A 72,089-nucleotide genomic window follows, 5' to 3' on the forward strand; every position below is an offset into this window, starting at 1 on the left:
TCGTCATGCCAACTATATTTCATTATTTAGTTCTGTTTGGAGGGTCTCCCTTAAAGTGGTTACAGCGGAAAGGTTGCATTTTCCCTCCCACGTAGGACAATTTAGTTTCTTTGGATTTCTCCACCTATCTGCACTTATTTGGCCGGCCGATATTTTCTGTCTAACCACTGTTCATCTGCCAGGAGTTTTGTAGATTTATTACCCATTTTACCTTAGTTTATAGATAGTTTGTTTACAATGTATTTTATTGAGTTAAATATACAGTCAGACCCGTGAAGCTGTCACTGGCACGAAGAACGAGATAAGTTATCAACAACAGGCTTCTACTTTCAAGCTATTCTTGAAAGCGGTTGTCGATTTTACGTGATGACGCACAACTTTTTTTCTCATTCAGCCAGTACGTGAGCTATCAACGGTAAACAATCCAGTGGAGTAGTTCAGCCACCTTAATGTGCTGTTAAATCAACTTACTCCACCAACAAAACAGTAAAAACAGTTTATGCGCGCAAAATTAATGCTGGACAGTCTGGGTGTCTCTTTAGTATTTGCTCCCAGCCGTCTTTCAGGCGAGCTGCTAACCGTTACACTGCTACCAGCCCTATTTCAGGCGAGCGGGTAACTTGTCGGGCTTCCAACCTCTCTTACAGGTGAGCGGACAATTAAACTTATCAGGCTACCAACCTCTTTCAGGTGAGCGGATAATTAAATTTATCAGGCTACCAACCTCTTTCAGGTGAGTGGACAATTAAACTTATCAGGCTACCAACCTCTTTCAGGTGAGCGGATAAATAAATTTATCAGGCTACCAACCTCTTTCAGGTGAGCGGATAAAGTCAGTCTTTCTGTAGACTTATGTTAGCAAACAGGTCACTTCCTATTGTAATATACTTAGACCAGACAGACTGTCACAGCCGATCGTTTTACGCGAGGTGTATCAAATGTGGAATAATCACCTGGCTCCGCTGTTGCCGGTCTGTCGGGCGTCCTCCTTCAAGCCCCAGCACCGTGGGCCTGAATAAGACGTTGGCCAGGACCCGAATTTTAACGTCCCTGGACTTTCAACCCTTCCTGGAGGGTGCTCTGCAGAGACTTCAACGCAGGTTTATCACGGCGTCGGGACTTGAGGAAGGATACCACTGTGAAATGGAGCATAATATTATTATTAATACCAGTCCATTAACGGCTTCGAAGGACCAATTAAATGTCAGAGATTTATAGTTAACAAACAGTCAGGTGAATAAACAACACTGAGACACTTGTTACTGATAACGTGCGGCACGGGTGAATCTCAGACAGAGAGACACACCGAACTGCAGCATTCGTTTATTTTTATAGGATACATCGTCAATATGCAAATATAATCACATTTCCTGTTACGCAGGTCCTGGTGCTGTCTGCGTGTAAGCTGCGTGTGTGTGTGTGTCAAAAGTATGTGTGCTACAAGTCAATTTCTAAGAATAGTATAATGCAAGTCAACTTCTGCGGATGTGTATTTCTGAGCTGAGCTGACCTCTTGTCACAGTGTCACAGGGTCAGCTTCCTGTTTCTACAGAAAGCTGTCTGGTGAAATATGTGAACATAAGTATAACATAACATGTGAAGCATAATCAAATAAAACATTAAAAACTCCCTGACAGCTTATGACAAAAGTATGAGTTCCCAACGCAGAGATTGTTTGCCGCACAGAAACTAGTCAATCGCAGGCCATTGTCATTTGTATTCACGGCCGATCCATGCGGGCCAATCACCTGCTCAAACCTATTTCGATCAGGTCCAATCTGTGCGTTGAAGTCGCCAATGAGTATGACGAGGTCATGCCGGTGCACCTCGTCCAGAACCATTTGAAGCTCGTCGTAGAAGGCGTCCTTGTCCATGTCATCGGCGTCCTCGGTCGGAGCATAAACTTGAATCACAGTGGTTTTCGCATGGGCGGAGATAAATCTTGCCAGGATCAGTCGTTCAGAGACTGGTCGCCAACTGACCAGTGCGGCTGCCGCTCGTTCCGATAGGACTAATCCCACACCTTTAACGTGATCGGTGACGTGTCCCACATAAAGTATGCTCTTCTTGTCGCTGACAGTTCGCCCATTTCCAGTCCATCTTACCTCGCTCAGGCCCAAGATGTCCAACATGTATCGCTCAAACTCGCGCAGCACTTGTGCTAACCGTCCACTCTGGAATAAAGTTCTGATGTTCCAAGTCCCCATCTTTGTCTTTGTCTTTGCCGTAAAGAGGGCGCCGGGCATCAGGAGATGGACGTCGATTGACGGCTTTCTTCCATCGCCGTCATCAGACGGCGCTCTTCTCTTCTATCAAATCTTCGTATTCGATATTTCTCTCTTGTCATTTCCGTAGCGGTAAAAGTTTTTATGGGGTCGGGTTGCTAGCCCAACGCCCAACCTTCCTCCTTTCTCATCCAGGCTTGGGACCGGCCATGGCGGAGTTAATCTGACTGAGCTGGAGCAGTTTTGCAAAGAAGAATGGGCAAAAGTTTAGCTCAGGTTTCTTTATCCCTCAATCTAGCTAAATGTGAATTCGCTAAGGCCACAGTGACGTACTTGGGCAGAGAGGTGGGTCGCGGGCAGGTGCGACCTCTTAACGGAAAGTTTGCAGTGATTATGGAGTATCCCACGCCTACCACCCAGCGGGAGTTGCGCAGATTCCTGGGAATGGTGGGTTATTACATGAACTTCTGCAAAAACTTCTCCTCCATAGTCCAGCCGTTGACCAACCTGCTAAGACCTAAGGTTGATTTCCTGTGGTCTGATGAGTGTCAGGATGCCTTTGAAAGTGCAAAAGCCCTCCTATGCCACACTCCCGTGTTAACTGCACCCGACTTGACGCGTCTGTTCTCTCACTGTCACGACCCAGTGACAGCAGACAGATCATCCAACATGTTCACATGTTACTGCAAAATGAACTGATGAAAACAGTGCAAAGGTTAAAGTACCAAACGTGCTGTAGTGAAAGCTGCAGCTTTATTGATAAAGTTAAAGACAAAAAAACAAAAGGATTAATCACTCATGTAACTGTGTCACTATATATCAGCATTAACGGGACCTGTTTGGTGTTTCAGAAAGCTGCTGATCCCAGACCTGCACAGCTTCTGTTTTAAACACTTGATGTACTCAGCTGCATGAAGAGCATATGAGATTTTCTCTAACACAAGTAAATAAAACCTGATGAAGGTCAAAGGTTGTCACTTGTATGTTTAAGTATAAACTTGTGATCTGGAGTTCTTTCAGTTTTTTGCAGATAGTGTGTTATTTACCATAAAGTGATTCAGAGTTATTCATACCAGAGTAACCAGAGAGGATCATATATTTTTAAATATATAACTTTCTACAGAACTAAATATAATATCTTCATGTAAAAGTCCGGAGCCTCTGGGGATTATCTGAGTATTTATAACATTACACAAACCAAAGGTCTCCATCATAGTGTTCATGAAATGCTGGGTGTATCCATCTCCTGGGGCGGGCCTACGAAGGAGTGCTGAAGATTTCACTGTGAGGGAGCTGCTGGTGAAGATGATGAGTCCTGCTTGATCAATGCGATGAGCTTCGGTCTTCCTGGTGTTTCTTAAATGAAGCTTCTCTCAGTCGGTCAACAGAACTTCTGGCACAAGACAGCTGTGATGAAAGAAAGGGAAGACGTTTCTCCAAACCTCTGGACATGGAAACCCAGCTTAGTCCTCATGGTGTCCCTCACTAGTTTCTCCCCAGGGTTAATGTAGCTGTTGATATAATATGGACTATTATTAAATGAAAAGAACAAATTACACTACACTACTGAAACCTTCCGCTGCTGTTTTTAAAGTTTCCATGTTACCAGGATGTAGAGGACTCTGAAGATTTAAACAGTTTTAGATCCATTACACTCACAGTCTTAAATGTTAAAATCTCAAAGGACAGCATTACATTTTTGATATTAACAGTAACTCTGGGCCTCAGGGGAGTGTGTAACTGATCTCATCGCTGTCTAAAAATGGATAAAAAAAACCTAAGGAGTCCTGAATCATTCAATAACACAAACTATTAGAGTAACAGGTGTGTAGCATTGCTAACTAGCTAGCAACAAGCCCCCAACAGATTGTATATGGTAGCGGCTAATCTAACAAACGAATTAACAACAGAGTGATTTTAGATGTTGTAGAACTATAAGATGATAAGCTGTGTGTCTTTTTCATAACAGTGACGTGGTTGTATTTACCTTAATTTAATGAGTCATCAGTCGCGGTAAACCCATCAGCAAAAAAATGGAGCAGCCGGGCTACGTAAAAAGTGTAGGGGGGCGTATTTGCAGTCATGTCCAGCGGGTGTGTGGGTGGGAGCGTAACGTAGTTGCTCCATCTCAAGTCATTACTGCGCAGACTCTGGCTCCAAAAATGCAAGATAGCAGCCTCCACAAGCGGGAGGCTTGGGGCGGGTGGCTTCATTTTTGGCCAATGGGAGAAGGCGCTGTCGCGTTGTCCATGTTTTCTACAGTCGTTGGTTGGGAGCAGCACCTTAAGCTGGTGGGACCTGTGGAGACACAGCAGGGAGAATGTTAGAGCCTAGTGGTCATTATGGCTGCTCTGTGGCCAGCGAAGCTATGGTGGAGATCACCATGCCGACCCAGCTGATTCTCCACTGCTAGCTGTGGCCGCTCCACTCGGTAGTCTGGTGGCGCTGCCAGGTGATTTTCAACCAGTGACACAACAACTACAAAGGGTTGGTGGCTGGTGGTAGCGAGCTGATCTTGATGCACCAACGCCTGCTCCCAGTGAAAGGCGGCTAGCTCCGCCAACATCGTTACCAGCACTTCTACTGACTGTGGTCAAGGGTCTGTCATTCCACGCCTGGGTTTTCAACACTAGTGTGACCAAATGACCCTGCACATACACAATATTGCAGGGTTGGTGACATTTTATTTACTGTGTTTTCAGTTTTGGACTCCTAAGCAGACTGTCAGCTGTTTTGCTTCCACCTACCACTTCATATAGGGAGAGCTTTATTACCGAATCATCACCAGCTGCCCTGCCAGCCTCTCTGACACTGCCCCCTGAACCCACTTCACCACTTCTACCACACCCCGTCACAGTCACTGATCCACCAATAATCCCTAAAACACATGGATGCGCATGCAGAGCATCACAGACTACAAAAGAAGAGGCTTTTTTTTTTAACTGTGTGTTTATTGAGTTTTAAACTTAACACTGACACCAAGATTAAACAAACAAACAAATAACCAAAACAACAACAAACAAAAAAAAAGAACAAACAAAAAAAACAACAACAACAACATAGCAGAACGAAACAAAACAGACAAAACAAAACAGACAGGCAACCCGGCTCATGAATACAAAGAAATAAGTGGAAAATCCAGACATTTTGATTATGAGATACAATTAACAATACATATATGTAAAATAGCAGTGCTCTGCTTGCATTATACCAAGGCCCGTGAGAAATATCCAAACCGACATACGCCATAAATGGGTCCCATATTTTATGAAACTTTTTGTCCCTACTATGTAGCCTGCATGTTAGGAAATCTAGTGACACATATTCCAATACCGTCCGATGCCATTGAGTCTTAGATGGGGCTGTGTCCGTGATCCAGTTCAAAAGGACACATTTCCTTGCACAGAATGTTAACAGTGCATAGAGCTGCTTTCCAAACTTCCCCCTAATTTTGTCGTTTGCCACTCCAAGTAGCATACACAGTGGATTGCATTCAGTGTCAGTGGTGAAGATCTTTACACTTTATGTTCACACTTTATGAGGAACCAGAATTGTTGTATTTTCCGGCAGGACCATAGACAGTGCGTGAGGTTGCCCACCTCTATTTTACATTTAGGGCACAGCGGAGAAAGGTCTGAATTGTATTTATGGCATTGAGAATGTGATATGTGAGCTCTGTGTAGGATTTTAATTTGGATTACCTTAATTTTATTACAGATGCTCAGAGATTTAGCATTCTCCCAAACTTTGTCCCATACGTCACCGATCTCTATATTTAATTCCTTTTCCCAAGTCCTCTTCAAATTGGTTGTGTCATTCACCCCAAATTCTGTTAACAGGCCATAACAAATTTTTATAGAAGTTCTAAGGTTTGGCTGAAATATCTGCTTTTCACATTTAGAGACAGTTTGATTAGTGAGTATTGTTGTAGCCCTGTGTATATGGTCCCTCACTTGTAAATATCTAAAGAAGTCATGCCTATGAATGTTGTATTTATAAATTAGCTGGTAAAAGGACATGAGGTTAGACCCGTCCATTAAGTCAGAAAAGGTAGAAATGCCATTCGCAGCCCAGTTCCGAAAGCCAGGGTCAGTGGTCCCGGGCAGAAAAAGAGGATAATCGGATAAGGGAGTGAAAAGAGATGTTAAGTGAGACCTTCCCTCTAGTTTTTGAACCATTCGCCAAGCTTTAACAGTAGAGAATGTGAGTGGGTTGCTACAGAACATCGTTAAGGTCTTACGTTTTCCCACAAAAAGCAAACTTTTCACAGGGAATTTAGACATAGAGCTCTCAATATCCAACCAGACAGGAGAAGGCTGTTGTACCCAATCGGCAGCTATACGCATATGGGTGCTCAGCTGATACTTCCTTATATCTGGGAAATCAAGGCCCCCTTTTGAGGATGGAAGACATAACGTGGATATTTTAAGACGAGGTTTCCTCCCTGCCCAAACAAAGGCAACACGTTCTCACTCCCAAAGCGTAACATTTTACGCTAGGTGACAAATCGTCAACATATTACGTTTTCGGCTACCCACCACGTTCCTAAATGACGACCTCGGCAAAAAGAGGAAATATGAGAACCGTCTGGACTCCATCTACACATGTTCGCTCTTTTTCTTCAAATCGCGTAGAAACACGCTATTTAACATCATTATAGTCCTGGTTAAGATCAGGAATAAAGTTATGGTTAGGGCTAGGGATAAGGTTAGGTTTAGGGCTGGAATACAGGGTTGGAACGTCTATTACCGCGGGAGCGTCATTGCACTGGATTCCAGCCATAACCCGCCGCGTACCATAAGAACGCCGAAGGTCTCCTTTCGTGTTCCTCAGGAACGCCGCGGGACGTGACAAAACGTCGACATGTTACGCCTCGGGAGTGAGAACGGGCTGGCCCGGGACATTTAAACAATGGATAATCCGTTTACAAACAAATTCATGCTTTTCTCCTCAAAGAAAAGCACGGAAACCCTGCCCGCTGGCCCGGCCGCTCCTCAGCCAGGGGTTTCCACGCCCGCTGGCCCTGCCTGTCTCCAGCCAGAGACTTCCGCGCCTATACTGGCTCTACAGCTGTTGCTCCGTCGCCTGGTCCAGCTTCAGCTTCTGCTTCGCCTGGTCCAGCCTCAGCTTCGGCTTCGCCTGGTCCAGCCTCAGCTTCGGCTTCGCCTGGTCCTGCGGCCGCCCAAGCCACGTTCTGGACGTCATCGCCGGCGTGGCCGCCCACCGGCGTGGCCGCCCACCGGCCCTGCTCAGTGGCCGCCGCCAGCTTCCTCGCGGCCGCCCACCTGAACTGTCTCGTCTCGGCCACGGGCCACGTGGACGCCCACCTGAATTGTCTCGGCCACGGGCCACGTGGACGCCCACCTGAACTGTCTCGTCTCGGCCACGGGGCCGCCCACCTGAACTGTCTCGGTGTGGACTCCGTCCCTCCGTCCTGGGCCCCCTCCGCCCGCCCTGTTCTGGTCTTTTTCTCTTATGGCCGTCGGGTGCCGGCCGTTGAAGGGGGGGGGGTACTGTCAGGTAGGGCTGCACGATTAATCGTTAGAAAATCGCGATCTCGATTCATACTTATGTGCGATCTCATTTCCAAATGACAATGATTAAAAAAAAAAAAAAAAAAAGGACGATTGTACCGCATTTTGATCCGGGACGTAATCTGCATGAAAACAAGAGCTCGCTCTTCCTGCTCAACAAATGACAAGGGCGGAGCATTATACCACGTGATACAGAAGCTGTGCCGTGTGCAGTGTTGCCAACTTAGCGACTTTGTTGCTATATTTAGCGAGTTTTCAGACCCCTTAGCAACTTTTTTTCTAAAAAAAAGTCGCTAAAAAAAGACGTGAAAGCGCGTATTGCTTTTACTCTCAACAAGCAGCAGGTGCTGTAACGCAGTCAGTTCTTCTTTTACTCTTTTACTTTTATGCTGTTTTGTGGATCACAAGGTTTAAAACTACTTATAAACACACACACACAAAGTAACTCCACCAGAGTGCCTATTTCGGGTCACTTTTACCGGTCCAAGCCCGGGTAAAGGAGCAGGGTTGGAATTGTGACATTAAAAAAACAATAATTGCTAAAAGAAATTTAATTTGTAATTCTAAATAAACTCTAAATGCATTTAGGACGTTTTTAACTCACTTTATGTCTCTTCCACGATGTTATTTCTCTCTCCAACAACATAGGTTACAATTAGATTAGCATGACCAATTATGCAAATTAGGCGATGACGTCATTTAGCGACTTCTAGCGACTTTTAGGACAACCAATAGCGATTTTCCTTACTGAGGAGTTGGCAACACTGGCCGTGTGATGCTAAAATTAGCAGGGAAAAAACAACGGAGAGCACGTCAGGGATGACGAGAAAGTGACAGGAGAAAATCCGTCCCGGTCAACCACCCAAACATCAATAACGGGAACCTTATACAGCGCTTCCCTATACACGTCGAACTCCCGCAGGCACAAAGAAATTACGGAGGCTATTACTTATCACCTGACCAAAGATATGGCTCCCATCAACACTGTTCAAAACAAGGGATTTAGGAAAATGATCAACACCCTAGACAAACGCTACACAGTGCTGTCCCGCAACTATTTTTCTATTGTTGCACTACCTGCTCTATACATGCAGTGTCGAGCAACGGTGGAGACGGAATTTCAAGCAGTACAACATTTTGCGGCAACCACAAACGTGAGACATTTGTTGTTTTTATGTTTGTTTATTGTTTTTATGTTCAGTCTCAACTGTTACAAAGTTGATGTGCAGTTAATAAGTGCAATAAATATTTATACTGGAAAAGAAAATCGTGAGAGAATCGTGACCTCAATTCTAAGCCAAAAAAATCGTGATTCTCATTTTATGCAAAATCGTGCAGCCCTACTGTCAGGGTTCCTGGGTCGGTAACCCAGTGTTTTCAGTTTTGTTCATGTTCAGTTTATTTTGCCACTTCCATGTTCTCACTTCCTGCTTTTCCTGTGTCAGCTCGTCTCGTGTCATTAGCCGGATTATGTTCAGCTGTGTACTCACCGGTCTCTCATTATCATCCTCATCAGTCTGTGTATTTAAGCCCTCTGTTTCTACTCGTTCACAATACGTTACTCTCATTGAGTAACGTAACGGAATACATTAAAAAATATATTTTGGGGCATGTATTTTGTAATCTGTAGTGGAATAGTAACCTTCCCAACACTGTCCTGTTGTTATCTATTCGGTTTCTTGGTGCTACATCAGTCGTGCACACAAGAATCCCATTGTACTGTGTGTTTATCTGAGTCTATGCATATGTGTGGCTTAGTGTGCGTTTGATGAAAGATACGTTATAGTAACAGTGGACTATTGTAGGCTGCTCTTTTTATGACTGGGATTTTGCACACACGGTATTTTAGAAGTTGTTGTAATATTACGTTTCAGGCTTTAATGTTTGATGGCAGCTCATATTGACTGATTGTTCTGAGAGGATGTGAGCCTCGATGAGAATATTATGGAAAAAATCAGACAAGGAGAATGAAAAAGGAATAGAAAAGGACATGGGGAAAAGGAAAGAAAAATATAAAGTGTGATGACTCAGAGTAGAGAGAGTAGACGTGAGATGAGTCAGTAAGAAAGTAGGTGGATAACAGAGACATGAGATGAAGAAATGAGAAAAGATATACAGATGTGACAGGAAAAATGATAGAGAGAGGACAAAAGGAAAAAACAGGTGAATAAGTTTCCTCCAGTCCCACCTGAAACACCAACAGCTCTTTTGTTCTGACATCCATCTCTCTGTTTATTCTGTGTATTTAATCTATTTATTTTGTGAATTATAATAGAGTAAATATGTAAATATATAAGTATGTATGATTGTTTGCAGTTTTTAAAGGAGGGACACTGTAATTTTGTTGCATGTACAATGACAAAAACATATTCATCCATTCAGTGCTTTCATTTTATCATCAAACTTCTCTGTCTGCTTCTACACTCACTGTGAAAACAGATTTGTTTAACATGTATTCATTTATTTTTTTTAACTGTCCAAACGCTCTTTAGCTCTTAAAGCTTGTTATTCTCTGTTCTTCTGGCCAAAGGGGCTTTTTCTTTCTAAAATTGTTTTTTGGAGAACTGTGGGATTGTAAGTCAGAATAAATGCACTTTAGAGTAACCTACTGTGTGTATGCAGGTGGTGTTTTTTGCTTCCCTCCAACCTCTAATCTCTCACCTGGATCTGAGTGACTTTTGCATGGAAGCGAGCGCTTCATTGTGTTGTTATCTGAGTCTTTGCATATGTGCGATTTGTAACAAGCAAATTCCATTCAAACATGTTCTGTGACTTGATCCACATGATGAGTTTGTAAGAGTGTTGTTCAGACTCTGGCCAGTCTGCAAGTGTTTGTTTTATGATAAGAAATGTGGAGACAGCAGCAGAGTGGCCGAGATACAGAAAGGATGCATTCAATGAAGATCTGGTGAAAAGATGGTGAGTCCCTGTGTAAATCTGTACTTTCTTACTTGTATGTTCAAAGGGTTCAAAGGGTTTCAGGATTATGTTTTACTTTTTGGTTGTTCTAATCTTGGTTTTCTCAGTGTTGTGCTACTTTACCAGCTAACATCATATATAAATATAGATACTGTAAATAATACTGGAATTTAAGTCATTAACAACCTGGGGAACAGATTTTTATTCATTTATTTTGGATAGGCTATTAGTATTAGGAGCCCTGCGACAGACTGGCGACCTATCCAGGTGGGAAAGGCTCCATGGAGCATGGAGGAAGCTAAGTGGACAACAACAGCATTGTGGGCGTGTTTTGCCTCACCCACAAGTTTATTATTATTATTATTGTTATCATTACTTGACTTCAACTTATATTGAAGTTAACAGGACTGATAAGACCAAATTAGATGATTTGGCTTCTCTTGTTTGTTCACTACTCTTTATGTTCACTCATAATCACCACTGAATACCAGTTCACTACATTTATATACTTGGACATATCTATTTGCTACATTATGTTTTTCAAAGTTAGCAGAGCAGTGTTTAATATATTGAATGTCGCAATGTTGGCAAAGAGAGGAAGTGACGTAAGATTCGCGAATGCGGGCTACCGATCGGGTTTCCGGTACGGATCGGGTAGCGACAGGCCGCTCTGCCCGCCACAGTTTCAAACTGATTATGTGACTGCCAGAGGAACAACCTCCTTCTAAACGTCAGTAAGACAAAGGAGCTGATAGTGGACTTCAGCACTAAGCAGGAGAGGAACTACCAGACCCCTGTCATCAACGAGTGCCCAGTGGAGAGAGTGGACAGCTTCAAATACCTCGGAGTTCACATCACGCAGGACCTGTCATGGTCCTGTCACATCAACACCGTGGTGAAAAAGGCCCGTCAGCGTCTCTACCACCTCAGACGCTTGAGAGACTTCCAACTGCCCTCCAAGGTGCTCAGGAACTTTTACTCGTGCACCATAGAGAGCATCCTGACGGGAAACATCTTAACCTGGTTCGGGAACAGCACCATGCAGGACAGACGAGCTCTACAGAGGGTTGTGCGATCAGCTGAGCGCACCATCCGCTCCGAGCTCCCTGACCTGCACTCAATCTACAGCAGGCGGTGCTGGACCAAGGCCAGGAAGATCGTGAAGGACCTCAGCCATCCCAACAACAGACTGTTCTCTCTGTTGAGGTCAGGAAAGCGATTCCGCTCCCTGAAGACCAACACAGAGAGACTGAGGAGGAGCTTCTTCCCGCAGGCGATACGGTCTCTCAATCACACCACCACACAGTACTGACCCACACATATAGTTCTTACACACACACTGGACATTCTGGACATTGTTATCACTTAAATCACTTTAAGCATATTTGCACTGCACAAGGCATAATGTGGATTGCACAACACTGGTCACTATATTCTTCATTTCCAGTTAATACTTGTACAGCTGCTGTTATTGTGTGTGTATATATATATATATTTATTTATTTATATTTCTTCATACATTCTTATATAGTTCTATACTGTGTATTGTGTATTTTGTTGTACAGTTATTTTATTTTCAACTTTAATTTATATATTTTATCTTATTCTTTCCCAGTTAAATTTACCCTTCATTCTAATTTGTGTTGTACAGTTATTTCATTTTTAACCTTAATTTTTTATATTTTATTCCTTCCTAGTTAAATTTACACTTTAATTTTTCATATTTATTTCCCATCTTATTCATAGCCCTTTCCTTTTTTTTCTTTAGGTCACGAGCAGTTGTCTAAGCATTTCACTGCATATCGTACTGTCTGTGTACGTGACAAATAAAAATTTGAATTTGAATTTGGCTGCATGTAATCTAATGTGTTAAACTAATTATTTTTTAAAAAGTAACGAGTCAAATTTTGCAAATGTAGCGGAGTAAAAGTACCGTTTCTTCTTCACAAATGTACTCAAGTAAAAGTAAAAAGTTACTCAAGTAAATGTAACTCGTTACTACCCACCTCTGGTTTTCACACAGCTGAATAAACAAACAGAAAACTGATTAAACAGAAGTGTGAGATGGTTGAGAATGAGTTTCCTGTTATATTTTAGATAGCAAGGAGCAGACGGCCGAGTTTATTAAACTCCACCGAGACAGCGGTGACGCTAATCAGAAGGCTAGACGTCCAATTCCACGGCTGTTTACTTCCGGCCTACCCGACCTTCTGAGGACCCGGCTCACGTAGACCACGAAGGCCGGGTCCTCAGGAGGATGCAGCCCATGAATTTGGACACGACCTGTGTTTCCTGGGTGAGAGAGCGCCTTTTTGTTGTTGTTGTTGTGCTAAGCTAATAGGTTGAATGCTACAAGCATAGCTCTAAACAATGTAGCATCATGGGCAGTGTAGTCCGTGCTGCAGGGAGCATGGACTGCCATACACGTTATGTGTCTGTCAGCAAGAGGAAGGAGAAAAAGGAGAGTGGAAAAGTACGAGCTGTCATCAAGCAAAAACGGGAGCTGGAAGCATGTAAATATAATAATAACCACTGCAGCCAAGAAGAGTGCCTGACGAGCCCAGTTGTAAGTAAGCTATTAAGACTCGACTGTACACCGTGTTCGTGTTTTTGTCCGAAACAAGAAGTTCCGTTGGAGCAGCCTTTCAACGCATCTCTCTGTCTCTCGCAAGCAAAGTTGACCCAGACAACAAAGTAAAGCTAGTTTTCGGCTATGAGCCCGACACGGAACCTGCCATATTAGTCAGAGGTCCCTTTACTACGGTTCAGAGCCGAGGACCTTCAGTAATAGTAATAAATCACACAGCAATAGAACATTCACGTAGTTGTAAAAAGCATGATAATATATTAAGTAATCCAAAGTATTCAGAATACGTTACTCTCATTGAGTAACGTAACGGAATACAATAAAAAAATATATTTTGGGGCATGTATTTTGTAATCTGTAGTGGAATAGTAACCTTCCCAACACTGTCCTGTTGTTATCTATTCGGTTTCTTGGTGCTACATCAGTCGTGCACACAAGAATCCCATTGTACTGTGTGTTTATCTGAGTCTATGCATATGTGTGGCTTAGTGTGCGTTTGATGAAAGATACGTTATAGTAACAGTGGACTACTGTAGGCTGCTCTTTTTATGACTGGGATTTTGCACACACGGTATTTTAGAAGTTGTTGTAATATTACGTTTCAGGCTTTAATGTTTGATGGCAGCTCATATTGACTGATTGTTCTGAGAGGATGTGAGCCTCGATGAGAATATTATGGAAAAAATCAGACAAGGAGAATGAAAAAGGAATAGAAAAGGACATGGGGAAAAGGAAAGAAAAATATAAAGTGTGATGACTCAGAGTAGAGAGAGTAGACGTGAGATGAGTCAGTAAGAAAGTAGGTGGATAACAGAGACATGAGATGAAGAAATGAGAAAAGATATACAGATGTGACAGGAAAAATGATAGAGAGAGGACAAAAGGAAAAAACAGGTGAATAAGTTTCCTCCAGTCCCACCTGAAACACCAACAGCTCTTTTGTTCTGACATCCATCTCTCTGTTTATTCTGTGTATTTAATCTATTTATTTTGTGAATTATAATAGAGTAAATATGTAAATATATAAGTATGTATGATTGTTTGCAGTTTTTAACACTTAGACCCCTGGAGAGCAGTCATTTTGGTTTTCTACCTTAGACCCCCGCGGAGTCATCATTTTGCGTTTCTACCTTTAAAAGCCGGAGAGCAGTCAAATGCTGGAAGTGGAAGCTAAATTGGCTAGTCATTCATATGTATATTAGGTTGTTACCTAGGAATTCTGGAGGGAGGGGAGTGGGGGTGAGTGATTGAGGGGGTGGGGGAGTGGAGTGTTTCAGTTTGCCATCTTAGGGAGAAATCAACACACATGGGTGTATGTCCTTTGTTGCTGACATTTATTGATGAAAACAGTACAAAAAACCAACCATTTGTACACATATTTACAAATAATGATAAAAAGTGAGTGAGTACATTTCAACATTTTCAGCAATCACTCACAATCCTGGCACTGCCATGGTATCTGTCGTCTGCATTTACCACATGTGTATCTGTAGCAGTGAACACATCGCACAGTGGCCTGATTTTTCTTGCATTTGTGTTTGACCTGACACGTGGCTCTTTTTCCAGGGCCAGGTGTGGAGGGTTGTGTCCGAAGCAACTGTTCTTTTCTTGCCTTCTTCGCAGCTACATGAGAGCGAGCCAACTCTGTTGCAAGCGCCACCAGGAAGTCCACCCGTCTTTCCTTCGTCCCGGTGCATGCTTGATACAGCACATGTGCATTCAGTGCTGCCATGTCAATCATGTTATAAAACACGGCAACTGGCCAGCGCCAGTGAGTGAGTGAGTGAATACATTTCAACATTTTCAGCATACGGCCGCATACGCCGTCAGCGTGGCAGCAGAGGTTGAAAACACCTAAGAAATAAGATAAATTGTTATTTCCAACAAACGAACGGTAGAAGCCTGGCAATCCCAGTGTTAAAGGAGGGACACTGTAATTTTGTTCCATGTACAATGACAAAAACATATTCATCCATTCAGTGCTTTCATTTTATCATCAAACTTCTCTGTCTGCTTCTACACTCACTGTGAAAACAGATTTGTTTAACATGTATTCATTTATTTTTTTTAACTGTCCAAACGCTCTTTAGCTCTTAAAGCTTGTTATTCTCTGTTCTTCTGGCCAAAGGGGCTTTTTCTTTCTAAAATTGTTTTTTGGAGAACTGTGGGATTGTAAGTCAGAATAAATGCACTTTAGAGTAACCTACTGTGTGTATGCAGGTGGTGTTTTTTGCTTCCCTCCAACCTCTAATCTCTCACCTGGATCTGAGTGACTTTTGCATGGAAGCGAGCGCTTCATTGTGTTGTTATCTGAGTCTTTGCATATGTGCGATTTGTAACAAGCAAATTCCATTCAAACATGTTCTGTGACTTGATCCACATGATGAGTTTGTAAGAGTGTTGTTCAGACTCTGGCCAGTCTGCAAGTGTTTGTTTTATAATAAGAAATGTGGAGACAGCAGCAGAGTGGCCGAGATACAGAAAGGATGCATTCAATGAAGATCTGGTGAAAAGATGGTGAGTCCCTGTGTAAATCTGCACTTTCTTACTTGTATGTTCAAAGGGTTCAAAGGGTTTCAGGATTATGTTTTACTTTGTCAGATTATTCTGTTATCATATGTTATCTTACACCTGTAGTTAAAATAGTTGAATTATGTTAACTGCTGTAGGTCATATATATTATCCTTTTGTTTAGATGGTGTGCTGTGTATGTAGTTTAGTCCTCATTGTACTTTTGGGTTAAAAGAACATAATCATTTTCATAGGTCATTAGATAAGTGTGCATCACTCTGTATCCTTGATCGGCTGTGAATGTCTTACACTGTTTTCTTGACATGCTTTACTGTTGAATCATAAAAGGAAGGTTGTAAGCGGAGACTTTGTGTCTAGGATAGGAGAGATAGACCACATTCCATACCCCCACCTTCTGTAGAAGCAGAGGAGCAAGGAGCCGAGGTCATAACTTAGGTGCCGTAAGGGAGAAAGAATGTGAATGTTTAGGCTTTTACGACTGGGTGGGGGCCACTAGAGGCTATAAAAAGCTGAGTAACCCGTCACCATTTTGAGACATGCTGTTGACCCTCTGCAGGCATCTCTCCCGTCCGGACGCTTTAATGCTCTTATTGTTGAATTGTATGGAAATAAAGAATTGTTGATTGAGCATTTATACACCGAGTACTGTCCTTCCTTCAGCCCAAAGATTAAAAGAATTGGGAGATTTTCAACAACTTGGTGCCTGGTGACCCGGATCTTTGGTGTGCTGAGGAGGTGCAGATTTGGCCTTTGGTGAGATCGTGAGGCGAGGTGAACAGAGGACCGGTCCAAATATAAAAAGGTAAGCACAGCCTGTTGTATTACAAATACCAAATGTGCATATTGGGCTTTCCAAATTAATCTGTTCGCTGAGTTACACGTATTTTCACATTAAATTTGTCGGTGTCTGGTTTTTGGCGCAAGATACTAACAACATAAGTTGAGGCTGAATTCCAGTGTGTTAAGTAAACTGCTTCTACCGAGATACTAATAAGACACTACGTTGGACTAGTTGCAGCCCACTTTTACCTTCCACATTTAACTTAGTCTAAAACTGGCTTCTGTAGCAATAATACATTAGAATCTTTTGGAGACACGGCCATAAGTCCAGTACATTGAATAGAGGTTTTGAAGTTGGTTATGATGTCGGTTGAGTCATCGGTGATGCGGCCATGGAATTAGTATAGAATTAAGGAAAAGCAGATGCTGGCTTACGGTGCGGTCGAACGCTGGCAACGTGAGGAGCGAAACACGTCCGTAGGTTTTGATTTATGATACGGCCGTGTTCCGGTGGTGCGGCCGTAAGTGCAGCAGTGAGGGGTTGCTGGTTTCAGCACATGGAATAGAGGTTTGACGGTGGTTTATGGTGTCGGTTTGTGCATCGAGGGCTGCGGTCATAAATAATAAGTAAAATTTTACTTGCCATGAGATAAAGGTAAAGCAGAACCTGGTTTATGGTGTCGGTTTTGAGCCTCGGGGACGAGCATCACTTTTTATGATGCGATTTTGCCCCGTTGTGGCGGCCATAAGCGCAGAGAAAGGGGTATTTGGTTTTTGGTTGCTGTGCTTCAGAAGAATTCTAACAGTTGAGCTCAGAGGTTTCTGTGTGAATTTCCCCTGATGAAAAGCGCTCTCTGTGGGTTTTATTGTGGGTGAAACGCGCTGTGTGGGTGAAGCGCGCTCTGGGTGCTGTTCTGTGTGAGTGAGGCGCGCTCTGGCTGTGTGTGAGGCGCGCTCTGAGTGTGTTTTTGTGTGAAGCGTGAACGCAGTGACAGTGACGGTTAATGTGTTTGAATAGGAGGACACTAGAGCAAAGACACATTTTAGGATCAAAGGTTGATGTCTAGTGGACCTGTGGAAACTAATTTTGTTCAAGGTGTGGCGACCCTCCTGGTCGTGGACGCGCGGCCAGGCCCAGCGGCGTCTGGATGCCAAGGTGGCAACTTGGGAACTGAGGACTCCCGCATAGCTACAGAATAACACTGGAACCGCAGTGTAATCACGGGTTCACATTTATTCTGGACTAGAACAAGACACATTTTGCAAACAAAGGTTGAGTCTAGATTAGTAAAGAAATATAAAAAGGTTGAATTCCTCGTTTCAGTGGTTGAAATTGTTGTTTGCCTGTCCCCTGACGAGTGTGAAATTAAATTAAGAGGGAATTTGGAGCCACATAGAGATAGACGGGCCTAATTGGGTGTATTACTCTGTGGTGTAAGCATTTAAAAAGAATAAAAAAAAGAGAGAAATTAAGAGGTGTGTCGTGGAGAATTATGGAGGAGTAGAGAGAGGAATGTGTTGGGAGACTGGCGTGCAGTTTACGCTGTCAAGGTAGGCGTGTTGCCTGCTTATCTGTTTAACAGTGATGAAAATGAAAGTAAATAAATCTCTTAGTGTGTTGATACAGGAAGCTGCGGACCTGGACCAACTGCCCCCACAAGCACAGCGGCCGAAGCAAAATTATAAGTAATGGGAACCACACCCAGCACGAATCAGCAGCTGTGAAACAGACAGCAGCGAGGAGAGAATTAGAGGAGAAATTAAGAGAAGTTTTTAACACATAAAATTGGGGCCAACAGACTTGTGGAGGTTGGGAAGGCGTCCGGAGCATCACAACAAAAGGTGAAACAAAAACACACACAAGCAGAGAAATGTGAGAGAAAGGCTCCTTTTAAGGTAACGCCTAGTTTGAGAAAAAGTTAAAATTAACCTGCTTGCCTACAAATGCACACACATGCAATGAAGAAACAGCTTACAGTCATGAACATGTGAAGATTTTCCAGCAAGGTTAAAGCAAAAAAAAAAAAATTAACATACTTAAATGATGAAGCTTATCCATTATTGACAAAGAAACCCTCTGGGTTGCAGGACAACAATTTAACTTCAAAAAAAAAAAAAGACACTGGTCTGACCAACCAGTGAAGACACGACAAATTTAGTGGTTAAAAGATTCAAATTGTGACATGTTTTCTGCTGATTGATTAATACAAGTGATTACTGAATGAAAGAAAATTCCTTTTTTGGGCTTTTTAAACATGATCTTAAGAATTTCAACATGTATCTGTGTTGTCCTGTCAGCTTGGTGGGTGATGAGTTGATTATATGGTGAGAAAAAACAAAAAAAAGGGGGAGAGAAGGCTGACACAGGGCCTGGCCCCGTTGTTTGAACTTCAGATGATCAAGGTCGGCTCTTTGCACACCTTTTATTGTATTTTAATCTACCGACCTCCTGGCCCTGCCGGAGTCTTTTTAACTGAATTTAACGACCTCCTATCATCCATTATTAAATTAGAGAAGGTGGTAATGTTGGGAGATTTTAACTTTCATATTGATGATGCATCCTGTAATATGGCTGCTGACTTCATGACTATCACAGAGTCTTTTAATTTTATGCAGCATGTTTCTGGCCCTACACATGTAAAGGGTCACACATTGGACCTTGTTTTCTCCTTGGGTTTAAATATAAATGACATTCGTGTGGAAAATGTCCATGTGAGTGACCATAGCGGCATATATTTTAACTTGTCGTTTTATTTGGATCCCCCGGCTCCCAAAATAACGATTGAAAGGCGAATCATAAACCTGAACGCCGGCAAAAGGTTCTCTGCCATGTTTGACGCTGAAATGACTTACAATGATTTGGACTCTCTTGTCTCATCCTTTAATAACCAGTGTACTTCTATTTTAGACATTGTGGCACCTCTGAAAAAAAGTACTGTCCTACGTTTGAAATCTCATCCTTGGTTAAATGAAAACATTCGTAATTTCAGGAGATATTGTCGCAAGCTAGAACGTTTGTGGAAGGCTTCCAAACTTGAGGTTTATAAGTTACACCTTAAAGAATCTATCCTCTTGCTAAATGACATGTGGAAAAATGCCAGAACAGAGTATTTTTCACACCTCATAGCTTCAAAAAAGAAAGATCCTAAATTCTTGTTTAAAACAATTAAGAGTATTGTTTCTCCTGATGCTCCTTGTGCACCAGTTCACTCAACGTCCGACTGCAATGAGTTTATGAACTATTTCAGAAATAAGGTCATTGCAACCAGGTCTAATATCTCTCCATCATCTTCTCAATATCAAACTTTTAACTTGCTCTCCTTTGATACTTGGTCGTCTTTTACTCCTGTTACATTACAAGACATCAGAGGCCTGCTTTGTCATATAAAACAGACTTCAAGCCCCCTTGATGTCCTTCCATCTTCATTTTTCACTAGTGTGTTTGATTCAATTGGCCCCTGTATTGTGGAAATGATAAATACTTCTCTTCATATTGGCTCAGTCCCCAGCTTCTTTAAACAAGCTATCGTCGAGCCAATATTAAAGAAACCCCAGCTGGATCCATCTCTTCCTAACAGTTATAGGCCAATATCCAAATTGCCTTTTATATCGAAAATTTTAGAAAAAGTAGTACTAGAACAACTTAACTATTTCCTGGATAAAAATGCTGTTATGGACACTTTCCAGTCTGGTTTTCGTAAATTGCATTCCACTGAAACGGCCTTACTTAGAGTATCTAGTGATATCTTGATGGCAGCAGACTCTGGAGAATACACAGTGCTGGTCCTGCTGGATCTCAGCTCTGCTTTTGACACTGTAGATCACAGTATCATGATAAACAGACTCGAGAACTTGTTTGGGATTACTGGTGTTGTTTTAAAATGGTTTATATCATATCTGTCTGAGAGATCTTTTACTGTTTGCATGAATCATGTCACATCAGAATCAACAGTTTTGCCGTGTGGGGTACCTCAGGGATCTGTCCTGGGTCCAATTCTCTTTTTACTTTATGTATTTCCTCTAGGCCAAATTATTAAGCGCTATAAATATATCTCCTATCATCTCTATGCTGACGACATCCAACTATGCTGTTCCTTCAAAATGTCTCAGTTTTATAAATTGTCTAATTTAAGTAATTGTCTGACAGAAATCAACAAATGGTTATATGACAATTTTCTCCAACTAAACTCTGATAAAACAGAAACTCTAATTATTGCTCCAGACCATATGGTCCCAGAAATTAGACAGCATATCAGCTTCTTAGACCCTTACGTAAAATCAAGCCTTAGAAATCTCGGTGTCTTATTTGACAGCTCGATGTCGCTCGAGCAGCATTCTAAGCAGCTAGTCCGAAACTGTTTTTATCATTTACGGAATATTTCTAAACTCAGACTAATGGTATCAAAGCTTGAACTTGAGATGATTATTCATGCTTTTATTTCTTCTCGTTTAGACTATTGTAATGGCCTTTTTACTTGTTTTAACAAATCAGCCTTAAATCGTCTTCAGACTGTGCAGAATGCTGCAGCACGTCTCTTAACAGGCACCAAGAGAAGATCGCATATCACTCCAGTCTTGGCCTCCCTTCACTGGTTGCCTGTAAATTTTAGGTTTCAGTTTAAAATTTTAGTTCTAACCTTTAGGGCCCTGCATGGTCAGGCTCCTCAATATTTATCTGACCTGCTGAAATCACATACATCTTCTCGGGCTTTAAGGTCATTAGATCAGAGACTGCTGGTGGTACCACGCACTCGTTTTAAAACTCGTGGTGATCGGGCCTTTCAGACTGTGGCACCACGGTTGTGGAATTCTCTCCCACTGTCTCTTCGCTGCACGGACTCCATTGATTCTTTTAAGAAACAGCTGAAGACATTTTTATTTAGAAAAGCATTTGATTAATTTCTTCTTATGCTGTTTTTATAGTTTTATTGTTTTACATTGTTTTATTTACTGTTATATTGTTTTTATATTCCCATTTTCTGTGTTGTAAAGCACTTTGTGATTTTTATCTGTGAAAAGCGCTATATAAATAAATTTTACTTACTTACTTACTTGTTTCCCCCTCTGAATAACACAGCCAACACAACATCATTTTCCTGTTCGTTTGCTTTTGTTTTTTGTCTGTTTTTGTTTTTTGTTTTTCTCTGTATATTTAATTACAGGCTGCTTTGCCGGCCCTGAAAGCCGAGGCTGACTGGACTCCTGCTCTCCCCCATACGTGACCCTGACCAAATGCTGTAACAGCTGGACCCACAACAACAACCTGAAAAAGTCAACAGTGCTGCAGGAATGCGATCTCATGCAGCAGAGACGGAGAGCACTAAACCTAAGGCCCGTTTCACTACACGGGGGAAATTCCCAGACTGCGTCAGCTGACAGAGCTGTGACGAGACGCCCGCCAAGCCCGAAGGAAAAGTAAGGCCGAGCAAAAGAATGCTGACCTTGATAACTCTGCATTTACACTGTGCAGGACAGTGATGGACCAACACGGACACATACACACACACACACATTGGAATGCTGATTCACTGAGAAGTGATCCACACACATACACACGCTCATGCAATGAAGAATGCTTTGCTTATGCTGATAGGCAAAATGCTGCACACAAACATCCCAATACATAATTCTTATGAGGAGCCATTGATTACCATTGATTACTTAGAATGTGTTATATGTCACCCAGAGGGCATTTATGTAGAGTTAAGGAATAAGGTCTAAAACGGTTTGGTTCTGAAAACAATGTCTGTGCGTGATGTCTGTTTATGGCTCAAGGCCTTGACTGAATTCTTTGCTGTGCTTCACACAGCCCTGATGAGGAACAGTGGCACAGAGTGAAAAGGATGAATTAATAGTGTAAGTTTTAGGTCGGAGTATGGCATTTTCTGTGATTGAGAGGGAGACTCCATTATCAGCAACATCTGGTATGAATGTGTGGGGATGAATGCATGTGACTGGACTGTGATGGACGGACTAAAAGTTTTGACTGACTTGATACTGAGACAATGACTGTACCAACTTTAGGATTAGTAAATGCCAACAAACAATTCACTTAGCCGGCAAGAGAAGGGTGGATGCTTTGCTTTGTTTTGTTTTTGCAGGAGCAGGACGATAAGAGAGACTGAAGAGGAGAGTTTCTGATGCTTTTTGAGATATGATGTCACTAACCTTTTCTTTTAAGTTTCTAGCTCCGGTGAATTGACACATGGGAGTGTGTCAAAAAGGGGGGAAGTGGAAGTTGAGTCCAAACATCAAACAATGGTTTTATGAACATCTTAAGACTCTATTTGTGTGTTTAATAATTTAGCTATGGTAAAACTTAAGCTTATAATGTGTTAGACTTAGAAATGGTTCATTAATTTCTGATTTCTTTTACACACACATAGAGTATGATTAGAATAAGTCCTGAACATAATATTTTAAACCAAATTTGAATCATTAGAAGAACAATGGATAATAATATTAGATTATCAAGGCTAGGGAGAGAGGTGTTTTGGTTTTCTGTCTCTTGCAGAGAAAGGAGCAGACACCAGACGGGGACTCGGAGATATGAGGACCCTTCACAGCAGAGACAGATGTAGTGACTGCCGAGACACCAACTGGGTCCAAGTGTCATGGCGTTTGGGCTCCAGCTAGTCACCTCAAAAGGATGGATCCCAATATATAAGTATGTATGATTGTTTGCAGCTTTTAAAGGAGGGACACTGTAATTTTGTTGCATGTACAATGACAAAAACATATTCATCCATTCAGTGCTTTCATTTTATCATCAAACTTCTCTGTCTGCTTCTACACTCACTGTGAAAACAGATTTGTTTAACATGTATTCATTTATTTTTTTTAACTGTCCAAACGCTCTTTAGCTCTTAAAGCTTGTTATTCTCTGTTCTTCTGGCCAAAGGGGCTTTTTCTTTCTAAAATTGTTTTTTGGAGAACTGTGGGATTGTAAGTCAGAATAAATGCACTTTAGAGTAACCTACTGTGTGTATGCAGGTGGTGTTTTTTGCTTCCCTCCAACCTCTAATCTCTCACCTGGATCTGAGTGACTTTTGCATGGAAGCGAGCGCTTCATTGTGTTGTTATCTGAGTCTTTGCATATGTGCGATTTGTAACAAGCAAATTCCATTCAAACATGTTCTGTGACTTGATCCACATGATGAGTTTGTAAGAGTGTTGTTCAGACTCTGGCCAGTCTGCAAGTGTTTGTTTTATAATAAGAAATGTGGAGACAGCAGCAGAGTGGCCGAGATACAGAAAGGATGCATTCAATGAAGATCTGGTGAAAAGATGGTGAGTCCCTGTGTAAATCTGTACTTTCTTACTTGTATGTTCAAAGGGTTCAAAGGGTTTCAGGATTATGTTTTACTTTTTGGTTGTTCTAATCTTGGTTTTCTCAGTGTTGTGCTACTTTACCAGCTAACATCATATATAAATATAGATACTGTAAATAATACTGGAATTTAAGTCATTAACAACCTGGGGAACAGATTTTTATTCATTTATTTTGGATAGGCTATTAGTATTAGGAGCCCTGCGACAGACTGGCGACCTATCCAGGTGGGAAAGGCTCCATGGAGCATGGAGGAAGCTAAGTGGACAACAACAGCATTGTGGGCTGTGTTTTGCCCCACCCACAAGTTTATTATTATTATTATTGTTATCATTACTTGACTTCAACTTATATTGAAGTTAACAGGACTGATAAGACCAAATTAGATGATTTGGCTTCTCTTGTTTGTTCACTACTCTTTATGTTCACTCATAATCACCACTGAATACCAGTTCACTACATTTATATAATTGGACATATCTATTTGCTACATTATGTTTTTCAAAGTTAGCAGAGCAGTGTTTAAGTGGAGCCTGATGTTGCATAAAGATCCTCAGTCTCTTCCTCACAGTGAGGACCAGAGCTTATTCATTTAACACTGATTGTAAGATCAATGCTCAGTATCAGCTGAGAGGTTTTTCTAAACTAACTGTATTGTTCTTGACACCATCTTTAATCTCTCTCTGATTTTATTCCCTGAAACATTTTCATTTTATTCTTCTGATTTCTCTCTTTGTTTCTTTACTTGTGTAATTTAGTGCTGTGGGTGCAACATCCTTTTTTCCTCAGCTACACAAGCTTTAGTGGAGAGTCTACAGCTAGTGTGTGAGCATTAAACACACACCACACACTCTCCCTGCCTCTCTGTAGAGTCACGTTTACAAAGACACAGGGACAGATCATAGATTTCACAGACAGTGGAGGAAAAGAAAATTTTTCCTTTAACAGTTAATGTTGCTGTGTCTCTGAGATGCTGACAGTGGTGGAATAATTCTGTACATTTACTTCACTCCTGCATTTAACTAAGGACAGGTTTCTAGAATTTAACATATCAGGATATAAATCATATAATCTAGTCCTTGTCAGGCTTTAAAATGAGGTAAATACCAATGATGTATTACACAAATTACACTAGAATGTTTTTATTAAGATGCAAAATCCTAACATCTGTAAAACTGTATAACAGCTGTATAACCTGTAATAACAGGTAACAAGTGTTGGTTAATGTTTTACTGAAAATAACATCAGCCAGGGAAGAAAAGTCTGTTTAGTTAGTTAGTCAATTGATAGTTTTATATATTTTTTGTATTTGTAAACTTGATTCAAAGCTTCCCTGACATGATGATAAAAAAGTACTTTAAGATTACTTTCAGCAACAAGTACTGAGGTCAAAGTTCAGGAAATGATCAATGTTCAGAACCTGTTGTGTTTTGGTGTGATCATAGTGCTGCATAAATGTAAGAATGTATTACTCAACATCTCCTCTTTTTAAATATATTATAAGATAAGATAAGATAACCTTTATTAGTCCCACACGTGGGAAATTTGTTTTGTCACAGCAGGAAGTGGACAGTGCAAAGATAATAAACTAATAAAGAAAACAAGTGACTAGAACTTATATTGTCTCATATTGTTATTAATTGTCAGGTTGCTTGTTAATCTTTTGTCTCTCAGTTTGTCCAGATAAACTTTGTTTCTCATGGTTTAGTTCATACAAACCGTCTCCTCTCAGATCTCAGAGAACTGAAGCCTTATTATGAGTGCCTGTACAGTATGATAGTGTCTGTGGCACTGAGAAATCAACTGATTCATTTTTATAAAATGAAAGACTGATTAACGGCTGATGTTTTCTGCTCCCCACAGATTTTACAACAACCAGCTAAAGTGGCCGCTGACAACAAGCCAGTTAACCTGAGCCTCTTTCTCACAGTAGGCCAGGCATGTTTGGATAACTTTATTCCATTAATAAATGAATTCATCATTTAAAAACTGCTGTTTGTATTTACTTCTGTTACCTTGGACTTTAATTAACCTTAGTTTGATCTGACAAATTTAATCATAACAAATGTGCAACATAATAAGAAATCAGGAAATTGTGCAAATACACTTCTAATTTGAGAAATGGAATTTCTCAGAATTTCTCAAAATTTCACAGAAATTGGAAATAATGGGGGGGGGGGGGGGGGGTTTTGGAGGGGGGGTTAAGACTCTAAATTCTCCCTCTTTCTCTCCCATGAATGAATTATTGGTTGAGATTAATTAATTAAATTTGGTTGATTTTTATTTTATTTTAGGTAGATAGATCAGGAATTATTTATTAAAAGCACTATGTCCAGGTCATTCATTGTCATACAGGTTCTGGTGTGTTGATATATTTTGGGCAGCCAGATGTGCCTTCTTCTTCTCCAGAAGTGTTTTTACTTTTGAGACGTTGCTTAATTGATTAAAATTTGGAACTGAATTGGAAAAACGTGTTTCTTCAAAAGATCAAAGTTCAACCAGTAACAGCACGAGGTGGAGGAGAAAAGACAGACAGTCTTCTTTTCTTTAGCAGTTAATGTTGCTGTGCCCACAGAATAGTGATAATAGTGAAAGATAAGTAAGTAAGTACTGAAGCAGCTGCTGATTAGACAGAACTCCTTAATGTCATTTGCAAGTCAAATTGACCTTAGGGCGATCGTGGCTCAGGAGTTGGGAGTTCGCCGTGTAATCAGAAGGTTGCCGGTTCGAGCCTCGGCTTGGACAGTCTCGGTCGTTGTGTCCTTGGGCAAGACACTTCACCCGTTGCCTACTGGTGGTGGTCAGAGGGCCCGGTGGCGCCAGTGTCTGGCAGCCTCGCCTCTGTCAGTGCGCCCCAGGGTGGCTGTGGCTACAAAGTAGCTTGCCATCACCAGTGTGTGAATGGGTGGATGACTGGATATGTAAAACGCTTTGGGGTCCTTAGGGACTAGTAAAGCGCTATATAAATACATTTACCATTTATAGGCTGGAAAGAGGACAAAGGAGCATTGTCGTCTTCAGGATGTTATATTGGAAATATCAGTTTCAGTTACACAGTAAAAAATTTGCTCCTGTCATTATTTTATCAATGCAAACGTGGTCATTTGTACTCAGTGTAAACCACAGCCGAGGAAGGCAAATCTGAGACATCAATGGTTATTCATACACTTCCTCTCATAATACCCATTGTGTTGTCTATTGTCTATTCTCTGCTCTGCTGACTATATACAATATTTTGAAACAGAAGACACAACCATGCATTTCACAATAACTACTGGAGCTACTGCAAAGTTGGAACCCAATTCCAGATGTAAGTCAGAGCTGTGGTCAAGACATGATACCAGGAGAATTCATGTTAAGCACGTTCATTAATGCAGCAGAAAGGAAAAAAGTGCACAGTATGTGTTTTGGGGTTGAGGGTACTCACTGTTTCTGCACTTAAAGCTCACAGACTGACAAAAACAACAGTTTACAAGTAAAATTAAATTTAATCTCTTTAAATTTTTGTGCCACTTATATAAAAAGGTAAAACAGTGGAAAGTTTTGGGTTTGCAGGAGTTTTACTTCCAGTCAGCCTGCAGATGGTTAGCAGCTGCTTACGTTTATCTCTGTTAGTAAAATGTCTTCTCCTGCCGTTGGCTTATCAAACAGAAGCAAGCCAGCATTGTGTTAGCTTATACTCCCTCAATGTGCGTTTGGTTAAATTTACATTATTATACTATTAAAAACATAATTATAAGCTGCTCTTCTTATGGCTGGAATTTTGCACACAAACACAATAATTTACATTGACCACAAATATTTGGCCACATAATTGTATTTAACCCATTTTTTCTTTTTATATTTTTAAAATCTTGTCTCTGATCCCTGGATTGTCTTGCAAAATACTACACAAGATATTTTCTAAGTCCTTCTTATATAAACTTTCAGGATTTTATTGGTGATGACAGATTATATTGACTGATTGTTCTGGAAGGAAAGAAAAATAAAAACTGGAGGATGCTGAGTAGAGAGGGTGGATGTGAGACGAGTCAGTAAGAATGTAGATGGATAATAGAAACTGATAATGAGATCATTAAGAATGATGAAATGTGATTATTTGTATTTTAGTTTTTTGTTTTTAGTGAAGGGATAATTCAAATTACACTTTCAGCAGCGCCTAGTGAGGCAAAGAAAATGAGAAGCTGTTGTGTTTCGATGTGACCACACGGGGGCAGTGCAGCATAGTGAGCCTGCAAATCAGTTTATAACTTTCATATAATGTGTTAGTTTGTTTATTCTGAATTTTATTTTTCAGTTAGGTTCCACAGTTCATATATCATGTGTAATTTTTCATTAGTTTCAGTGTTTGTTTGTATTTTATTCTATTCATGATGGTTGTGTTGACAGATTTGTCCAAATTTAAAGCTATAGATGTGAACCTTTGGTTCCTTTATGTATAAACACTAAGCTGTTTATAAATAATCCATATTTGTGGATTTGTACAGTCCTGAAAGATGCCCATACATTCAGCTACACTCAGCATTAGTCCAGCTGAAGATCCTAATTTCATGTAGCAACTTCTTTTCCCTGATCCCGCCTCCACAGACAGATGTGCACAGAGGTTCAACAAGGCACAGGCCTCGATCACTGAAGACAGACCGCATCAAGAGTGTGACCTCCAAAGTGATTTAGTTATTCACTTCAGCCAGCCTCTTTTGTCTCCATTTATTTAAAATCTGCTCTAAGAAATTCACATTTCTCACCTTTTAAATTGAGATGTTTTTTTCTAGGAGACATTTGAGAAGGACTTGACAGGTATAAAACAACTGGGAGAAGTTAAGAATATTGTTGAAATAAAGAAAATGTGGATGATGAAGTCACAAAGGATGTCATTGACTAGGGCCTGAAAGACTCCTGGTGTGTTTGCTGAAAATGCTATTTTCAAATAACCGAAACGACCCATTTGGGTTTAAAAATTATACTGATTACTGGAAGGTGAAGGAGGACCAGTAAGCGAGTCAATGGAGCAGTCATAAGGACGATGAGGTGTGAGATAAAGAGCTAAACCTCCTCTCACTTTGGTTAAGGGTAAACAGCCTATTGCCCGCAGCATCAGCTAAATCCTTTGTCATAAACACTTTGCAATGAAATTTGGGTTTGGTTTCAGCATGGCTTTGGCTCATCTCAGAGCTCACCCTCACAGCAGGATAACCATGAAAGAAAATTTTAAAGATGAAGGTCTGTGTCTCTTGACCTAAACACATAATCCAGTTAAATCTGATTTATGTTCATTAATGCCCCTCACACTGTAACTTAAAGTAATAAATCGGTCACTGATTAATTACAGAAGTACATTTGTGAGCATAGAGATGTAAGCCTTGGACCATCAGGATAAAATGTGGTTGGGAAACTTAACAAGCTTTGATAAAACTTCATCAGTAGCTCAAGCAAGACCTCAAAACCTTCGATCACCACGGGTGGTTAGCAGACTGTGGTTGTACCATGCAGCCTAACAACATGCAGTAAATTGCAGGTTAAAGCAGTCTGCTTACACATTGTTAAACGAGGGAAGGGAACTAATGTGGCTGTCACATTACCCTTTTGTCCCATTTCATCCCAGGACTTGATTCAATTGCTGCTCACTTTCTACAATACTTAAAACTGATCAGTAGGACCTGAAACTGCAAACATTCAAACATTCAGGCCAACAATCAGTTGGTGAACATATTAATCTACTACAATTAGCAAAAATGAATAAATAAACAGAAGAAAGTTAGAGTGATATCAGAGTCATGCAAGTTTTTGACCAGGAGGTTAAACTCATGCAAATTAGCTTCACCCAGGCTCATGAAAACACTGTCCTGCTTATAAACAGCAGATCATTTGTGTCAGTGTGTCAGGATGGTTTATATTTGAGCTTTTAGTTCACACAGAACAATTTTTATTAATTGTTTTTAGCGATTACGAAAGTCTGTGAATCCCCAAATTGTTCAGTTGTTCTCTTTGCTCCCCATGAGGTCACTTTCACCATGTGACAAAAACAACACCCCACTCTACACACTCGGGCCACCAGCAACTTTCTAAATCCTCAATAAAAAGCTGACAGGTTGCAATGATGTTCCAAATAACTTATTAAGAAAACAACTAAATACACAGAAAATGTTATGAAAATTGGTTTATTTTATATCTCATAGTTTTAAATGATGCAATAAAAATATGTATAAAACATCACAAACTGTAATATTTTACAAATGCTTACGTCCTGCTGATGCAATGGAGACATCTTCCAGTGACAGTCTTCATCAGTGTGAGTGTGAGGAGGATCCTAAACCCACCGACACAGAAGTGCATGTTCACAACTCCCTCTGTGCAGGCAGGGTCAGGACCCTCCTCACCCTGGGTGAGGAGGGGTGGTGCTGTGGCCAGTCAGGTATGAAGTGCTGAGAGTGGATCTTTGGTCCTCTGTGCAGCTCTGTCCACTCTCAGCTTCCCTGCAAAGTAATAACACAAGAAAGACGTCATTTTAACATAAAACAGCATTTTCATTGTTGGTAGCTGCAGTATGTTGTTAAAAAACAATTTTAAACCCAACGTATACACATGAAAAATATAAATAAAGCTAAACCTACAGTGCTGCTGACATAGGATGATGATTTATACCAACTATTGGAAGAATTTTGTCTTCAATACAGTTTGTTGTCAATGTGAGGTGATAACTTACATAGTTGGAACACAGCACCACTCTCCCGTTTTTCACTTGGTCATCCATCCTTCTCATCGGGTTGGTCGGGGTAAGGCTGTCTTCTGGGTGGGGTGTTTGCTCCATCTTGGACGTTGAGTGTCTGAAGTGTTGAATTCTTAGCCACAGGCTATACCTTATGTAAAAACAAGAGACTACAGTCAGTTCACTGCATCATTTTTAAACCTTTTCTACTTATTTGTGTTGAGATTAAGTACAGACTTACCTTTGTCCTGCATGGTGAATTAGGGCTTGGGAAAAACATATATTATTCAAGAAAAAAACAATACATTTCACATGTGCAAGTCAGATGTTCTTATATCTGTAAAAACAAAAACACAAAGGCAAAGTTTAAAAACACGTTCTAACATAAACTAATCAGAGTCACTGTCATCAAGGGAAAGGTTAAAAAGCCTCTCCCAGAAACATCTGACTCCAAAACAACCTGAGGATGTTGAAGGGGCATCAAACTGGTCACTCACCTTGCACCTCTTTGCACTTACCTCTTCGGTGCAGATGTCTTCTCTGCTTCTCTTTTCTGAGGAAGGAGCAGCAGAGAGATCAGCTGAGGAAGGATCAGCAGAGGGAGCAGAAGAGGAAGGAGCAGCAGAGGGAGCAGAAGAGGAAGGAGCAGCAGAGGGAGCAGCTGAGGAAGAAGCAGCAGAGGGAGCAGCTGAGGAAGGAGCAGCAGAGGGAGCAGCTGAGGAAGGAGCAGCAGAGGGAGCAGCTGAGGAAGGAGCAGCAGAGGGAGCAGCTGAGGAAGGAGCAGCAGAGGGAGCAGCTGAGGAAGGAGCAGCAGAGGGAGCAGCAGAGAGAGCAGCAGAGAGAGCAGCAGAGGGAGCAGCTGAGGAAGAAGCAGCAGAGGGAGCAGCTGAGGAAGGAGCAGCAGAGGGAGCAGCAGAGGGAGCAGCAGAGGGAGCAGCAGAGGGAGGAACAGCTGAGGAAGGAGCAGCAGAGGGAGCAGCAGAGGGAGGAGCAGCTGAGGGAGGAGCAGCTGGAGGATCACCAACTGGGGCAACAACTCGAGGGAAGAGTGGGGCATTGGCCTGGCCGAAAGGCGGCATGGCGATGGGGGCAGCACCTGGAGCAATAGGACGTTGCCAATCGTGCCAAAACGGCTCTGGAGGGTGCTCCCGGATGAGAGGGGAATCATCTCTCTCATCCATGGTGTCATACCCAGAGTCATCGCTAAGCCAATCCCCCCATTCTTCTGGGTCGGTCCAGTCAGATGAATTGTCAGTCTGTTCACTCACCTCTTCATCATCTACAGGTAGGTAGGGGGGGTACTCACCATACTCACCTTGCTGTTCACCGTCATCTGCATCTGATGCTTCATGAGAAGAAGGTGAGGGTGAGAGAGGGATAAAATACTCACCATACTCACCTTGCTGTTCACCATCATCAGCATCTGGTGCTTCATGAGAAGAAGGTGAGGGTGAGAGAGGGATAAAATACTCACCATACTCACCTTCGCTGATACGCTGGGTATCAGTGTCCTGAGCTTCACCAGAAGAGGTGGTGCTCTGGAGACTGTCATTCAGGATCCAGATGACTTCAGAAGAGGTGGTGCTCTGGAGACTGTCATCCAGGATCCAGATGACTTCAGGAAGGCCTTCTTCTGCAGGGCGTTCAACCACATAGTCAAGACGCCCTGTGAGGAAACAATTTTTAAAATAACATTAGGAATGTAATAGACACCCAGTGTTAAAGCAACAGACCTACATCTGTTAGTTTGAGCAGAGGATGAGAGAAAAGCATTTTATGTCAGACTGAATGACACTTCTACTTGTTCAATCTTTAAGTGAAGTTTTTTAATAGAAGACCACCAAACCTCCACCAAGGCAGCTCACTCTGTGTACTTTTAAGGTGACACTATATTGACACTATATATGACACTGTATTTTGTGTACATTCAATTTGTTTTATTTGTTCTTTGTAAGCCTTTATGCAAACACTATGTTGGAATAGGTAATGGATAATAGGTATTGATTTGTAAACAGCCGGACATGAGTAACTTATTATATAAATATACTACAGTACATTTATAACTAACCATGCAGCTCATTCTCCTGTTTTATTTACAATTCACGATGTCACACATTTTGAAAAAAAGCTCATAGGTTAAATATGTGGATGCAAACCATAATGTAACATTTAGACCACATGTACCAATCGCATGTCCTTATATATATATATATATATATATATATATATATATATATATATATATATATATATATATATATATTTTTTTTTTTTTTTTTTTTTTTTTTTTTTTTTAAATAAAAACACAACCTCCTTGGCAAGAGTAAAAGTTGCACACACAAAGCTCTGCAGGTATGTCTGAAAATGATGGTCAAGTCAAAAACAAACATACAAACAAACAAACAAACAAACAAAAACTCTTAACTCAGAATCCACACATTTAGAAATGTGCACAAGGACTGTATCTGCCATAAGGACAGGTACATCTAATCTGTGGTAAACATGCTATCCCTGTGTAAATATCCCTGTGTACAATATCTCTCTCTGCTATCTAATAAGGTTAAAAGCATTACCGTAACAGAAGATAGGTCTTAATGCCATTATTACTACTGTTTCCATATTCTTTTGATATTATTTTATTTGTATTTTTTTTATCTTTGTGTTTTGCAGCAGAGAAAAAATATAGTTTATGTCAATAAAGCCTTTGATCCGGAGAAGAAAAGGATGTCAGGAGGGGACCTGGATCTGTGTGTTTACGCCTGCGTGTTCTGACGCCGTGACATCTTGAAGATGCCGTTACCACAGAAACTGATTTTTGGGCATTTTACAAATTTTAGTCCATTAAGCTATTTTTAACCATTTCATTTTAAATAAAAGTGTCAAATTTGAAGCCTTCAAGTCAAAGTAACACCTTTTTTTCATATTCATACACCAGTCATTAATAATTTCTACACCTCTCCCGGAAAATTTAAAGCATACAAACAATTTACGGGAAACAGACTTGAAATACACATATTTGATCACGTTAAAACTTGATATTCACACTGGAACTTGTTAAATTATTACAGTAATTTACATTTAAAGAAATTTTCAAATGTACCTGCAGCGAAGTCCAGGTGACAGTCGGGGAGTCCGGGTCCACGGCGAGCCATCTTCAAACTTGAAAAACAAAAACAAGTACAAACGATGAAGTACTTGTTCTGCGTTCAAGTTATATCCGCTTCCAGTAAAATGTTTTGCAAAACTTAGCTTTCCACAGGCTGAGGTTGGAGCAGGTCGAAACAAGTCCACGAGCAAGTGTAAACGGACGTTTGGAACCTTGTGCAGCATTTATATACCCTCGGCGGCCATGGTTACGGTTGTCAACGTGTACAGTGCACGTGATAGAACTATATGAATGGAGCTCACCGCAGCAGCAGGCACAGGTGTCTGGAGGTGCTACATGGTGGAGTACAAACTACTTTATAGACGGAAGATTTGGCGACAAAGAAGCCAAAATGGAGACAGAGGACAACACTGTCAACCATGAAAACGACGTAGAAAAGACGGAGGACGCCTGCCTGTGGCCATACCTGGAGGAATTTTTCATGTGCAGAGGGAGAAAAGGAGACAGCGTCCAGATGCAGTGCAAACTTTGTTTGACCTCTACAGTCATTTCAGCTTACAAGACTTCAGCGTCTAATCTTAAAAAAAAAAACACATTGAGGTAAGAGGTTTTACAACTATACGTGTACAATATTGCCTTCTTATTTTTCATGTGTGTTATTAGTTTGGCTAAGATATTGTCACCGCCATTGGTTAGCCTGATATTAAAATAAGACGGAGCTAGCTAATGTGCGTGTGCATGCATAATTGAGCTAAATTCGTAGGAATGTTTTAGCTTATTATTTGGATAACCACCATCATTACAATAAATTAAATTTGTAGTCATTTAAAACTCACAGGCCTACAATCAGCTGGCCTATATAAAAAACAAAAACAAAATTTGAACACAGTGCTGAGCTGCATCTCAAATTAATCTTCCAGCTCTCAGCTGACATGTACCAGAGCCCGATTGATGGATCAGTTGATCAGGATCATTGGCCTGATATAGGTCTATCATAGTGACATGGCTCTTAATCAGTAGGGTTATATGTTTCCCAATATGATATATTTTTTTTAAAGAACATAACGTGGATTGTTTTTATTTGTTAGCTGTATGGGCAGCATTTTTGTGTATGTGATCCCTTTTCTTAAGTTACATTTGCTATATACACATATTTTGCTCTCCTAGTATTTTTAGAACCTGACTAATACTGAAAACTTTAGGGTGATACTGATAAAAAGGAGTTAAAAATTTAGATACTGATACATTGGTCGATACTCTTTTTACAGATAGTATACAGATTACAGAACTTGGAATGTATACAGAAATTCACGTTTTTTGCAATGATCGTTCAAAATTGGTTTACATTTATAAATAAATACAGCAATATATCTGCAGGATTTGACCAAATTCACCACTCTTTTATACTATGCTAAACAATCAAAGATTAGCTCATGTCTAGTTGAATGATGTTTTAAAAATGTGTTTTCCTGTAGTGTTAATCACAGTGATGTTATGAAGTAATGTATGAACCTGACGTATGATAATATTTATCTCTACAGAGGAAACATCCATCGAAGATTGAGCAGTACAATATCACTGTGGCATCAACATCTCGTCAGCAAAAGACCACAGCCACACCAAACAAGCTCTCAGCAAATACACAAGCCAAGTTACCAGACCTGATGTTGAGAGCTGCAAACAAACATGTTCCACAAGCAACTGTTGACATGCTTGTCATCAATTTCACATGTGAGGGTCTACAGCCATTTGCAGTGCTAGAACAGCCATCTTTCAAAGAATTGGTTACCACATTACAACCTCAAGCCAAAGTCATCTCCAGACCCACTGTCCGTGCCAGAATCTGTGAAGCTGCTGATCACATGAAGATGACTTTGGTTGCAGCATTGGATAAAGTCAAATTGGTTGCTACCACTACTGATTGTTGGTCAGCTCATCAGAAAAATTACCTTGGAGTCACATGCCATTGGAGGAAGAGTCCCTGGAAAGAAGATCTGCAGCACCAGCATGCAAAAGATTGAGAGGGTGTCACACATTTGACATGCTTGCTGGTGCGCTTGATGATATCCATTGCCAATACAAGATTAGAGGCAAAGTTGTAAGAACCACAACTGATAGTGGATCCAACTTTGTCAAGGCCTTCCACATGTTTGGGGCACAAAATGATGCAGATGAAGCTGAAGATGAAGCAGACCCAGAAACTATTGACCTGACTGACCATATTGATTACCATGAGGCAAGTGCAATTCTTGATGAAGACTCTGGTTTGGAGTATCAACTCCCGCCTCATCAGCGATGTGCATGTCACCTGCTAAACCTTGTGGCAACATCTGATGCTGCCCTAGCAGAGAGCATGAATGAAACCTACAAGAGGCTCTCCCGTGCAACCTTTGCAAAATGCCAGGCCATTTGGAACAAAACTCATTTGGCTAATGAAGTGGTAGAGGACAAGTGTGAACTACAGATCATTCGTCACAATGCAACACAATGGAATTCAACCTACCTTGCCATTGAAAGGATAATACGCATCATTGATGAGAAGGGGGAAAATGCCATCAGGAGCATTTGTGAGGAGTTCAAGGTGAAAATGTGAGTAAAATTGGACACCTACCAATATGGTTGCAAATTTTGTGAATTTTCCTTAATGGATGGTTAAAAACGTGAGCAGACTCTTAATATTAAATCAGAAGATCCCTATTATAGTCATGGTGGGTTTTGTTGTTGTGTCTTACAGGTTGAGTCCTGCAGAAGTTGCATTCCTTAGGGAGTACTGTACCACCATGAAGCCACTGGTGAAAGCTTCAAACATTCTTCAGTCTGAGTCCACTTCCTTTATGGGATGGCTCCTGCCAGTAATCCAACAACTACTGTCCAAACTTAGCAGGCTGGAGACATCAAGCAAGACATGTGTGCCACTCATCAGGGTGATCCGAAGGGCCAGCTCTGTTCTAGGATGCCCTCTGGACCCAGTGGAGGTGGTGAGTGACAGGAGAATGGCGGCTAAGCTGTCATCCCTGTTGGACAACGTCTCCCACCCCATGCAGCAGACTGTGACAGCACTGAGCAGCTCCTTCAGTGGGAGACTGCGGCACCCACGGTGTGGGACGGAGAGATTTCGCAGGTCTTTCCTCCCCACTGCTGTCAGACTCCACAACAAAGACTTTAACTGAACAAACACACACATCCACACATGTGCAATAACACTAAGTGCAATAATCTCTTCTGGCATCGTTGTATTTTACTCAGTTGTATATAGCATTCGTATTCTATTTTTATCTTATTGTATATTTTTATTCTATTTTATTCTACTGTATATAGTATATTATTTTATTCTATTCTGTACAGCTGTGTACTGTATTTATTCTTATTGTATTCTAATTTTTGCGTCATAACTTTTGCACTGTCCACTTCCTGCTGTGACAAAACAAATTTCCCACATGTGGGACTAATAAAGGTTATCTTATCTTATCTTATCTTATCTTATCTTATCTTATCTTATCTTATCTTATCTTATCTTATCTTATCAGAGCCCTGCAAAATGGCCTTCAAAAGCGTTTTGGAGCGATGATGGAGGATCCAGAGTTGGCTGCAGCTGCAGTCCTCTTACCCAAGTTCAAGACTTCCTGGACTGACAGAGCAGATGTAACAGAGGCTGGTAAGGATTCATGTGATCCCATTTTTGTGTATTTTTACATTTGAACACATGCTTAAGTGAGTATTTCACCTAATACATTGTAAGTTATTGATGGTCTGTCCTGAATACTAAACGACAGAGCATGAGAGTGAGGATCAGCAAAGAGAGTCATCTGATGAAGATGAATTCTTCTCCAGACCAATCTCCAGAAGGCTGCAAAGTGCAGTTGAGCTTGATGGTTACCTTGCTTGTGCCACAGACACCATGGAGCTGCTGCACTCCTTCTCAGGTATCAAAAACCTCTCTCTTAAACTGAACACAGCTCTGCCTGCTTCTGCTGTGTGTGAACGACTTTTTAGCTGTGCTGGTCTACTCTTCACAGCCAAACCAAGTCGGATTGCCTCTGTTAATTTAGAAAACCAGCTCTTGCTGAAACTGAACAAAAGGTTCAAGTGTGACAGAAATGCTAAGAGTTTAAGACACTCACCTGCCTGTTGTTCATTGTATGGGGAAAAGTTTAAATGGTTCTACGCATGTTCAGAAACATATTTGTCATTGTTTTAACAAACAAAATTCCTTCTTTTATATCTACATTTATTTACAAAACAAGTTACCTTTCTATACCTTGTTCATCTGAGAAATGTGCTTTGAACATAAATATTTATACTGGTGAATCGAGTTGAATGCCTGCTATTGACGACAGAATAAAACATCAGTCTGTTAAAAAGTAATTAATACTCTGAGTAGTTTTTGAGAAGAGTACTTTGTACTTTTACCCAAGTATTTTTTTAACACCAGTACTTTTACTTGTAATTGAGTACAATTTAAGCAGTGTAACAGTACTTGTACTTGAGTACAAATTTTGAGTACAGCAGGTGGATGAGGGAAAGGGGAGGAAGGAGGAGGAGAGACCCGCGGACCGGCCGCGTCTCGTATTGAAAAGGAACCCGATTTGTCCCGGACTTCAGCTTGAATGAAAAACAAATACACAAAGCTGGAGTTCTTCTGTGTCTTTACGTGGCCAGCTGCCTCTTCTTCTCCCATTCTCTCTCCCTCTCTCTCCTGTTGCTACTTAAATCATGAAACTGATCAATGATCAGCTGATCGCTTTTCTCTTGGAGATACTATATAGCTCATGCTTACGGAGCCCCTCTGATGACATCCTCCAAAAAATTAATAGATTGTGGTGACAAAATACTACTTCCTGCCCTCGAAATAGTATAAGTGCCCACGAAATACTTATTTGTGGCCACAAAATACTATTTCGAGGGCACGAAATAACGTGCGCACGAAATGCTCATTTGTGGGCACGAATTGGGTATAACGTGGCAACGAATTACGCATTTGTGGCAACAAATAGATGACGTGCGCACATCATATTGATACATTGGACAGCTGTGTAGAGACATAAGCATAAGAGTAGGCTAAACCTGTACAACATGGCCAGAGACAGTATGATTGAGTTTTATTTTTGTCATGGTCTGCGTGGCAGACCTTGGGTGTGTGGGGAAGGAGGACCCAAAATGCGTTTATTTACAGTGGAGTAAACAATACACAATAATAGGTCTAGGTCCCTCAGACCCAGATCCCTGACAATTTTAGGCTGGGAATGAGCTACACATGCATTTTGAAAAGCCTGGCACTGAAAGGAACCATTATTATGGAGAGACATTTAAACAGGATATTAAGAGCCCAGTTGCATTGCAGACGTAAGTACGACCCGGACGTTGGGATAGATTCTATTGTCAACCAACTGCAAGGGCCTGGGAAGGATCACGGTTATTGGTCAAGTGTTTCGTGCTCACAAATAAGCATTTCGTGCGCACGTTATACCCATTTCGTGGCCACGAAGTAGTATTTTGTGGCCACAATTTATTTATTTTTTGGACCATGTCATCAGAGGGGCTCCGTACATGCTAATATCACATCTTCACATTTTTTTTAGAGGTAACAATAACTTTGCATTCTCGCTACTCAGCATGCTCTAAAACAGGTATATGTTAGCAATGACAACATTTAACAAATGTTTTTAAAATTCTAGCCGTGCTAATTAGCCTTAGGATTGGTTGAGGTCTGTGAAAGCCTTTGGAACAAAATCAGTCTTGTAAAGCTCACTATTTTCCAGCTGAGCCTATAGCACATTTGTTAAAGTCAGTCCGGATTGTACAGCTTCTAATCAGAAACAATGAAAGTTTGTTTCTTTTTTTCTGCTCATCAATCTTTTTCTGTAACCAGGATACCTGGAAAGTCTTAAATAACTCATGTTAAAATGTTGCAGTGCTGTAGAGTGGGGTCATGTTAACAATCCATTCAAACTTGTGGTCTTCAAGGTCAACTTTATCAACTTAATCTAGAAACTATCATTCCTACAACTGTGCTGTGTATATGTCACAACATATAGCAGGAACCTATAAACGTAACTGACCTTTGACCTCTCCTTCAAGAAGGTACATGTAATGTCTACAGTGATTAGACATACTTAATAAAACAGTGTGGGGCCCAGAGTATTGTTGTGCATCAGTGTGGAACATGTCAGTAACACTGAGGGTTACACACACTTTGCCAGGTACACCTGTTCACCTGCTCGTTAAACACAAATGTCTAGTGAACCAATCAGACGTCAGCAAATTAAAGTATTTTAGCATACAGACATGTTCATGATGACCTGCTGAAGGTCAAAGCAAGTATCAGAATGGGGGAAAGAGATTGCGTGGTTGTTGGTGCCAGATGGGCTGGTCTGAGTATTTCAGAAACTGCTCATCCAATGAGCTCACAAAATTACCTCTACAGTTTACAGACTGTAGTGGCAATCCAACCAGCAAAAGGCCACCTGAGGGAATTTGAGGTATTTCCAACTCATCCTGGTGATGAGGTCAAACACAACCAGTACTTTTAACATTTTATCAATTATTTACCAATTTAAAAAACAACTTGTGGTAACTTATTTTTAATTTTGCTGCAGACAAGTTGAATGAATGCTTACTGGATCTAGAACACCATTTAGATCATAACAGCTCCTGATCAGGATGAATTTCATTTTCAAATCAAATTTCATGTCGCAGTTTCACAATTTTGTAACATATTATTTCAAAGCTTGCTTATGGGCTTGTTTTGGAGCAGACCAACAGTCAGGCTCGTCTTCACCCTTACTGTCAGACTCTGAATTGATGGTTCTGCTATATCTCACCTGGCTGAGCTCTTGTAATTATTTTGTGATAAAACTTTTTCTATTTTGAGATCAAGATTCAAGTGGAAATCTTTGTGTGTCTGTCTCTCTCCCTTGGTTTCTGTAGAGGTACAGTGTGGGGGCGCCTGGATAAATGTTAAACAGAAGCTAGATGTAGTGTTCCTCCACTGTCCATTAAGGATATGAGGAAAAGAAATGGTCAAGAACAAAGTGTATGGTGTATTTATAAAAGAAAATGGCTTTTAAATTGTATACCAAAACCACCACCAGAAAGTCAACTACAACTTGTTACATAATCATCATGACTGTTGTATCAGTTTAACAGTTTATGGGTTGACTTCTTTCAGTTCATTCACTGTTTACATCATGAAGGGAAAAGAAGGCAACAGGCTGAGAAATGAAGCTGTTGTGTGTCTTTGTGGCCACACGGGGGCAGTGCTGCATAAATAGTAGAATCTCTTCCTGGACACTTTTTCTAGACCTCTTTTTAAATGACTAATAAAGACAACAACAAAATGAATTACATCAGGATCTGATATGGTTTTGTTTTTTTGTTGAGCTTTATATATTTCAGAATGCCTAGAGTTTGTTTGTTTTCCATGTTTTGTGATACAGAACATCTCCTCTCAGACGGCTGTTGTCTCATAATGGGTCATTACCTGGTCTGATGGGGTGTTTGTTCCATTTATAAATCAAGTGATTGATTTGTGAAATGAGAGATGGCCTCTGACCTGCTGACTGGTGTCTGATCTTCTCTGCTCCCCTCAAATTTGACAACTACTCAGCTGATGTGATGGTGGACAGGAAGTCACTAAACCTGGGACTCTGGAAACACATTTCTAGGGATAGAAAAGTTAATGTAGATCGTTTCAGGAGATAAATACGAAATAATCGATTTGGTGATTATACTAATATAGTAAGAAAATAATGTATGAAAAAATGATTTTTTATCTATACACTTAAGCAACGACCAGAGTCTTAGAATTGCGCTTTCACCAGGTTTTACTTGACTGAACAACAGAACTTCTCTGTCTCCTTTATAAGGGGTCACATCCTGAGTTACACAATGAGTCTTTCAAATGTGTGCGATAACCCACTGCATGTGTAGTCGTGCTGAGACCGCGTGGTCTTACTTTTATTACCCCTTGATTCAGCTGTGACCTGCTTATCAAGTCTTTTTACAAGTACATCATAATTATCTGCTCTGTGCAGACATAAGTTGAGCAATGGTTTAACAAACTTTCCCATCAAAAACATGAAGGTTTAGCTTTAAGCTTATTTGTCCAAACAACAAAGGATAAACTGCCAGCACCTGGACTGAAACAGAACATAGTAGTGTTGGATGTAAGTAAAGGAAATACAAGTATAACTGTGACTATGGAACAAATCTCCTTCAATGTTAAACCTTAATGTTAACCTGATTGTGTTTATTAGAAAAATCAGCCATTACAGTGTCTGTGATTGCTTCACATAGTTAACTCTGGTTGTCTGTGGGTTTGTGTCAAATTTGGAGTGAACAAAAGCATGAAAACTGTGGAAGATGCAGACTGTGAAAGTCTAGTTTATTTCATGAATACAATTATTTTTTACAGTCGCTAGAACAAAGTAGCGTACTGTTAGAGTTTGTATTGTTGATTGTCATTTATGCTTAGAAATATTTAACCATAGATGCTTAGAGGTGTATAATCAATTGTGTAGTGATAAGTTGTGTGATCTTTAACAGGCTACAGAGGCTTGGTGTGCATTCCACACCTACATCCTGGGAGCATGAGAGAGGTCATACCTTCTCTTATTGTTTTATGGTAGGATTAACGTAATTACGTCTGTTCTAGTCTAAGTGCTTTTTGTGTATAAATGAACTGCTGGACTTCCTTACTGTGTTATCTAGGATGAGGGGGGGTCTACCCTCTTCCTTTTTTTTTTTTTTTTTTTTTTTTTTTTTTAAATGACATCAGAAACAGCAGTATGCGACATTACGTGATGGCAGAGCTTCAGTTCATCCTTTGTCTTTTTTTTTTTTTTTTTTTAAATGACATCAGAAACAGCAGTATGCGACATTACGTGATGGCAGAGCTTCAGTTCATCCTTGGTCATTTTTTTTTTTTTTTTTTTTTTAAATAAATAGGACAGGGGGAATGAATGAGAGAAAGAGGGGGAGAGAAAGAAAGAAAACCAAAGGGGAGAAGAGACGGTGAGAAGGGGGGGGAAGAGAGAGAAAAAAAAAGAACTCCTGGGTCACCTGTATGGAGAAAAAAACAAAAAAACAAAAAAAACAAACAGAGGAGACAGCAAACAACAAAGAGCAACATAATAATAGAGAAAACAAAGCACCATCACAATAAACTAGCTAGTCATAGATATCAATATTTACTAAATAATAAACGATATTGTGCAGCACGCAAGATAGACAGCGCACAGTGTGCTTTGAGGCAGCAGCCAAGAAAGCTTTAGTCCGCGTCTGTGAATACCCATGTGTGCATACCTGTGTGGATCAGCATGCTTGCATTCCAAAGGTTTCTCCATGTAATGATCTGCTAGGGAGTGTGGGGGGGCCACAGCCCCGTCCTCCAGGGTGTGAAGTGGGTATGGAGGAGATCAAAACTCCAGACATCCAGAGGCCCCCAGAACACAAGAGACCATGGAAGACCAACAGAGGGGCAGCCGCGCCACTGTTCCAGTAAGAGCTGAGGAGAGTCCCAGATGAGGGCTCGCCCAGCAGCCGCGGAGCAGAAGTCAGGGGGAGTTGCAGTGACGCGCCCGTGAGCTCCGCCGGCCCCCAGCTGCGCCTGAGTGACCGAGCCCCAGGCCGAGAGGCCGGGGGCACCCCACCTCCAAAGGGGCCCGAGCGAGCCCCAGGCCCCAGGCCCCGACAAGCGGCCGCCAAGGAGTGAGCCGGTGTGTACCCGGACGCCCACCCCCAGATACAAAGAACCACCAAGACACCGACACCTGAGGGAGTCCGCCACCGGCAGGGGAAGTGGTGGTGGGTGGAGATAGGCCTCCAAACCTTGGAGGGCCTGAGGTGTCCCCAGAGAGGTGGCGTCTGATACCCAACCTGACATATAGACACAGACATACAGGCACACACAGACACAAACATCCATTCCCACCCTCATGCTCTCATATGCACTCACTCCACACTCAACCAACGTGGAGACAGACATAAAGAGACGCTGTACACACAATCACACTCCCCAAGCGTACTCTACAAACCGGGTCTAGGTACCCTTGTCCCTGGAGGGGGGAATTGCACCCAGACCCAGGTGGTGTTACCCTTTTCCCTGCGGTGGGGAGAGGCAGACCACCCCGACTCCGCAGCAGCAGGGAGGCCCCACACCCCAGACCGCAGTCGGACGGCCAACTCCTCCTACTAGCCCTCCCGCTCCAGCAGGCCGCAGAGAACGGGGGTGGGAGAAGACTCCAAACCTCCCTCCACCCGCTCATTGTAGTGTTGATGCATGTGTGTTCTAAGGTGCAATTAAAACCCAGGAGGGCATAGAGCTACCTGCCAAGGAGCAGCAGGTAAGCGCATAGTCCCTCCTGCTAGCCCTCAATGACTAAGTGTATTTAAAATTGAGAGGTGGGCAACGACGTCAGGGGTGAGGTATACACCCTGATGGTATTTTGGACTCCGTGATTGTGCCCACCCCCAAGATCCTATATGTATGTGTAATGAGAGTGTGAATAATGTGAATGTCTAAGTTGTGGGATAAAATTGAGGCAGAGGCAGCCAGAAGGGGACGGGGGGGGGGGGGACGGGGGGGTAGCCTCCTCTGCACCCTGGTGACATACCCCCACTCCAAGGCCCTGCATGTGTGAGTGGTTGTGGAGGAGCGGGAAGAGGGAGGCAGCTGGAGATGGGGAGGGAAGGAAGGGAGGGGCAGGTAACCCCTCCCTGGGGCCAGCTCCCCCGCTGACCCCAGTAGGCACTCCCACCCTTCGCGACCCGCCAGGGAAGGGGGGCCCAGGCCCATCAGACCGGGGCCCAGTGCAGTAGCGCCCTCCGGCTCCACAGAGCCCTGGATAGTCCACCCAACCCCACCACAGAGAAAACTGCACCCACCCCACCATCCACACATCTTCCAGACTACATAAGACGGTAAACGCCCAGGCTGAGATCTTCCTCCACCTCTCCTGTATCTCCCCCTCCTGCAGAGAGTTCCTGAAGAGAAGAAAGCTCCTGCAAGATGTGACCATCCCCCCCACCAGTTGAAGAGCCCCCCAGGCGGCTCGACGCACCGGCGGCACCCTGCTCCAGGGCCGGGCACCCATGCACCCACCCGCCCACAACCCCGGCAACACACCAACCAGGACCCAAGCCCCCGAGGCCCGGCCCGGGCCCCAGCCCAGAGACGGAGCGCCCCCAGAACCTCACGCCCATCCCGGACCCACCCAGGGGCAGCCAGGTTGCCAGGTCAGTAACCCACGTCCGTCAGCACAGACCCTCCCCTAGCCCCGCTGCACGCAGCCACGAGGAAACAGTCACCTGAGAGCCAACAGAGCCCCCAACCGGACGTGACCGCTACCCCGGGTTGAGCCCCCCAAGGAAGATGCCTCCGGGGAACCCCCCGACGCCCTAAGCCTGTCCCTACCCCCTCACCAATCACAACAGTGAAGGCGGGACCAAACTATGACCCCCCACCCCCACCAGGTGATGGAGCTGATAAAAGGGGCCCAGAGCAATTGATCTAATGTGGTGGCAGAGGCTGTGTCAAGACTAATGTAATCTAATAGATAATTTCTATATTGGTTAGAATTAAGATTATTTTTATTTTTCCAGTTCATGAGGACTGTTTTCTTGGCTATGCATAGGGCAGTGAAGATCATATGGGCTATATTCTTTTCTGAAGTGACATTATCTAAGCTGCCCAGTAGACACACTAAGGGGGAAGTTGGAATGTTACATTTCAGACACTTTGATAAGTCTTCACATATCTCGCGCCAAAACTTTTGCACTGGTGGACAGAACCAAAGAGCGTGGATGTAATTGTCTGGTGTATTGCCTTGACAGTGTGAGCAGTTGTTGGAAGATGTAAAGCCCATCTTGAACATCCGATGACCTGTATAGTGCACTCTATGAAGTATTTTGTATTGTATTAATTGCAGACTGGGATTTTTAATTAGTTTAAAAGTTTTTAAGCAAATCTGAGACCAGAAGTTTTGGTCTAGGTTGACTGATAAATCTGCTTCCCACTTTGCAGTAGGAAGGGATATTGATTCATCTAATTTAGAAAGTGTTCTGTATATTTTAGATAATAATTTGGGGGATTTAAGAGTAAGAAAATGTGCCGCACTTAGTGGTGTTTGTAATTCAACTTGACTGAGGTTAAATTTCTTTTTTACTATGGATTTAATTTGTTGATATTCTAAAAACCTTGTCTTGTTGATCCCATATTGTTCAACTAGTCTGTCAAATGGAATAAATTCTGTTCCCTCTAATATATGTTCTAAGTATTTAATTCCTTTACAACTCCATTCTGGGAAATTAATCATATTATTGTTTTGTAATATGTCAGGGTTATTCCAGATAGGTGTACGTTTGCATGGGATTAATGAAGACTCCGTTATTTTTAGAAACTCCCACCATGCTGTTAGAGAAAAGCTGATGTTGATACTTTTAAAGCATTCATGTCTTTTGATGTTTGAGCTAATAAATGGTAGGTCTGAAATCTCTAGATCCTTGCATAGTGCCTGTTCAACATCTAGCCAGGGCTCAACTAAGAAGGTATGTTTTAACCATTCTGAGATGAACTGAAGCCTGTTGGCTAAGAAGTATTGGTGAAAATTAGGCAGATCTAATCCTCCTCTATCCTTGGTTCTTTGTAGCGTTTTTAAGCTAATACGCGGGGGTTTATCTTTCCAAAGGAATTTGGAAATATATGAATCCAGAGATCTGAACCAATCTTGTGATGGTTTGTTAGGGATCATCGAAAATAAGTAATTTATTTTTGGCAAGATCATCATTTTTATAGTGGCGACCCTTCCCATGAGTGATATGGGTAAAGATTTCCATCTAGTCAGATCGCCTTCTACTTTCTTTAGAAGTGGGATGTGGTTTAGTTTAGTTAAGTCTGAAAGCTTAGGAGAGACATTAATACCTAAATATTTAATATTTCCGGATTGCAGTGGGGCAGAGGAAGAATTATGGAAGGAGCAGTTAATGGGGAGAACTGTAGATTTTGGCCAGTTAATTGAATAATCTGAAACTCTTGAAAACCAGTTTATTAAAGTAATTACCTCAGAGAGGTTGGTTTGTGTGTTTTGCAGAAAAAGCAACACATCATCCGCATAGAGACTGATTTTATGTTCTATGTTCTTACATTTTATGCCCTTAATTGTTGTAGCCTGTCTAAATGCTGCTGCTAGAGGTTCGATAAAAATTGCAAAAAGTGAAGGGGAGAGTGGGCATCCCTGTCTGGTGCCCCTCAGGAGACAGAAGCTGGAGGATGTCTGGTCATTTGTTCTGATACGAGCCGTTGGGCAATTGACTACCCTCTTCCTGACCAAGGATGTTTGCTTGTGTGCTTTTATGACCCTTTGATCAGCAGTACCCGACACACACACACACACACACACACACACACACACACACACACACACACACACACACACACACACACAGGCAAGGTACTCTTTGTGTGTATGTAGACGTCACATGTTAATGAACCTATGCATATTCATGTAACCTCAATAAAAGGACAGTGGTACGGGAGAACGGACGAGAGCAACTGGGGTCAAGTGAAGGAACGGCACTCTGTCCGGTCTCTCCCGTGCACGAGTAACATGAAGAACTTTGCCTATTTGTGTCTTGCTTAGCAGTGTAATTATATTGTCTTCAACGTTCCAGCGGATGGGTTCAAGCTACAAACCTATCACGTACATTCATGATAAAGTAAATACCACAACACAACATGGACAGTAAGAAGTAAACTGAATTGTCTTAGAACTTATTATATTCTTTAAGCTTAAAAGCAACACCCAGGATTAGACTGTTTGTGTTTTAAGCCTTTTATTCAAAGCTAGTATGTGTCAACACTTCTTTCTGCCAGCAGCATTATTGAAGTGACACTTTAACGACACTTTACCTGCTGATGCTTCACATCACAATCTTTATGACGAAAAAGCTCAGATGTCTGTGCTGTCACTTGTTATGAAAATGGACAGAACCTGGGCTCAGGCTTCCTCTTCTTCTTTCCTTCCTCTTTAATAATAACCATAGATCAGTAAAACAGCCATATTTTTAAACAAATGATTGTGATGAAGAGAATTTTTTTTCCAGTGTGCATGAACTCAAAATCTTTTGAGTTTAAATCTTTTTTGTTTACCAACAACTGGGCAAATCCAAACTTGATGTACCAGGTCAACTCAGCTCCTGTCTTGACCTCCCCTCTGCCGAGCGTACACACACACACACACACACACACACACACACACACACACACACACACACACACACACACACACACACACACACACACACACTGTATCATCATAAATGCCATGATATCTTTCTTGTTCAAATAGTTTATTCACTTAACAAAGAGGTAGCTCGGAAACTCAGTAAGAAGGAGGAAAAATAGTTTAAGGACACTTTCTCAAATAAAGAGGATTTCATCATCTTTCTGTTCATAATACAGGCTAAATAAAAGAAGAGATACATCAGAAACAAATCAGTAGATCCAGAAATTATAGAGGCAAACTCTTTTCAGCTGTAGAGGTACACTTCATGTACTCATTAGCCTACAGTTCAAATGCCTGTGTTAGGGTGCATTGTTTCAGTTTCATTAAGTCTTCTTGCAGTTACATGATAATTATTATGCTGGAGTGATCAAAGCTCATAAACATCTGAGTTACACAATGAGTCTTTCAAATGTGTGGAATATCCCAGCTGTAACCTTTGCTTTCAGTTTGGTTAAATTCATCATTCAGATCACAGACTAAACAACAAGTACAGTAGGTCTTCCACTCCGCAATTAAAAATAGCAACACTCATGTAAGGCTTTATTCTCCATAGAGTCAACATTAAGCAACATTAAATAACGGATCTTTCATCTGAAATAATTACAGTTTGTATAAATTTACACTGAAGACCAAAATACACACACATACATAAAACCCATAAATCACTAAAACCTATTAAAACACATGGAAAATTACCTCATTTGTTGTGCTATTCAAAGATGTGTATGTGTGTGTATTCAGGCCAAGTCATAAAGAAAACAATAGAGGTCAATATACTTTATGTTCTACAGGCGCTGCAGATTAATGAAATATAGTGGAAACCTGAAGATCCTAGGTATAGTAGTTTGTGGGAAATAAATACAGTGAAGTGACCATTTAGCTCTTGTGGCATGAAACTGCTTAGTGCATTATTATTTGCATTTCTACAATATGATATTTGTTTAATAATTGATTTAGTGCATAAAATAGTTGATAAATAAAATGTTAAATATCTAATCATCATATCAAAAATCATATATTTGGAGGGAGTGTCTTTGACACATGCTGACTGCATTCTTCTTATAACCAGAACAGGAAGTGAGATCAGAGGAGAACAAGAGTGAGCAGTTTGGTGAAAGGAACAGGAAGGATGAAGAAGAGGTGAACATCCACACAGTTTAAAAGGAGACATCATGGCACAATAAGAGCACAAGCTCTAAGATGAAGACTGGTAATGATTAAAAACTGCACTAAATAGTATCATTCTGTGACTTCACACTTTAGGTAGTGCATAACATTTACCACTTTATATTAATTTTACTATATGTTTAAATAAATAAAAACAAATAACTTTAAAAGGTGCTGTTATTGAGTGAAAACTCAAAAGACTTCAGGGCTGTTGTAAGCCCTGTATGCTTCAAGATCCTAGCAACACCCTCGCCAGCAGCAGCAAACTGATATGGACCAGTTTATGCCTTTTATTCGGTTGTAAACTCTGATATACTTTTATAATTAACCTTTGGGTGACTGCACAAAGACTGAGAGGGGATGACAGAGAGGGAGACAGATGGAGGAACTCAGCACATATAAGAAACGGGTAAGAGTGGACATGAAGTCAAAGTCAGGGACATGTCCGATAATAAAGACCTTCCACCTGGCTACATATATGTCACTTCTGCTTTGCCCACATTCATCTATGGTGATCGCTCATAACTAAGCAGGGTGCTATGCTCTTATCAAACGATGCTCTTAAAATAATTATTACAAGAATATATTTTTCGTTATTGTTTTAGTTGAATATAAAATGTTTGTGTGTGATTGTCAGTACAAAGAGGAAGCGCGGACAGAGAGACTGGAACTAACAGAGATCAGGTGGATTTTTCACACAATCTACATGCAATCTACATATGATACTCATACTTACCCAGAGTCAGTGTAAAATAAAATTCTACCTGAGTCTGACTCCTTTAATCCTGCATGACAAACTTCAGGATGCAGGTTTATTGACCCTCTTTCCTGCTGGCACACCTGTGACACCTGAGAGTCAGCTAGAAACTTACAGGAATGTTTACATCATGCAAAGACTGATAGACTCTGTAATACTGTAAATGATCAGTAACTTAGGTTAATACTAAACATTTGTGCCTCTCTGTCTGTGCTGAACCATTTAGAATCAGGTTTTGAGTCAGGCTGCATTGAGTGTGGGACTTAAAAGCATTAGGCTTGAAGATGGTATGAAAATCTCTACTTACCTTCTACGCTATATTTTTGTTACTGATTTATTAATACATTTTACATTGTTTCTTTTGTTTATCAGTAGAGAGAACACAGATTTCAGAGGCGCAAAGAGAAGCACTGTTGCTTCATACTTAATACTTTAAAGCTGCATTAGGGGAAGACAAGAAGCAGAAGTACTTCCAGGCACAGCCGCAGTGAGGGAGCAGACACCTTACACTGAGTTCAGAGAAGTCAGAATTTCAAGAAGCGTCTGAAACAGCTCAGGTTTGGAAAGAAGCCTTTTATGTTGGGTGTTATAAAAAATATACACATATTTATAATAACAACTATAATATTATTATAAATAGTAGTTATTCTCTTATTATTATAAATAAATATCAAACATTTCAGTTGATTTTCTATCACATATATTGTGTTAGCCCTGTGATAAACTGGCAGCCTGTCCTGCTTTTGCCCTGTGGCAGCTTCAACCTCCCACTGTCACGATCCTGGGTCTTTTGACCCAGCGTTTTAAGTTTTAGTTTATTTTTGATGTTTATGGTTTATTTTTAAGTTCATTAGGTTATCTAAGCTCATTTGTTTATTTAGATTCCTCTTGTGTCTTCTACCCCTGTGTTTTAGTCTCCCTTTGCCCTCTTATGTTATCAAGTTTATATTGTCTTGTCTGCGTCTCATGTTTCCTGTTTTACTTTGAAGGTCTGTGTCCTATGTCAGTGTAGTCAGCGTTGCTTCCTTTGTCTCGTTATGTCAGACTAGTGTCAGCTGTTTCCCCATGTGTTTCCACTCCCCCCTAATCATGTGTATTTATTCTGTGTGTTTCTGTTCATTCTTTGTCAGGTTGTCTGTTGTTCCATGTCTCCTGGATTTTCCATGTTTATGTTTTTGCAACGTTCAAGGTTTTGTTCTTTGCATTTTGTGTTTAGCATTTAGTTTTCCCAGTTTAGTTCTAGTTAGGTTCTTTCTTGTGTGCATCTGCCTTTTGTTTTTGTACTCTTTTATCAGCCACATTAAACAGCTCGCTTTTAACCTGACCGTGTTTTACCCAGCAGACATTTATTTCAGTGACTCTTTTGAATTTAACGGACTTTGGATTATTTCCTGTGCAGGAGGAGGAGAAGGAGGCTATTCGGGCTCAGATGACCCGGATAGCCACGGCTAACCCAAGGTTTCTGGATTTTCTTGCCTGATGATTTAAAGAACTTTGTTACTGCCTCAACCTCAGTAGTAATATAACTAGTTTAGGAGCATTTCACTTTTCTTTTGTGCTCTGAAAGACACAGAGGCTAATAGTTTTTAAAACAGAGTACCACAAACAACATGTATCCCTTTAGAAATAAACTTTTCTTGCGATACTTCTAAAAACCACATTCTTAACTAGCCACAATAGCACTGTATCGACCCCCCAATGTTCCTTTAATACAACCTATAATTGTCTAGTAGCCACACAAACGCACTGCAACAGTAAGACTTGATGATTAGACAGAGGGGGTTACAGGTAGGGCCCCAACAGTCAGCAAAACAAGTCATAAAACAATAAAAGCTGCACACTTATCAAGAGCATCCCAGCACACACATCCCAACTGTAGTTCCATAGTTTCCACCTTTTTTCTTTACAAACTGCTCTTTTCATCTCTCCATGTCAGAGGTCAACTGAAACCAAGTCCACCTATATAAAAACACCCCATCAGACACACAGTATTTTCCTCAGCACTTCACAACTTTCGCAAGGTATATCGTTTTAACTTTTTTTTTCGGACCCCGGACACAGCGCTGTGAGGTAGTTAGCACACAATTTGGCCATGTAGAAAGCATCGTTTGTTTGGAACGCGTCATCACTGTTCATAAGAGTTTAATTTAATCAAACCTGATTTTAGGATCTACGTGGCTCCTCATCACTCGCCGATTCATCATTTTATTTAAATATCTGAATTTTCAGAATGGTGATCCAAGTGGGACACAGAGGCTGCTAGTTTTAACGCACCAGAATGCCGCAAATATAAATAAAAGCCTGACTATCCCGAGAGCCTAGCCGCAGCGACACTTTTCTTTCAAATGGATGCCTGCAGGTGCGTTGGAGCTACCCGCACAGAGCGTTTCTGACAGTCGGGCGCTGCTTATGCAATAAAGAAAAACAACAATACAGCATGTTTCTCTGCTCCAAGACATCCGCGGTCCTTTCACACGGTGAGCATGTCTGTTATACCCAGCGCATAAATGTCTGTATGTCAGCGCTGATTAAACCCTGTTTAAAATGTGACACGTTTGTTGTCCAAAAACATTTCCTCTAAATTTGCAAAGTTACTGATTTAAAATCTGCTCTAAGAAATATTTCCTGTGATCTAAAATTTGGCACATTTATATTTGTGTCTGGTAACAACAGCAGCTAATGTGCTGTACAGCTGATTCTTTTGAGGGTGTAGCACCTTCAAAGGTTGACGTAGGCACCATGTAGAGTTATAAAACTGGGTTTATTCTGGTCTCGACGACCCGGGAGAACTGCTCAAAGAAGAAAACTATTTTTTTAAAACATCACATCAAAATGCATTCTTCTACTTTGTGTAAATCAATCACAACGTAATTAATCACAGAAAATAAAACATTTAAAGAACACAAACAAAGTAAGCTGACCTCCAGGAGGGGCTAAATAGTCCTTTGTGGCCTTACTATCTTTTTCTAACTTATTTCTTGCACTTATTTAATTTTCAACATTACTTTTTCCATGTGTGGAGCTAACCATGTGTGCTAGCAAAAAAGGGGTTGGGTGGAGACCCAAAAATGCAACCAACTCTACATTCCACTGTTCATCACCAGATGGTGCAAAAGCGCAAGATCCAGACATAAAGCATCAAATCCACACAGAGGGTTTTTATCATTATTATTATTTATTTAACTAACTTTTTAAATGTTTCACACATTAAACATTAATGCATGAATGGATGTGTATTTTAAAATGAAATACTTACAGAAGACATTGTTAATTATTAACAGCTTAATTATTGTGCTTTGTATATGCTACATGTGTATATATAGTACATGCAGTATGACAGGAACACAGAGGTTTAGTGCCAGACTTCACATAAAAAGTATCAACTATGTTAGGATCCATGATTATCATGTGTGGTGTTAGTTTACATTAGTGGCTCCTCTCATGAAGGTGTGTGGATCTCTCACCTCTCTCCAAATTGTGGTTGTGTGTTTGATGCTGAAACAGATGAAGACTGCTGATTGGCTGAAGTAGGGTACAATATATATTTTTGGTTTTTGGTTTGGGCAGTGCTCACCGCTACATTAAATAAACTGCTGCTCGTGTGTGTTTGTAGGTTCTCAGTCATCAAGCTCATGGTTGTCTAAGGAGCCTGGAAACACTTCAGCCACCTGGAAATACCCAGCCTGCAGAGTACATCATATGATTTATTGATTTATTTTGTGTTCATGTCACATGGATGGATGTGAAATTAATTTATGATTGTTTTGTTTTTTGTCTGTTTCTAGAGGAGACGTCGTTCAGGTTGCAGGACTTGGTGGTTATAGAGTAAATGCCACCGGCCACACATGTAAGACCAGATTTTGTTTGATTATTTCACAGTTAATGCTAGAATCTGATTTCGGTTTCTGTGACTGTTTTATTCTTACATTTATGTTTTTGTTTAATACTGAATGAAGAACAAGTTTTTTTCTTTTTGTAAATTTTGGAGTAGATATACTGTGTGCCAAGTTCCTTGTTTAAAAATCATTTGGAAACATAACAAAAGATGAAACATCATTCTACTCACAATTTTAGCTTTTGAAAGATTATGAATAACTTTTGTTCTTTTCCTTTTTCTCTAGTCCCTGATGAACCACCTAATCTTCAGTGTGCAGACATGTGTGTTGCTGACTGTGAGCCTACCAGATACTCTCAGTGTACTGCATATGTGCCATATAACAACAGGCTGTGTCTGGAAGAACATCAAGTAGATGCACGTGGGGTTAGTTGACTGCTAATATTACTGTATATCATCTGTGTTTGTTTTAGATATTTTGGGGAGCACAAACTACATTTCTCTTCTCTCGGGGTGATTCTGGTGGTGGAGTGATTTACAACAGCATGATTTATGGTGTAATCAGTTCTGGTTTTGAACGTGTCTGTACTGGACCAACTGTTACTGTGAATGTTTGTTCTGACATGAACTGGATAAATCAGAAAATTGCTCAAAATAATGGAAAATAACTGAATGAAAATAACATCCAGAATAAACAATCATCTCTACATGAAACTTGTGTGCTGTGTGTTGTTTCTACTCTAGAATATCTTCATGTTAACTGCAAATTGTGAACCTTTTTCTTTGGTCTAAAATATTGTGTCAGATTTGCAGCTTGTGTGTGTTTGAATGTGGTGTCAGGTGTGTAGCAGCTCATCCTGTTGTTCAGAAACTCTCAGACTCACACTGTGAAGATGCAGAAAGGCTTTCTGATCAGACATGCCACCAATCAGCTGCAGGGCCTGAACATGATAAACTTCATAAATCTGAGTTGATTGTTGGGGGTGGAAATGTTTACATGGAGGCTGTTGGCCTCCGTGCACTGAGGGCATTAAAATAAATACAGTAACCATCAAAATAAGTTTTGTTGATAAAATACATTTCTTGAAACCGTCCATTGTTTTGTCCGAACTCTAAACACTGAATCCAATTTTCAAACTAAAAGTAGTGCTTTCAAAATTTTCACTAAAGCAAAAAACCTACAAGAACAAAAAATAAACAAAATAAAATTATAGTACATAGCGACATATGTGTTTTATTTCTCATAACACATCATTTCCATCTTGTCTTCAGTCCTGCATTTTTATACTTCTAAGACCAAACTGAAAACTAAACTCTTCATATTCACAAACACTATTTGTTTCAGGATTTCATCATGATTCATTTTCCATATGAGGCAGTGCTTTCAAATTACTTTTGAAGTAGTACAGAGAAATTACTCTTCTCCTCTTCTTTTAAATTGCATCAATATTTTCCAACTGAGCAGTAAAAGGACACGGAAGTCAAACATGAAGCATCAACGTGATGTTTAGATGTCGATTAATATTACAATAAGAGACTAAAGTAACTCGCTTTGAACACTTCAGTTTTCTCTCTTGATGCTGCTGTTTGTTTCCTCCTCCACTTGTATTTTTCTGCACTTCAGTGAATGTGCATAGCGCCCTCTGTTGTATGTTTGGGAGAACTGCCCTGCACTGTCATCAAATGAAACTGTGCAGAGGTGGAAAATGAGCAAAGGAAGCACATCAACTGAAGAAGCTTCTTGGATCAGAAGTTAAACATCATCCAGAACCTTAAAGAAGTAAAGTCGCTTTCTTTCCAGGCTTTCCCTAGACAACCATGAGCTTGATGACTGAGAACCTACAAACACACATGAGCAGCAGTTTATTTAATGTGGACCTGAGCAGTGCCCAAAACAACAACCAAACAATTTTTATTGAACCCTACTTCAGCCAATCAGCAGTCTTTATCTCTTTCAGCATCAAACACAAACCACACCTTGAAGAGAGGTGACAAATCCACAAACACCTTCAAATGTAAACACACATCACACATGATGAACATGGATCCTAACATAGTTGAAACTTTTTTTTTGTAAAGCCTGATACTAAATGTGTGCAGGCCACCTGAACTGCTTTGTCTCGAGTGCCGCCCACTGGGTTGGTCACTAGAACTGTGTGTTGCCATCACTGGAGCCGTGGTTGGTCTTTTAGATTATTTAGACTGGGACTGTTTTTTGTTGATTAGGCGGCATGGTGTCCTGACGGCTGCCTCTGTTGTTTTTTTTCCCAGGAGGAGGAGAGTGGAGCACAGGTGGACAGCAGCCACGGAGCAGAGAGCACGGAGTTTTGGGTGAAGACAAGACACAGGAGTCGAGGGAGCTCAAGGGATTATTGTGTTGTCTTATTTACTCCACTGTAAATAAAGAGCACTGTCCATCGCACGAGTCCTGCTTTTGGGTCCTCCTTCCCCACTTCACAAACACTGAAACTAATTATACAGGTAATAATAAAGGAACCAAAAGTTCACATCTATAGCTTTAAATTTGGACAAATCTGTCAACACAACCATCAAGAATAGAATAAAATACAAACAAACACTGAAACTAATGAAAAATTACACATGATATATGAACTGTGGAAACTAACTGAACAATAAAACTCAGAATAAACAAATTCAAACATTATATGAAAGGTATAAACTGATTTGCATCTTATTGATTTGCAGGCTCACTTTGCTCCAGGACTTGACGACTGGCCCAACCCGTACAGTCTTTGTCTCTTAATACTGAATGTTGAAAACTGATACTCATGGACACCTTATTTCAGCCTCTTTACTTTGCATAAGAGACCCAAAGCTTTACATCAACATGATGTTGTCTAGTGGACCAGCACGTCCATTACATGTTTTGCCGTTATTGCTGTTTGTTACGAGTTCAAATATTGAGGGTGAGCACAAAACAATAATGGTCCAGAAGAGCTTCGGTCAAACAATGATTTTAATGAACACGCGCGTGGGGAGATGAACACTGCCCACAGACAGCATCGATCTCCGCCCAACGATACACAAGCAGTTGTTTTATACCATCAGGGTTTACTTTTATGACGCCCCCTCATGCGTCAAGCAGATACAACACAGGCATAAGTTTCAAAACCACAAATGTTCTGTTGACGACTTTTGACACATTTAAAAGGACATCTTCTCCGTCTGGAGGCCAGGTGCTTCCTATTAATCTTCTCGCTTATCTCCTGGAACAAACTGTCCCTTAGGCAGACACAATTTTGCAGTCACAAGCTTTTGCAAACTATTATTTGAACTCTTACACCAACAACGCCGTTAAACTCGCCCTCCCAGAAGCCATCGTCCTCGTGGGTCTCTCTGCTCAGGATGGGGATGATGGCGCCTTCTGGGAACGACAGCTCATCTTCCGTTTGTCCCGCGTAGTCGTACAAAGCCTTTGCGAATGAAACTGCAACACAGACAGTGGCAACGAGGGTATTAAACAAAGCAGGAAATCAAAACTCCGATATTATCTGGTGGAGGCGGATCTCACCACTGGAGTCTCCGTTGACGGAGCCGGTTGGGAGTTCGGTTTCAGGTTCGGTGGAGTTGCTGGAGGACTGGGATCGGGCGTCCAGCGCGGCCAGCGACTGCAGCATGCTCAGCAGGCTGTTGGAGGAGGGCAGCTGCAGGTATTTCTCCGGGACGTAGCCCACCTGTCCGCTACGGTTTCTGGCCTGGAAACACAGACAATGCACACAGACGATGACAACAGCCAAAAATGTTTCAACAGGAAAACTCCTAATGAGAAAAAATAAAGTCAGATGTAAAGAGTAGGGCTGTAACAATATCACTGCATCGTCGCCAGAATTTAATAACAGCCACAAAGAGAATAATAGGAGAGCTTTTGTTCTCTCTTCCTGAATTAACGAGAAATCTAAAATCCTAAACAAGCCTCTGCTGAATTCATGAAGCTTGATTTCATGAACACCGGTGGCCTCCCCTTCCGCTGCTTACTTATTTTCATTCAGATTGAAAACACTCAGAGGTATTGGGATCTCTGTTGGGGCATGCTGTGGGGAATCACAGCACTAAAACTGTCAGGGTCCCTGTGCCTACCCGGTCGGCTCAGTACGGCTACATATGTTTTGTATTCCTTTTTTTATTTTTTTCCTGCTCTCTCCTTTCCCCTCTTTCCCTCCTCCCTCTGCCTGGGCGGAGCTTACCTGCGGGCTCCTGCCCTTGGCCCACGCACCTGTGGCTCATCACGAGTGATCCAGCTCCTTTATAAGACGGCAGCCCTGTGTTTCTCGTCGCTGGACCGTTGCCGACCCTCGTCAGTGTAACCCCAGCTCAATGACTTCAGAAGTGTTTCATAGCGATTTACCTAACTACCCATTCGTGTCTCTGTGTACAGATTCCCTGGACCTACCCCTGTGTTACCCGAGTGAGTGGAGTGTGAGGAGGAGTGGACGGAGAGTGTGCGTGTCTTTCCCGTTCGTGTGTGGACCCCCGGAGCCCGGCTTTCCCCTCACTTTTGTAAATAATCACCTGGTGCATCATAATAAAGACTCTTGTGCTTTCAAGACCTAGAGCCTGCGCGTGAGTCCGTTCAGTCCCGTTGTGACAAAAACAGATCTATATAAATGATATTGCTCACATTTTTATGTATGATTATATTCATTAAAATAAATACCCCATTAAAACACTATATCTGTATATGAAAAGATAATCACCTAAGTAAATATACATAAAATATTGGCTCAACACGTGGAGATGGTCTGTGCCTCCTGAGCCACTGCTCATAAAGGCTAACAGGGACAAAAACAAATACAGTAGCAGTGTTAAGTTCAAGCATTGAGTGCAAATGTACGGTTTTCTGTGTTTTTTTGTTTTGTTTTTTTTCATAGAAATGTTTTGTTTTGTTTTTGTTTGTTTTTTTGTTGTCCGGTTTGGATCTTTAGCAATCAGAATTGTTGTCTGAAGGCCAAGAAAGATGCCAAGTGGATTTACTTTACCAAGTGGATCATCATGGCCTTGCCATATTGGTCCATTTGATTGACCTTTATTATAATTATGTATTTATTTTATTTTTGTTTTTTAAAGACGGGACAGACATGACTGGGGGATAGGACAGGGAGAAAGAATGACACAATAAATAAACAATAAACTAGCTAACAATAGATACTTTTTTAATTTCACCTGCTGAGAATGAAAAAAGAAAACAAGCAGAAGAAAACGAGAGCAATAGAATAAACAACATCACGATGATATATGGGAATATAACTGTAAATACTAAATATTAAACATTACTGTGCAGCACGTAAGATCGACAGCGCACAGTGTGCTTTGAGGTAGGAGCCAAAAAGGGTGTAAAACACCAGTCAGTGTCACGCCGCCGGGTATATCAACTTCTCTTTTAAGCTGTGCTTTCTGCTTCACGCTCCGTGCCCACACATGTAACAAGGGCTGCTACAAGGCCCTTTAAAACAGGAAGTAGCATGTGCTGCAGTGAGCTTGAATGGTGTCCCAATGCGCTGAGCAAGCACAGTCCAAGCATGCTAGCCAGGTGTGGTGCGTGATGATAAAGTGGTGACTAAAACTCTATAAAGGACATAACTAATATAACAGCAGGTCAGGGTTACTCTTACAATTTTCTCTGGTAAGAAGTCAAAATCCTTCATATAGAACTCTGAAGTTACCTGGAGAGATGAGATCCTGCTTCATAGTACAGGCCTCAGGGCAACATTTCAAAGTTAACGTGCAAAACAATCAATATATGTATTTGTATGTAACTGACAAAAAAAGGAGAGAAAAGCGTCCAAACACTTCTTGTGTCATTCCAGAGTTGAGGTCGCAGGTTATGGTGCCACCACTGGACTAGCTAATGAGAAAAGAAGGAAGATGATTTTTAACAAATTTGTTGTATTAAGAAAAAAGAAAACAAACCATCCAAACTGTTACTTTATTAGTAAAGAGATGTTGCAGATATTTGTACTGAAATTGTATTTTTCTTCATTTCTAATGTGTTCAAAGCAAAAACAAGCTTTTCCTGTGAGCTCAGACCATTTTATTTCTTTCTGCTGCATTTCTGCATAAAATACAAATCTGCATCATTTTTTAAAAAAGTGCTTTAAGCTGAACTAATTGTCCCTTTTTTCTAGAACCTGGTGAATCACCCTCTCTTCACTGTGCAGAGACTGAGGTTGTCAGCTGTACAGAGCTCAATGATATTTTACTGAAAAAATTCCCCGAGGTCCACCGAGTCAGGAGCTATCAGCACTGGTTCTGTGGACAAAGTCCTGGGAAAGATATATGTCGAGTGAGTTTGCATGATCCCTCAGCTCACAGCTGCATTTATTAAACATTCAAAATACAGAAAGATTTTATAAAACTGGGAAACTGTATTTCTGTCTTGCAGGGAGACTCTGGTGGAGGAGTGGTTCATAATGGCAGGATTTATGGGGTCTCTTCTTTTGTGGGAGATCCGGACTTTGTATGCAGAGCACCGGCTGCCTTCATGGACCTCTGTGATCCTGAGTATGCAGATTGGATCAGGAAAACTATCAACCCATAAAAAGCTGTGAGGTGTGGATAACTGTAAACAAGCTGAAATAAATAATCTTTTAGAGTTTAGCTTTGGTTTCTTTTATTCTCTTTGATATAAGCAGTAGAGGATTTCAGAATTTCTGTTTTATTTGCCAAAAGACGTTTTTTCAGCTGCACCCACACACAGTTTCTTTAGATAACTTCAACTGCAGAAAGTAAAAACTCAGCACTAAGTTTCAAATGCAGTTTTAAAGATAATGATAATATGGTGTCCCTGAAGAAAACACCCGTCAATAGAAAAAGCTGCAAAATCCTGCAAAATGTAACAGAAGTTGAATAAAACACAACGGAAATAGAAAAAAAATGCAACAAGGCTGAAAAACTGAACAAACAACAAACACAAATTACAACAGAAATAATAACGAGAGCTATCTTTCTATTAAAAATAAAATAAAGTAGAAAAAAAACATTCTCATCCTAAAACTTGGTGACAAAGTGGAACATGGTAAGGAAACACTCACTTAAGTGCTGTCATTACTCAAAGGTTCCTGATAATCATGCATGAAGTGATTTCTGGAGGGGAATGAAACTTAACTGAACTGCTCCCTGTGACATTTTGACCTGTCAAACGCAGGCGTAACTCCTGTTATTCATTGTTGTATTGCAGGTCTGCTGTGCACGACGTCTGTGAATCTGAGTAATTTGGTACAGATGAAGGAATAAGACTGCTCAGATGCTTTGGGTGTCACGTAATGATCCCTCAGGTTTGGGTGTCTTTGGTGCCCGTTGATTTCAATCTACCTGCACATTGAACAGAAATCCTGCCATGACAGAACACACTAATGCCTTTTCAAGGGAGAACCGATCCGAATCTGAGCTGTCAGCCCCAAGTTCTCTGCAGTCATCAAATCAAGCATAATCTGGTTTGAACAGGCTCCCTGCCTCACTGCAAAAGCCTTTTTACCAGCTGCTGTTTGACAAATTGCAAAGCCTCTGAAGAGACTTTAGAAAGGGGGAAAAAGGATACGAAGAAAAAGCTGAACAAAAAGCTATCCATGCACTGTTTAACATTTCACTTGGAGCTTATTGACTGTATTCTATCTGTGGATTGCATTATAGCTTCTCTGAGAGCTTTGCTCCCTGAAGATTTTATGATCTGTGAACACTGAGTCTCTCTTGTGGCTGTAAACCAGTCTGCTCAGCATGGCACTGCATGGCAGAGTTTCTCTCCATTTTTTTGGAATCACCTTTGCTCAGCTGTGCTCCTAACTGATCTCCTGAGTTTGGCTGTATTGGCATTGAATTTGTTGGCTTTTTCAAAAGGTACAAATCAAATATTGTTTATAGACTTGCCCCCTTTTTTATCTACAAAATACAACATTAAGTCTTGAACTGTGCTGTTGTTCTTCTTTTTTTAAAAACATTTTATAGCCTTCCAGTGTTCTAAAAATTAAAAACACAAATATAAGATTATGTAGAATTTTTAATATACAAATACTTAACACTGGAAAATACTAAAACTGTTAACTATAGTACAGAACTTAACAAAATGTCATAAAAAATTATAAATACTGATAAAAAGAATGAATTTTGTTTCCTAAGTTATAAAATACAATCTGTCACATTTTAGAACAAAGTGAACAAAGGAACTTTATATTTTCCTTAAATTATTCGCACTGATATTTTTGAATATGTACAATATGCTTTCCCTGAATTTTAACAGTAACTTTGATTGCTGCCTCCTCCAGTTCCTTATCAAAGAGACTCCACAGGCCAGTTTGAATGAACAGGCTCTTTCCATCCTCCAGCAACACCTCCAGCTGGTTTGGCATTTCTGCCGTGGCCACACCAATGAGGATGTCAGCTCTCTCCTCGACTTTTGTCTGTTGACACAGCATAGGCACACATTTAGCCCAGAAAACGTTGTTTTTTTTTATTATCCAACAAGAAAAAAGAAAACCTATGGTCATCACGTGGTTTCACTAAGTCACCAAGACACATACATACACACATTATGTCTTGATGCATGCTGAATCATCCAGGTAAGTCAATTCCAAAATGGTTAATCATGTTCACCTGGAGAAACAAATAAAAAAAAAAAAACCCTACTCGCCCCTGCGGGCGGTCAATCCTTCAAGCTCGGGTCCTCTACCAGAGGCCTGGGAGCTTGAGGGTTCTGCGCAATATCTTAGTGGTGCGCAGTCCTGGGAACAGCTAACCAACCGGACATAGTGGTGCGGGATCTCTGTCCAGAAGTAGGGTTGCCAACCGTCCCTTAAAATACGGAATCGTCCCGTATTTCGAAACAAAAGTACACGTCCCGTATTGAGCTAATAAGGGACGCACTTTGTCCCGTAATACAGTGAGAATCAAAAGTAGTCTATAAATGTTAATGGAATTAACGCTTTGTTTGAAAACATAATTCCCAGCCCCTCTCCTGCTTTGTGACCAATGAGCTGACAGCACACTTATTCAATTCAATTCAATTCAATTTTATTTATATAGCGCCAAATCACAACAAAAGTCGCCTCAAGGCGCTTCATAGATACAGAGAAAAACCCAACAATCATATGACCCCCTATGAGCAAGCACTTTGGCGACAGTGGGAAGGAAAAACTCCCTTTTAACAGGAAGAAACCTCCGGCAGAACCAGGCTCAGGGAGGGGCGGCCATCTGCTGCGACCGGTTGGGGTGAGAGAAGGAAGACAGGATAAAGACATGCTGTGGAAGAGAGACAGAGGTTAATAACAGATATGATTCAATGCAGAGAGGTCTATTAATACATAGTGAGTGAGAAAGGTGACTGGAAAGGAAAAACTTATGACAATTCGAGTATGACAATTCAGATTACCGCTCATCTCACTGGTCGAGGAAAGGTCGCTTGCGGAGAAAATACCGGAAGACAACAGATGACCACAACAAGAAGCATGGCCAACAGGGAAACAAACGCCGACACTGCGGTGCAAGTCTCGGACGACAGTACACCTAAAGCTGGGCAGACACTGTGCAATTTTTTTCAGTCACGTTATTCAGCTCCTGCTCAAACTGCACGATTGACTCGCAGGGGTTAGAAGTTCGTAGGTCACGATGTACTCTCACACTATACCGCCCGATGCTCTGATGCGACCTGAGTGCTCACACTGTGCGTCCATAAAATGAAGGTTATAACAGAAAATCTGTCGCTCGCTCTCTCTGTCTTTCACTCATACAGACACACCACCACCATCAACTTTGCTAAATTGCTAATGAAAAACATTGATCAGGCAGCTGTGATTGAGCAGCAGTGTAAATCCAACTATTTCCACGGTTGTTGTGGTCGTGATAATTTTGTGATGCCACATCGAAAAGGCTCGGATGAGCTTTCCAAAGTTCTACAAGTTGTGCCTCCATCGCTTGTGTCCAGATCACACGCTGCACAGCTGTGCTGCTCCGTCTTTTTCACCGACGTTTACGTGTTTGCGCGTGAGCAGTGTGAGCGCCTGTGGTGACACCCTCACGAGCGATTGATGATCGGGAGCTGCTCGAGGTGTTAATCGCTTCTCGTTACCCCACGTATACTACACGACGCACGATGAAGGCCAAAATCGGTCCGATCACCAAATCGGTCGCACGACTCAAAAATCGGCTCAAAATAGGCCTAAAACCGCACAGTGTGAGCCCAGCATTAGCGCAGCAATGTTTGTTTCCCCCAGAGAAAGGGAAGAATGGGAAAAGGAAAACACCTGGCTGGAAAAAGTTAATATGGGCATGTGCAGTGAATATCAGCGCTATGTGGCCAGAAGTGTGATAATATAACTTATTTAGTGTAATAAACAACTGCAAGGATAGATGATTACAACAAATAGATGACTAATACATAAAAGTAAAACATAGATGAATAATGATGATGAGTTATGATGCGTATTCATGGGAACAAGCGGGTTTACAAACAGGAGCAGCTGATTAGCTTTAGAAAAGCTGAAATAATACCTCAACTGAAGCCAATTGTACTAAATGCACTAAATGTGCACTGTTACAAGAATATTTTTCCTTCTATTGTTTTCTATAATTTTAAGTTAAGCAGGACAGAGTTCTTTTAAAGAAAGATTTACTTATATTCTCAAAAGTTAAGCATGACAGGCTTCTGTTTAAGAAAGAGACCTGTTTTATTGTGTTAATGTCATTTTGAGCTAAAAATAAATGGCTAAATGATCATTTGTTTCACATGTGTTCATATCACAAAGAATAGAATATGCATCTACTTAAATCAACTTCAAGTCAAATGGTTAAAAAAATAATTTCACACACAAAAAAAGAGCTAGAAAATTCACCAAACTGGGAAGGGTGAAGACAACTGGGTCGCCCGGCCCTGGCCACGAGGTGTCCCTTATTTATTTTTCAGGGAGTTGGCAACCCTATCCAGAAGAGATCTCTGTCCAGAAGAGCGCAGTCCTAGGAACAGCTAAGATACTGCGCAGGACCCACAAGCTCCCAGGCCTCTGGTAGAGGACCCGAGCTTGAAGGATTGACCGCCCGCAGGGGCGAGGGGGGAACTTTTCTATCTATCTATATGTAGTGTTTGTGTGTGTGTGTGTGTGTAAGATAATATAATATATAATGTTATGTCAAATTTGAAAACATAGTTTTAAACATTTGTTGATAAGACAAACAAAGCTTCTTCATACCTCAATCTGTGTAAAGGCTGTACGCCATATGAGGACTGTCTCTGCTTAACGTGAGAGAGGCTGATGTGGTCTCCCACGTTGAAGTTGTTAGCAGCTGCCTCCCTCCAGAGGCAGATTGTCATGGTAAAACCATCCTGAAATCACAAACATGACAGAATTAAAGATTCATTAATTAAATAACAACAAGTCCAGTAACTAGAAAAAAAAAAAGCTCACAGCCTCATACATTCTGTACCAGCAATGTCACATTTGTCACATTAGTTTAACCATTTTCAATATAAAACTTAAATTGCACCATTACCTCCTTCAGCTGGAGGTTTTTAAGGGGAACATGTTGTTTTCCCAACAGCACCTTCTTTACAGCAGAAAACTGAAAAGAAAATTGAAATTTAATGTCAGTAATAGTCAGTGTAGTTATCTGTGATAGGATTTTATTTCTTCAGTAATCTGTTTAGATTATGTTATGGTTGTTGTTAAGTATTCTGCACATGCCATTTATCTTATCAGAAGCAGTTTTATCTGTATCGGTTATTAGGATGTTTTTCATATACTGTGATTATGAAACAGGTTGTAGGAAATCCTTCTGTAAACAATACATTTTGCAACTTAAATGAAAAGTTTGCCAGTTTCAGGTATACAAAATCTATTTGTTTTCCATTATGCCCAATTCAGGGTACTTTTTGACCATTTCTGTTGTATCTGCTTTTATTTTTATTATAAAGGATATATTTAGATGAAGCCTTGTGTGAATTTATATACAGCAGTGTATAAAATAATTATTCTGTTTGTTTTTATTATCAAGTAGAGACTGTTCATTAAAATCTAGCCCTTACAACACAAATGTACGCAGGCACAATGCAAACTGGCTGCAAAAATATCAGAAATGGTCTGAGGTAAATATTTTTTAAAAATTGTGCTTAACAATCTTAACAGAATTTAGTCTCTGCTTGACAGCAAAAACCAAAATTTTAACTGTAAAAAATACTGGCAATAATGGGTTATTTGGAAACCTAAATCCATGTAAATTCTGATGGAACCACAAGTACTTACCTCCACCACCTCCCCTTGAACTGTCATGAGTCCCTCATGTGTGGAGCTCATCTTGAGTGGGGTGAGAGGAACAAGAGGATGCAGAAGATCCTCTGCTTCTTTTACAAGACCTTCCCTCACACTTAGGGTCGGTGCCCTAAAAAAATAAAAAAAAATAAAAAATTGTGTCCTGGCTGTGATACTGATGTTGTAAGGGGGGCCTGTGCCACTGAGTTCATGGCCTCTCATAATGTATGACCCCCCGAGCTGGACTTTAGAGGCATATTCTTCAAACATTGTGATCTTTGTCACAGTCTGGCCATTGGTGATCGCCGCAATGGTGTTCTTCTTTGTCATTAGAGGTGTTGGTGTTCCATCTTTGAAGTCCCAGCTTGTGACCCTTAGCTGGTCACAGGACTTTAAAATTTTCATGTGCAGTGGGGGTGGCCGGGAATATGGCGTGTCAGGGCGGTTGTTCAGAAGCTTTGTCAAAGCCATTCTGAAAAAAAAAAAGCAACACAAAAAATATTAAGGGGTTAATACATTTCTGTTATAGCAAGGGTCATATAATATGGTAACACGTGTAGCTTTTGTGCAGTCTTTTTACTTTCTGATGTCAAACAAAACTCATAAATACCTTTCTGAGGTTCCTGCTTAAAAATGACAGGCCAAAAACACAGGCCTGTCTAAAAGTATTTTTTGATATTATACAATGTTGGTTTTAAAATAAAGCTAACAGTTCTAAGACTTCATTGAATTAATCCAAATATTACAGCAGAGACAAGTTGGTGAAAGTAACTTGGGACTGAACTCAAACTCAATATTTTTCTCACCAAACTGTTATTCATTTATTTTTTGTATTTTCTAGCATATAATCTCCTTTGACAATAAACATGAAATCCTCATATGAAGATTATCTGTGCAAAGATTGATGCTGCTGAAGTGAAACAGTGAAATTACAGTTCTATTCACAATTTGGTCTGTGGCTTTGAACTTGTAAAGAGCAGAGATAATGTAACTTTATTGAAATGCCTAAATTGTTTGTTGTTTCAGTATACTTTGAACCCCACCCCACACACACATTAATAATGGATTGGATTTATATAGCGCTTTTCAAGGCACCCAAAGCGCTTTACAATGCCACAATTCATTCACTCTCACATTCACACACTGGTGGAGGCAGCTACAGTTGTAGCCACAGCTGCCCTGGGGCAGACTGACAGAAGCGAGGCTGCCATATCGCGCCATCGGCCCCTCTGGCCAACACCAGTAGGCGGTAGGGTCAAGTGTCTTGCTGTTCATTGAAAGGGTGTTGTTTAGGGTCTGTTAAAAACACATTATGTAGTTGCATCACCAGACCAATGAAATGGTGAAAGCTTGTTAGCATTATTGGAGTTTTGGCTACGTGAGCTTACAACCTCGTAAAATCTGTTGGAATTATGTACAGACAGAAAGTTTTCAATTCATATAAAAATATATGTCAAAGTTAGTATGACTTGTAAATGTAAAGCCTGCTTTACATTTCTCAATAACTTTATCCCTTCATGGTGTTGTTGCTCCCAATATTCTCTTAGACAACCTCTGAGGCCGTCACAGAGCAGCTGTATTTGTACTGACATTAGATTACACACACGTGCACTCTATTTACTCATTAGCACTCATCAGGCAATGTCTGTGGGCAACTGACTGCACTCAGACCAAAGCGGGCTGAATAATTACGCACACCCCACTTTGCAGTCATTTATTTGTAAAAACTGTTTGGAATCATGTATGATTTTCGTTCCACTTCTCACGTGTACACCACTTTGTGTTGGTCTTTCACGTGGAATTCCAATAAAATTGATTCATGTTTGTGGCTGTAATGTGACAAAATGTGGGAAAGTTCAAGGGGGCCGAATACTTTTGCAAGCCACTGTATACAAATTGCTGTTAGCTAAAGTCAGCGAGCAGCAGCAACATTCTGAGAAAATCATGACTTAGCACTAATATCCTTAGCTATGCTCATTTTTTTCCAAGTCATATAAATTATTCAAAGCACTTGAACCATTTTTTTAAAGTAATACTGAGAAGTCGAACTTTGAGGTGGATCCACCTTTTTTACACCACCACGTCGTGCCGACATGTATACTCAGCACAGTGATGCATTTAGGCTACGTTCACACTGCAGGTCTTAATGCTCAATTCTGATATTTTGATCAAATCTGATTTTTTTGTCTTCTTGTTCACACTACAAATAAAATGTGACAGCAAATGCGCTCCCGTGTGAACCCTCAAAGCGGCCCGCATTCGCAAAACAAGACGTCACACACAACGCGCTCTGTTTAGACCAATGACTGTAGAAAACAGTATGGTTTGACTGATGGCCCTTAATATAAAGACTTGTTTCGGACTTTACGTTTCCCAATTTTTGCTTTAAGTTATTTACATAATGTAAATGACAAAATAATTATCCTTATTGCTGTTTTAGAGAGCATCGGTGCTTCAAATGATAGTTGCAGATTTCTGTCAGAATCTGCAGATTATACATTATAAATAAAAATGTTCACGTTTCTCCAACGTTGTCTTCCAAACAGTTTCACTAACATCTACACTGGATGGCCAGGTAGTGTTCGCGATGTCTTATTGGGCGCTTCTCCAGCGCTGATAATTGGCATCTGTCTTGTGTCAGTGACGTAAAAGACTGATTTAATGCGACATGACCGTTCAAACAGCAGTCGCTTTCTAAAACATCAGATATGTATCGGATTCAGTACCACATACGAAAGTGACCCAGATCGGATTTGAAAATATTGCATTTGTGCTGTTCACACTGTCATGCCATGATCGGATAAGTGTCGCATAGGGTCAAAAAAGTCGTATTTGATGCGCTTTCACGTGCAGTGTTTTCCGAGCCTACCGAGCCTGAGGACAACTCAGGCTACTCCCCACCCGCGGAGTAGTTACGGGCGCAGAGGCTAGCGGAGCCTCAGCTGGCCTGGAAACTGGAGCAGGGACAAACTGGGCCCTGCTGGGCCGCCGCCCCCCCCCCTCACCCGAGGAACAGATACAGGTGCAGGAGACTGCTGGACTACAGCCGCCCTGGGCGGAGGAGCACAGGAAGGCAAAGGAGCAGGCTCAATGAAAACCGGACCATCAAAAATAGGTGACGACCCTTTCCCACCACGTTTAACAGTCTGTGTAGTCTTAGGTTTAGCAGTGTTCACAGTCTCAGAAAAAAACAGACTCGGCAAACTTGGGTTTTAGCTTGTTCCCACCCCAACGAGCAGACCTCGAACTAAAAATCCCAGACGAATGCTTATTGTGATGAACTAGCGTGGGAGGATTCAAACCAAAACTGGCCTCCCAATCCAAATCCTCATCGAGAAAAGAAATCCCGAAAGTGTCTGAGGTAAGTTCATAGTCTTTACTGTTTAACAGCTCAGGTGGAGTGTGGAAAGTGTAGTCCTTTTGACTCACCACCGGAGGTTGCTCAGACATGTCCATATGACGGTGACGTGAGCGCCGTTTCCTTTGAGCAGAGGTAGCTGGCGGCGTGAGCAACTGAACCTCCGGTGCACAGAACGGTGACGCTGAGGATGAAGCGTGAGCGCCTGAAGCCACGCGGAGGACTCCCAACTGAAGCGGCCGCATCTTGAGTGCCAGCGGAGCAACAGGTGGAGACTTCCGGCAGCTCCGGGGATTGCCGAGAGCCAGCCGAGTGCCATGGAAAATGCGCCCGATGTCAGGGGTGAGCCATGGCTTCCAGCGGAGTTCCTCCTCCAGCTGGGCAAAGGCTGCTCGGCGTCACTCCTGAAGTTCAATGTCTGCTGGGTCCATAGTATGGTCGCGATCTTCTGTTATGAGCGGCTGTGTGCAGACAGGAATAGGACTAGTGATGTGTCCTGTGTGTCGAAGCTTTGAATCGCGCATCGGGTAATCGCGGGGGCGTTTTTCTGAAGCGCGTATCGAGGCTTGCGTTGATTACGTATGCAGTGACGTTCGAGGCCTCGCGGGCAGTCCGTACCACATGACTGATTCGGGAACTGGTTCACCGGTTTGCGCCAGATTCGAAATAAAATGGGCAGCAAAACACAGCTGATTCCCTCATCACATCGTGTTGTGGAATTGGATTACGTACGTGTTACATAGCTACTGGAGTACTGGACACAAATTTCTTTATCCAAACTTGTATAAACTTGCTGTGGTTTTTCTTGCAACCCCTGCTTCATCTGTGCCCTGTGAGAGGATATTTTCAAAAGCAGGAGAAATCCTCTCAAAAAAGAGGAACCGTCTTAAGCCCAGCACTGTGGGAAAGCTGCTATTTTTGAATAAAAACAAATGAAAACTTTTCCCTAGTGTCATGAGCACTGTTATACAAGCACATTCACATCACAACTCCCTCCCTTTTTGTTTCCATGTACATTCCTGTGTTAAGCTGCCAATTTATTATACACAAATATTAAATTAATATAATATAAAATTAGTATAATATTAAATATAACTAATATTTAGAGTTCAGTTATTGGTGTCATGAACAATAGTAATTCCTTTATTCATTCAACTTGAAGTGCCACACACTAGTTTGTGTCATTATTGAGATGTACATAAGAATGATTACGCAGTTACACAATCATCCCAAAAACTGTGTACTGATAGTTTCCACTTTCTCTTTTGTATCAGACATACTGAGACAATATTCGGGATAAATAACCATGAAAAACAATTTATTTATTCGGTTTAGCGGTTTACACATCACATCATTATAATCATTGAGCCCGTTTCACTTGAATTGTCCACTTGATGGCGCAGTAGAGCAAATGAATCATCACAATGCTTCGAACCATGAGTCGACCAGTTGGATGGGAAGCTTCAGTTCATCATGAGGCTTCATCTCACCATCACTAAATAGGACCCAAGGTGCAGACTCCAGAGACAGATGTGAACTCAAAACAGCTTTAATGTTAAACTCAAATATAACATAACTGGAAAATATCAAAATACCTTTACACCAGAGGACTGACAGAACACACAGCTAGGTAAACGGTAGATCACGACACAGACACAAAGAAACACAGGGCTTAAATACACTGAGGGAGCAATCAGGGAATGGGTAACAGGAGGGAAACACAGCTGGGGCAAATCAGGCCTAATGAGACAAGGGGAAGCGAAACCACATACATTAACCTCAGACAAGGACCTTCAAAATAAAACAGGAAACATGACACAGACTGAACTAAAGACACAGACTCGCATGCACTGCAACAGAGGGAACAGAGATGTGGGACCAGGGCAGACACAGACACTGATTGGACACGGGGATATAGCAACTAGAGAAGACAGAGACATAAACCATGAGACAGAACTCAAAGAAACCAAAGACTAGAAATTACAAAATAATATAATAAACTCAAAAACCCTGGGTCAACGACATAAGCAAAAATGACAATCATCAATATAAACCTGACACCGGCTCTAAGAGCCATTTCGTTCATGACCGACACATCACTAAGGAAAATGAACAAGAAGCTGTTCTGAAAATAATTTACCAGAACAGCTGTAAATAATCCCCCAAACTAAAAATTCTAATAATAAACAAAACCACTAAGGCACAGAAGCCTGGAACCACGACAGCAAGACTTAATAAAAGATTGTTTAACTTGGCTTGGTTACACAGATATGTGATTACCTGAAGAATAGTTTAAAAAGAACACACGCAAACACACACATATGGAATAAGTGCAATAGTTGACTCACCAACCCACAGAAGGAGAAGGAGGAACAGACGAGCCATTACTGTCATTCTGCTTGCAGTGAATGCTGTGCTGGGACCTTTTTAAACCTCTTCTCACTGTGCTGGTGGCCATGGAGCCACCAATCACAGAGAATGATTTTATCAACAAAACCCCATTGGCTGGAACGGTCTTCATGCAAATATGCAATATGGGTTTTTTTTATTAAGAAAAATGTTTTGCTTCTCATTAATTTCTTTTTTCAATTCAATTCAATTTTATTTATATAGCGCCAAATCACAACAAAAGTTGCCTCAAGGCGCTTCATAGATACAGAGAAAAACCCAACAATCATATGACCCCCTATGAGCAAGCACTTTGGCGACAGTGGGAAGGAAAA

The 72,089-nt window shown here is 41.1% G+C and overlaps 2 protein-coding genes and 2 long non-coding RNA genes across 5 annotated transcripts; 2 read left to right on the forward strand and 2 right to left on the reverse strand.

The window, feature by feature from the left end:
- Positions 1–32,236: 32,236 nt before the first annotated feature.
- LOC309709112 lies at positions 32,237–34,661 on the reverse strand. Its single transcript, XR_014277428.1, has 3 exons — positions 34,556–34,661; positions 34,186–34,296; positions 32,237–32,279 (listed from the first exon to the last, which is right to left on the reverse strand). It is a non-coding gene; the product is annotated as an uncharacterized lncRNA (long non-coding RNA).
- Positions 34,662–35,760: 1,099 nt separating this feature from the next.
- Positions 35,761–49,337, forward strand: LOC309709261 (uncharacterized protein; the record flags this gene model as incomplete). The annotated part of the gene is made up of 5 exons (XM_082537815.1): positions 35,761–36,308; positions 36,454–36,840; positions 37,247–37,374; positions 37,493–37,642; positions 49,071–49,337. The coding sequence occupies 5 exons, from the start codon at positions 35,761–35,763 to the stop codon at positions 49,160–49,162; spliced, it is 1,305 nt and encodes a 434-aa protein (XP_082393941.1). The 3' UTR covers positions 49,163–49,337.
- Positions 49,338–49,908: 571 nt separating this feature from the next.
- Positions 49,909–53,772, forward strand: LOC309707761. Of its 2 annotated transcripts, XR_014277066.1 has the most exons (4): positions 49,909–51,114; positions 51,325–51,383; positions 53,539–53,615; positions 53,711–53,772. It is a non-coding gene; the product is annotated as an uncharacterized lncRNA (long non-coding RNA). The 2 variants fall into 2 exon arrangements; XR_014277065.1 differs by having other exon boundaries at positions 49,909–51,383.
- Positions 53,773–56,883: 3,111 nt separating this feature from the next.
- Positions 56,884–57,727, reverse strand: LOC309708541 (F-BAR and double SH3 domains protein 2-like). Its single transcript, XM_082536665.1, has 2 exons — positions 57,293–57,727; positions 56,884–57,208 (listed from the first exon to the last, which is right to left on the reverse strand). Exons 1-2 carry the CDS (start codon positions 57,396–57,398, stop codon positions 57,027–57,029), a joined length of 288 nt encoding a protein of 95 aa, XP_082392791.1. The 5' UTR covers positions 57,399–57,727; the 3' UTR covers positions 56,884–57,026.
- Between the last annotated feature and the right edge of the window lie 14,362 nt (positions 57,728–72,089).

This window comes from Aulonocara stuartgranti (assembly GCF_965226115.1).
Source record: "Aulonocara stuartgranti genome assembly, chromosome: 6".
Lineage (NCBI taxonomy): Eukaryota > Metazoa > Chordata > Actinopteri > Cichliformes > Cichlidae > Aulonocara > Aulonocara stuartgranti.

What these genes read in the sequence shown, in the direction of transcription:
- LOC309708541 (XM_082536665.1), bottom strand. Translation starts at nt 57,398, where the DNA reads ATGCTGCAGTCGCTGGCCGCGCTGGACGCCCGATCCCAGTCCTCCAGC. An exon ending in CGTCAACGGAGACTCCAGTG is followed by an intron (nt 57,209 to 57,292) that starts GTGAGATCCGCC and finishes TCTGTGTTGCAG; the next exon opens with TTTCATTCGCAAAGGCTTTG.